Source organism: Mytilus edulis, chromosome 14 (assembly GCF_963676685.1).
Source record: "Mytilus edulis chromosome 14, xbMytEdul2.2, whole genome shotgun sequence".
NCBI lineage: Eukaryota > Metazoa > Mollusca > Bivalvia > Mytilida > Mytilidae > Mytilus > Mytilus edulis.
The window spans coordinates 70570179-70631126 of NC_092357.1; the positions used below are offsets into that span (position 1 = coordinate 70570179).

Here is a 60948-nt window from a genome sequence, read left to right on the forward strand (position 1 = left end):
TTGTTAGAATTGGCTAACCTTGTTCTTGTGGGGGCCAGTAAAAAGTTTCTCGTTGTTGAAAACCGAATAGTAGCCTATCATTACTTCCATTCACGTTATTTGAATTCTGAAGGATAGTTGTGTTATTGGCAATCAAACCACACCTGCTTAATTTTATGTTAGGAAAATGTCTTACAATAATAATTTGAGTAGAGAGAAGTATTAATTGATTAATAATGGTTTCCGAATCAATGATTGTCTTTGTTTATTTTTGTTTGTTTTAATTGTATTAAGACCAACAACGTCTGGTATAAGATATCAAGGAACACTATTTAACTTGTTAATTTTTAAACTTTTTTATATAGACCAATCTAAATGCTTATTTGTTTTAAATGGTGAAGATCTTCTCAAATAATTGTACAGCGATATGATCGATATGATTTTTGTGGAAAAGAGACATCAGGTCCATGTTTGGTTGACGTATACCAACATTTAAACACATGATTCAATATTCAATGAAAAACGGGTTGAACGCGCATTTTTCGTTCTAATCAATGATATTATAATATAAAAGTATCTATAATAAATCGGTATACAAGTATCGTAAATAAAACAATTTAATGTAAATACATGAAAAGTAAAGATAAAATCACCAATGGTGATGGGACAGTATCACCTTATCTGTGTTTATAATTGCAGTTTATATTATCGACATACCGTGAGATAAGAAAATACAGAGATCATACGAAGACGATTAAGATACAAGACAATGCATTGAGAAAGCCAAATTACCATACTGTAAAGACACTTTTGCACATGACACCATAAGTTCAGAAAAAGCCACTTGGTGGAGAACTGCAGTAGATGGGTTGCAGTTTAAGAGAAGAACGTTGTATAAAAAAAATAGACAGAAGTGGAGGAAGTTTGATTTAGCAATTAGTCTAATCGGGGACGAAAAGGAGAGGTAGATACATGTAAGTCATAATAAGATCATCAACGTTAATAATCGCGCCTTATATGACAAATGCTACCCAAATTAAGTGAAATATAAATTGATAAAAGTTTGATTTTCTTAAAACACAAATTCCATTTAAACTCTTCAGAAAATAGATCATATTTTTGTTATAAATAAAGAGCTTTTATTATCAGTATATCAGTTCAAATCATTGAACCGATTTGCTTTGTATGCATTTAAATGCTAAGGTTAAGTTTCACATTTCTATTTATTATAAATAACAGTTAGTTTCTATGTTACCCTCCTTAGAATAGAATTAACAAAAGGTTGAAAAGTAGTAATTTAAATAATAAGACATTCAGTCATTTAAAGTTATGAGGGCTGTTATTAGTACGAATTTGATTTAGGTAGAACGTTAATGCGTTAAAGTGTTACAAATTTACTACGTTGTACCATTGCATGTTTGTATTTATTGATACATGTATCAATTCTAAATTATAATAGTGAAGTAGAAAAATTGAATGAAATATAAAAACAGGAGTCAAACCAAATCAGAACAAAAATGCATACATCAGTATCCCATTTCCATTCTCAATTTTATCAGTATCTCAAGAAATTTTTTAAATCAGTTTATATCAAATGTTTAAAATTTATAACTTGTGTTGTAAATTTTTCCATGAGAAATCATCAAAAGACAAAACCAATGAGAAATTTAAAAAGCACCTAACGCACCTTGTTAATTGACTATCAATCGAAATAATGTTGTACCTTGAACATTCATGTCGTAATACTTTTTTCAATTGTTTTTTTTCCCAAGCATTTGGTTTGTATGGACAAATTTTAAACATTCTTTGCCGTATAAAAAAGACGTACACAGAAATATTTGTGTCATTTTTTTCAAATAGCTAATGTGTTGATATTGCAACGGTTATAGTTAATCCTGATTTTGAACTTGTATTTGTTGGTTATGTTTAAATATGACAGCAAATATGTAACGCATCAATGGATTGCAATGAGTCGTGCCATGTCAATAAATTCGTCGTAGATAACAGGATTCAATTTTGTACATACGCCAGATGCGCGTTTTGTCTACAAAGGACTCCTCGGTGACGTTCGAATCTAAAAAGGTAAAATTGTAGAGCAGTGAGGATAAAAATTCACAAAAGTTGTGCCAAATACAGCTAAGGTAATATATTCCTGAGGTAGAAAAGCCTTAGTATTTCAAAAATTCAAAATGTTGTTAACAGTTAATTATAAATATGACCATATCAATGATAATTCATGTCAGCACAGAAGTGCTCACTTATAGGCTGGTGATACCCTCGGTGAATTAAAAATGCACCAGCAGTGGCATCGACTAAGTAGTTGTTAATAAATTCATAATAGATAACAGGATAAAATTTTGTATATACACGTACGCCAGACGCGCGTTTCGTCTTCAACAGACTCTTTTTTGACACTCGAATCCCAAAAAGTTAAAAATAAAAGGTCAAGGAGAGTACGAAGTTGAAGAGCATTGAGGACAAAAATTTCTAAAAGTTGTGCCTAAAACAGATAATATAATCTTTTCCTTGTGTAGAAAAGCCATAGTATTTCAAAAAATTCAAAGTGTTGTTAAGAGTAATTTATAAATATGACCATATCAATGAAGTGATGACTACTAGGCTGGTAATACCCTCGGTGAATTCAAACTCCACCAGCAGTAGCATCGACCCAGTGATTGTAGATAAACTCATCATAGATAAAAGGATTACATGTTGTGTATACGCCACACGTGCATTTCGTCTACAACAGACTCTTTTTTGACACTCGAATCCCAAAAAGTTAAAAATAAAAGGTCAAGGAGAGTACGAAGTTGAAGAGCATTGAGGACAAAAATTTCTAAAAGTTGTGCCTAAAACAGATAATATAATCTTTTCCTTGTGTAGAAAAGCCATAGTATTTAAAAATTCAAAGTGTTGTTAAGAGTAATTTATAAATATGACCATATCAATGAAGTGCTGACTACTAGGATGGTGATACCCTCGGTGAATTCAAACTCCACCAGCAGTAGCATCGACCCAGTGATTGTAGATGAACTCATCATAGATAAACGGATTACATGTTTTGTATACGCCACACGTGCATTTCGTCTACAACAGACTATTTTTTGACACTCGAATCCCAAAAAGTTAAAAATAAAAGGTCAAGGAGAGTACGAAGTTGAAGAGCATTGAGGACAAAAAATTCTAAAAGTTGTGCCTAAAACAGATAATATAATCTTTTCCTTGTGTAGAAAAGCCATAGTATTTCAAAAATTCAAAGTGTTGTTAAGAGTAATTTATAAAAATGACCATATCAATGAAGTGCTGACTACTAGGATGGTGATACCCTCGGTGAATTCAAACTACACCAGCAGTAGCATCGGCCCAGTGATTGTAGATAAACTCATCATAGATTAACGGATTACATGTTTTGTATACGCCACACGTGCATTTCGTCTACAACAGACTCTTTTTTGACACTCGAATCCCAAAAAGTTAAAAATAAAAGGTCAAGGAGAGCACGAAGTTGAAGAGCATTTAGGACAAACATTTCTAAAAGTTGTGTCTAAAACAGATAATATAATCTTTTCCTTGTGTAGAAAAGCCATAGTATTTCAAAAATTCAAAGTGTTGTTAAGAGTAATTTATAAATATGACCATATCAATGAAGTGCTGACTACTAGGATGGTGATACCCTCGGTGAATTCAAACTCCACCAGCAGTAGCATCGACCCAGTGATTGTAGATAAACTCATCATAGATAAACGGATTACATGTTGTGTATACGCCACACGTGCATTTCGTCTACAAAAGACTAATCAGTGAAACTAAAATGTAAAAAAGTTAATAAGGCCACATAATGTACGAAGTTGAAGAGCATTGACAACTAAATTGCCTAAAAGTTATGCCAAATACAGCTAAGGTAGTGTATTCCTGGTGCAGAAAAGCCTAAGTAATTCAAAGTTTCAAAATGTTGTTAACAGTTAATTATAAATATGACCATATCAATGATAATTCATGTCAGTACAGAAGTGGTGACTACTGGGCTGGTGATACCATCGGGGAATTAAAACTTTACCAGTAGTTGCATCGACCAAGTGGCTGTAAATAAACTCATCATAGATACCAGGATAACATTTTGTATTTACGCCAGACGCGCGTTACGTCTACAAAATACTCATCAGTGCAACAATCAGATATCCCATATTGATCAAACTAATTAATGCAACTCTTTTTTCATTAACATTCAGTATTTCGTTTTATGAGACAATAACCATATTTGATTACCAAAATAGGTATTCGCAGTTTGCCATGCTCAACAATACTATGAATAATTTGTGTTAGCCGGAAACATACGCTCAGTGGATTGCGACCATATATATTCACTGTTAACATGAAAGAAATGCAAGTGTTTATTTTATTAACATTTTAACATTAAAAATTGTATTTGTTTTTACTTCTGATACTTTTGACACAAATAAACAATGCAGAACTGTATCAGAAAAAAAAAAATTAAATAGAAAAATAATTATTTAAATGTTTGTACACGAATTATATTTAAACTCAAAAGAGAACATATTTTTCTAATATAATTAAAGAGTTATCGGTGGAATCATTCAACCGATTGGCTTTGTATGAATTTAAATGTTAAGAGAGGGTATCAAATGTCTATTTATGATAAACAAAAGCGGGTCGCTACGTTACCCACATTTAAATGGAATTTACGAAAGAAGTAATTGAAAGAACATGATATATAGTCATTTGAACTTCTGAGGGCAGTTATTAGAACGAATTTTGTATAAAAAGAATTTTAATACGTTAAAAATTATATATTAATTAGTATTACTAGGTACCTTTACAGAAATACATATGTCGATATCAATTCTCAAATAAACATTAGTGCCGTCGTTTTTAACGTGAGTCGAACAAAAACATGAAGAAAAGAAAATTAACGGTCTTAAAAAAGCAAGAAAAATCTAAGCTAAGGCAACATCATACATGTAGATACAACACAATATTCAGCTGTTCAAACTTTTTATGTTCTAACAATTAAAGGGCTAGAATCTTTTTATTAGTTTTTAATGCACAGAATTACAAACAAGGCACGCAATGAAAGACAACGTCGATTTTAAAGGCAGTTAATATCTTTGAAAAACTAACTTTAAAAGAATAGCAAAAGATACCAAAGGGATGTTCGAATACACAAGTCGAAAATAAAATAACAATGCAATGAAAAACGTGAACATAACATAGAAAACTTAAGTCGGGGATTACAAGTGCTTCGGGCGTGTGAGCAGAATCTTCTAAATAGGAGTTTCACGTTCAAACCGGGTGATAAATCTTATAATCAGTTAGTCAACATCCGGGAAAAGACAATCTGTGAAACTTATATATTGTAACGATCAAGAAACTCGTCCGTAACATTTAAAAATTGATGATTTTTCAACTTGGAGCTTTTGGTTCAAAACCTGCTTTGTAAGCAGAAACCTTAATCAAAAATAAGTAGAATTAAAAAAAATGAAAAAGGTTAGCCCAAACCATTAATATAGGATAAGACAAATTCAAAGTGATATATTTGTCATCATTACATGCTTCGTAGTTTTTAATCAATCAAAGACCATATGGCGTTTTCAAAAACGAGATGAAATTACATCTTGATAACCGCTAAAGTATGAATTTGTAAAAAGTGTCATACTTTAAAAGGCTACGTTTTCGGGATGAGCAGAAACGCTTTTATGGCCACTATTTGAATGTATAGCAATGAATTAATATATTTTAATGCTTGTTCAAATATTTTAGTTGATATGTTAATAGTTCATATTTCTAACAACACTTGTAAATATACGGTATCTTGCTTATACGAATTTTACACTTCCCGTTAATCGAACACACACTAGATCAATAACACGTATGAAATATAGTGCTTCTGAATTATTTCTTTTTTTAAACATTAAAAAATACAAATGAACAAACTTTAGTTGCTTACACATGTAACAGAAGAAAGAATTACTTCTATTTATCCACGTTCTCTTTTTATAATTTTTAATTGTAGGAATTAACTGAGGCGTGGAAGAAATTAACCAAATAAGTAGCATTTTCTCTTTATATAATTAAGGCTCATTTCGATGTCATTTCAGTTAGCATCTGTCTTATGGTAATGAAAATCCAGATAGCAAATGTGACCACAAAAGCCTATTTAGATATAATCCAAATGAGTATGACATCTTGGAAATAAACTCATCATAGATACCAGGACTCAATTTAGTATATACGCCAGACTCGCGTTTCGTCTACAAAAGACTCATCAATGACGCTCGAATCCAAAAAAGTTTAAAAGTTATACTAATGTTTAGCTTTGAAGCGTTCAAGGTTGCTATAGAAAAGGAAAAAAGTAAAACCCTCACCAGACGTAATCAATAAACTGTGGTACTTCAGATCATAAAACACACATGTAGGTTTGCCCCTAAGGATAAAATGTGTAAATTTAACGAGTTTAATGAACACGCCTAATATACTGGTACATTGGATATATTTTTTGAGTGAAAAGGATAATGGCAAAGTATTTATTGTGTATAGTCATCACAATTTGATTTTCTAGCGCAGAAAAGAGCTCTCAATGACCCACTTATGCACAACTATCATCTACCCCTGGTGTTAAATTTGATGAGAAAAGACTTGTGTCTACATGAAGATGTTACTACAGCATTTACATAAGTTATCAAAGGTATCAGTGATGATAATTAGATACGCCAGACGGGCATTTCCTCTACATAAGACTCATCGGTGCCCCTATATCACACTTACTTGATTACACAACCTGACAGTGAGGTGGTTTCTCATTGATGTACCTTTTTGGTGGATTATTCAACAATGAGATCATCCAAACGTTGACGACGTTAACGTTCATTTTAATAGACATCCAGTATCTGCTTGTTATAGGAAGGACATATGATCATTCTTTGCCAAGTAAATCATTGTTTGAAAAGTTAAAATGTAAAACTGACATACTTTTTCACATTCTTCGTTTGAATGATCTTTTTTTACAAAATTTCTTTACTTTTTGTCATACATTTTAGTGTTTTAATAGACAATGACCATTTTTAGTTCGGTCTTGATCACAATATGTTGTACAGACCACAAAGGACCCTACACATTTAAAATATCAAGAGATTTTAACTGTTCGTTCCATTTCAATTAACGTTATTATATATTATATCTCAGACTATTCAAAGGCAAACAATGATACATGTTGAAACCTAGTAATACGTCTGCTGTTAGAGTAATTTGGCCCCGCATTGTAAAAGGCTAACATTTATATTTAAATTATGCAATAACTATAAATTTTATGAACAGTATTTGAACGGTATACTACTGTTGCCTTTTTTATTTGATGTTCATCTTACTTCAAACACTGTGATACGTATTGTTCGGTAGATCATATTTGTGGGAGAGAGGACGGGATTGGGAATTGATTTTTCTTATAACGAGTTCTTGACCTTTTCTTTCATGGTAGTGCAATCAAAGTACAATTATGTATCTATGGAATACATAGAAGTCAGAGAGAGCAGTGTAAGGCATTTACAAATCAATAAGAGGGCTATACAGACAGGTAAAACCATATCATTATTATTATTTAGATTTTTTTTTAAATATATCTATGGGTCAATAGAATCAAAATAGAAACCGTAAAAAAATATATAAAATTAAAAATGATCTATTTATAAATAATTTTAAAATATAGATAACCATACAGGACAAATATATACGATATCGGCATTACTCAATGTTCAAGTCTGTGCGCTGATCTATAGTTGTTAATTTCTTAATCATAGTATGGTCTAGTATGCAGAGTTGTTTTCCTACATTATAGCTAAATGAATGAATTAACGTAGCTTTATGTTATAATAACTTACCGATTCTGCGATGCGTTTCTTCTCTTCAGAAATTAATTTACTAAGATATTCCTTTTGTAAAACTGATCTTCCTCATGACGTATTTCTTTGCACAAAACAGTCTACAAAAGAAATAATTTTGTCAAAAACGGTGATACACTACAGTAACTTTAAATAGCTCAAGCATTTAATTATGTTGGAAAATCATACGTGTTAATATTTATACATAATAATTCATTAGTTAAACGAAAGATTCTATCACTGCATCGGTTGAAAAACACTATATAATGTTCCCTTTTCATACGGTGCAATGTTATAATATTAAACGTAATGGCTCGTAATAAAATCGATAATAATTCAAAAACCAAGTGTAATCATGATAACTTTAAGTTATTTTTTTCAGATTTTATTGATATAATTACTTGCTTACTACTAATGTTGTACATTAACATTGCAATTGTTTTTATATACGAAAAGAAAAGGTCGATTTTAAAAGGAATTTGTATTTTAAAGATTCATGTTTCAGCATGGATATAACAAATTATATAACACGTTTAGAAACGCGTTGACATGTAAAAGTAAAATGAACATGTGTGATTTTTTTTGTTAACAGTTCACTAAATGAGTTTACTGTTGTTTTATTGTCAGATTGATGTTATGTTCCTTGGTTGAACTTTTCTGATATTAACACTAACTTCATTTTTTGTTGTAACAAAAAGGACATCCAATAGCCTATAACATGCATTTAGGGGAATTAAATCGAATTATGATTTTGATTATAGATATAAATGAGTACACTGATAAAATTATGTAATTTAAACCAAACCTTCTTATTTACATTAGTCTACATTTTGTTTTCAATCTTTATTAAAATGTGCTTTCTAATCATAGTAGGTATTGGATTTTTTTACACAGTCATATACATTATGATAGTAAACAACTTATCTGAATTAAGTATTACGATGTAAACTTTGATTTTTACATGTAATACCAAAGGTCATTTTATGTGTGTCAAATAAATTGGAGTAGTGATTAAAACCTGTAAAATATATGGAAATGTATGTGTTGACATGATCCCGATGACGATAAAACTACTTTATCATTATTTTATTTCATTATTCTAATTTTTGTTCGGGTAGTATAACAAAAAAACTTTGAAAAACAAAAAGGAAATGGCACTTGTATATGCTTTCAAACAATGCATATATTTCTCTGTACCAAGTCAAAGTTCTTAATACCATGAATATAATTAAGGTGTATGGGTTAAATCAATACACACATTTTCACAAAAGTAGGTATTTTGTGTATGGCTAACAAAGTTTTAACATAATTTCTATCAAGCAGTATACCATGTTATCATGATTACTCTCAAAATCAATTATGCAATGTTATAAAAAAAATATTCAATTTAGGTGTTATTGTAATGTAATCGATTACAGTATATTTGCATCGTGATTGTAATTTAATAGATAGCATCTGCTAAAGTAATCAGTTCTATATCTTCCGTTGGTAGAATCTAGTTCTATAATGAATGTTTGACCATGTGTCGGAAAACTTTATAATATTTTTTTTTCAGTGAAATCCAAAACAATTTTCTTTCTATTTATACAACGTTGTAAGGAGCTACGTCAAAACAAACTTTGACCAATGCAGATACATGTACGAGATCGTATTAAACACACGTGAAACTAAACCTAAATATCAACCGTCTGGAAAAAGAATAAATAAGCTCAAACTTTTAGAATGCTATTTGACACAATGAACTGAGAGTTAAGTGGGACGGGGTTTATCCCTCACAAACATATTTAATCCTAAAGTCAAGAGCCTGTATGTCAGTTGTTGTCGTTCGTTTTTGTCTGTGATATTTTGTTTCGTAAATTGTTTTGTTATAAATTGTGCCGTTAGTTTTCTTGCTAGAATTGACTAATTTTGTTCTTGTCGGGGCCTTCTTTTGCCGACTATTCAGTATATGTTTTCTCGTTGTTGAAAGCCGTATAGTTGTTGCCTATTATTACTTTCATCATTATTTGAACTCTGATGGAAAGTTGTGTTTTTGGCTATCCGAACCACTTCAATTTAATTTTACATTCGGGGAAAAGTCTTACAAAAACAGTTTGAGTACAGTGAATACTGATTTAAAGTATTAGCTGATAAAGAATGGTTTCAAAATCAATATTGTCCTTTATTTATTTTTTTGGTATTAATTGAATTTCATACAATAACGTCTGGTATTAGATATCAATGTATATTATTGACTTTGTAAATCGTTAAATATTTATATAAAGACCAATGTATGGTATCTATGATAAGTTTATTTAATTGCTTATTGGCTTTAAATAGTGAAGATCTTCTCAATAAATTGAACAGCGATATGATCGGTATGATATTTGTGGAAAAAAACAGGTCCATGTTAAGTTGACTTATACAAACACTTAAACATTGGATTCAATATTCAATGGAAAAGGTTAAGCAAGCATCGATCGTTCTATAAAATGATGTTATAATTTTAATTATATAGAATAAATCGGTATACAAGTACATGTATCGTTAATTAAACAATTTAATAAGAATAAATAATGAATAAAGATAAACTCGTAAATGATGATGGGGACAGTATCACTTTATTTATATCTGCTGATTTACAGCATGATAACAACATGATAACATCAAGAAAATACGGACATCATACGAAGACGATCAAGATGCAAGACAATATATTTAAAATGCCATTCAATCATATTGTATAGACAGTATTGCACATAACACCACAAGGTGGGAGAAAGCCAAAAAGATCACGGAACACTTAGTTGAGAGCAATACCATCGGAAATGCAATAGATGGGTCACAGTTGATCATGAAGAGAAGCACATTTTGCCATTGATTACGGACATTGTGTGTCTTGCGTCTAAATCGTCTTCGTATAGACTCAGCGTTGTCATTATAATGGCATTTGATGCGACTGTCATACCAGTGAGACGTGTAGCTAGCTTTAAACCCAGATTCATTCTACTATTTTCTGCATTAGGTAAATGCCTGTACCAAGTACAGTTGTCCGTTCGTTTGATGTTTTTTAATTTTTGCTTTTGCCATTTGATTACGAGCTTTCCGTTTTTGCAGTATTTTTTTTGTGATTTAACTCTTTAAATAAAAAAAGATAGACAGAACCGGAGGAAGTATGTTTGAGCAATAAGTCCAGCCGGGGAGGAAAATGACAATTAGATACATGGATATCATAGCTAAATTATCCAAATTCATTATCAAAGTTAAAATTCACACCTTATACGGCAAGAAATCTAAGAAATCCTCAACATTAGTATTCGCAGTTTAGGTTGCTTCAAATGAATAGGTATATGTGTTACTAGCCAGAAAGACTTTCTTGGTGGATTTCGACCATTCATATCCACCGTAAACAAGGTAAATACATGTACTGGCTTTTTTTATTTTCATATTAGCATGTACATGTATCATACTAATAGCCTTTGATTCTGACATTCAGTAAATGCTAGACACACGTTAGTACTGCAGTGCTGTTTCAATAGGTATCAAAGGTACCAGGATTATAAATATAGAATAGAAATTGATAAAAAGAATGATTTTTTTAAAACACAAATTCCATTTAAACTGGACAAAAAAATAGATCTGAAATTTAATATAATTAAAGAGCTTTTATTATCATTATATCAGTGGATTCATTGAACCGATTTGCTTTGTATGAATTTAAATGTTAAGATAAAGTATCAAGTGTCTGTTATTGATCAACTTTAGTGGGTCGCTATGTTAACCACTATTGAATGGAATTCACTAAAGAAAAAATAAGACATACGTCTTTTGAACTTCTGAGTGCAGTTATTAGAATGAATTTTGTGAAAGAAGACTTTCAATACGTTTAAATTTTACATACGAATTATTACTACAAGATACCTTTACATATATGTATATCTCGATATCAATTCTAGAATAAGAATCAGCTACGTCAACAAATGAAATGAAAAATGTTAAAACGTTAGTCGTCCAAAATTTTAAAAAAGGATGACAAAGAAAATTAACAGTTTTAAAAAGCAAGGCAAAAGATAAGCTTATGCGACATCATAGATACAACACATTTTTTTTAATTCATTTTAATGCACATAATTTCGGACAGAAACATACAATTGATGACTACGTCGTTGGTAAAGGCAATGTGTCATTACTTCTTAAAAACCGTTAAGGTGTGAATATCGTTTAAATAAAACATTTGAAAGAACAAGTTTATAAAGAGAAACAAAAACTACCAAATTTATGTTCAAATACATAAGTCGAAAATAGAATAACAATGCTATGAAAACAAAACCAATAATGACGACAATACCAAAAACAGTTTTCAAAACATAACACAGAAGACTGAAGTCTTAAGTCACACAAACCGGGCTATACAGGCGCTCTGGAGGGGGTGAGCAGATCCTTCTCCATATATGTCACCCGTCGTGTTGCTTAGGTAGGTACAAAACAGGTAATAATTCTAATATTCAATTAGTCTTCATCGATAAAAAAGGACGACAATTGGAACCTATCCGACGTTATCTATAAAACACTACCTGACAATGAGGTCGTACATGTATCTCATTCATTTACATGTAAAACCTAGAAAATGAAGGTGCTGACAACGCTAACAATATAAAACCAATTTAAAACAAAATACTTTCAAATAAAGAAGTTTACAATTTCTGTATAAATAATGAACAACACACATATTTTGGATTGAATTTGAATCAAATTCAACAATGGAAACATTCGAGCTTTGGCGACGTCTAACGTTTATTTTAATAACAGGAAAGACATAAGATCAGTCTTTGTCAAATCAATCATTGTTTGTAAAGTTTAAAGATACAACTGACCTACTTTTTCACATTTTCGTTTGAACGGAACAACACTTTTAACACTACTGTTTGGTCATACAAAAAAAGTTAAATATTTCATGACGTACACACAGTTTTAATGAATCTAGAAACTTTATTTAGTTCGGTTTCAGTCACAACATGTTGTACAGACCACAAAGGATCATACATATTAAAACTATAAAAAATATTTCAATAATTAGTTCCATTTCAATTAACGTTATAATATATTTTAAATCAGACTGCAAATTGATCAGAACAAACAAAGCCACAAGTTGAAACCTTGTATTGCGTCTGTTGTTAGATTAATTTGGCACCTTATTATAGAATGCATATATTTATAAATGTAGATGATCCAATAATTATAAATTTTATGAACACTAGTTTATCTAATGCTCAACTTAGTAAAAACCCTGTGATAAGTCTCACTTGGTAGGCCATGTTTTGGGAAAAGAGGACGGGATTGGGAATACATGTTTTTTACAATGAGGTTTTGGCCTTTTCTTTTACTTATGATAGTGCAGTCTAAGTGACATAAAGTATCTACGGAATACATAGAGGTAATACAGAGCATTGTAAGGCATTCGCAAATCAATAAGAGAGTTATACAGACAGGCCAAACCATAAATCATACAATGGATTTTAATCATTGTTGAAGTCCGTATGGTGACCCTATAGTTGATAATTTTTGAAAAATATGGTTTATTATGCAGAGTTTTTTTTTATCGGCATTTATACCACATCTTCTGATCTTATAGTTATATGAATTAATTAACATAGCATTATGTCATAATAGCTTATCGATTCTGCGTAAGGTGTTTCTTCAGAAAAATTAATTTATTAGATATTCCTTTTGTAAAACTAATCTTCTTTATGACGTGTTTATATGTACAGAGTGTACAAAGAAATAATTTAGTCAAAAACTGTGATACAATAAAGTAACTTTAAACAGTCAAGCATATAAATCTGGTGAAATATGATACGTGTTATATTTATACATGGTAATTGTTCATGAGTTGAACGATAGATTCTACCACTGCATCGGTTGAAAAACGGAATAATCCCGCATCATACATAGGAGATAGAATTAAACACACGTGAATCTAAACATAAATATCAATCGTCTGGGAAAAGTTAGTTAGCTCACACAACCATTTTAAAGCAAGTAACATTCTGTAAACCCTGTCCAGAAGTCAAGAGCCTGTATTTCAGTGGCTGTTGTTTTTTTTTCTGTTAAATTTGCTTTTCGTAAATTGTTTTATTATGAATAAGGTCATGAGTTTTGTTGTTAGAATTGGCTTACTTGTTCTTGTCGGGGCCAGTATGTGTTTTCTCGTTGTTGAAAGCCTATCATAACTTCCATTCGCGTTATTTGAAGTCTGAAGGATAGTTGCGTTATTGGAAATCAAACCACATCTGCTTAATTTTATTTTAAGAAAATGTCTGACAATAATAATTTGAGTACAAATAAGTATTAATTGATTAATAATGGTTTCCAAATCAATGATTGTCTTTGTTTATTTTTGTTTGTTTTAATTGTATTTCAACCAACAACGTCTGGTATAAGATATCAAGGAACACTATTTACCTTGTTAATTTCTTAAACTTTTGTATAAAGACCAATTTAAATGCCACACAATCATACTGTATAGACACTACTACACATGACACCACAAGGTGAGAGAAAGCCAAAGAGATCACGCAAAACTTGGTGAAGAACATTAACATCAGAATGCGTATAGATTGGTAACATCTGAGGACAGGCACATTGTATGACAAAAGATAGACAGAAGTGGCGGAAGTTTGATTTAGCAATAAGTATAACCGGGGACGAAGATGACAGGCATGTAGGTCATAATAAGATCATCAACGTTTATAATCGCACCTTATATGACAATAAATCTAATAACTGCTATACAAATGTGTACTGCAAATCTGTATCAATGAGATATATATAAATTGAAGAAAAAAAAATTAAACACAAATTCCATTTAAACTCGATAGACAATAGATAAATAATAGTTAGTCGCTATGTTACCCATCTTAAAATAGAATTTACAAAAGTAGTAATATAAAGAATATTCAGGCATTTAAACCTATGAGGGCTGTTATTAGGACGAATTTGATAAAGGTAGAACGTTATTAAATACGTTGAAATGTAACATGTTAGTCTTTACTACGTTGTACTATTGCATGTATGTATTTATCAATATCAATTCAAAATTAAAAAAAGTGAATTAGAAAAGTGGAATGAAATATCAAAACAGGAGTCAAACCAAATCAGAAAAAGATTGCATACATCATTATGTAATGATAAAACATTGGTTGATGGTCATAGTTTCTGTGCAGTTGATAAACCACAAACTCTGTTTTGACTTTTTTTATGAAAAATGTTACACAAATGGAACATGCAATCGTTCAAGACTTATAACATCTATTTCAATTAAATTGGCAGACTTTCCTTTATAATTATAGAAAAATGTCAGGTACGATTTTTTTAAATGTATAATTATTTAGTTTTTATTGTTTCTTTTTCCAAGCACTTGGTTTGTATGGACTAACTTTAAAATTCTTTTCCATTCAAAAAAGAAAATTTCATACACAGACATTTTTGTTTTACTTAAAAAAATAGTTATTTGAGCATGAAGAAAACGTCATTTAGTTCTTGATAACAACATTTTATACAGAAAATGTATGTTATTTTTTTATAAGAGTGTATCGTGACTAAATGTATTTTGAAAGGTAAATTCCTAATACGGCTAATTCTTTTTAATTTATATTCGTAGGTAGAAGCTTTTTTTAATATGGCAACAAATATGTAAAGCATCAATGAATTTCAACTACTCGTGGCATGTCAATATGACCTTTAGTATAATTATTCGAAGATGGTTCAAAATAGCAAAGCAAATAATATGTTGACATATTGAATGACGTCTTTGTTTTTAGGCAAATGTAGACTACACAAGACTTATTATCGACCGTATCATATCAAATAATTCAAAAAGTAAAAATTGAGTACCAGTGCACACTTGAAAAATACTAGAGAGCATTGTGGTAATCACAGCAAACAATACGCAACGATGAATGTATTATGGCATGCCAAAAAGGAAGACGAGTGAATCTTTAAAAAAAGGCACATAAAAATATTGAGTAAACTGTTCAGACATCAAGTCAATGAAGGAGGCTGAAGAGCTAAAAACAAGTCAACCAATAAAAAAGTCTGACGTATGGACAATACATCATTCCAATGAAACAATCGTGCTGATAGGACAAAAAGTCAAAGCAGAAGTAACGAGGAAGATGTACAGTAAAAATGTCAAAAACGGAAAACGAGGAAGCTGTCCATACAAAATGTAAGATAAGAGAAGTGACACAGTTGAGCACACATACAGATGAGAACATATGCGTTGAGTGGATACTTTCAACCGAAACAATTTGAAGTACATGAAATGATAAAACATTAAACACTGTACCAAAGTCACTGTTTTGCATTGCACGTTACATTATATTTTATCGACTTGTTTGGTAGAAAACAATCAAGGTTATTTAGCTAACAAACCTTGAAATAAACAAAAAACGCTGATAATAATTGTTTAAATAAAGGATACTTCATGACATGTTTAAATATACACTGTGTACAAAGAATTAATTTGGTCATAAATCTTGATACACTTCAGTAAATCTAAATAGCTCAACATTTAAATCAGGTGGTATATGATGTATGTTATATTTTTAAATGATATACTACGTAGTCTGAAAATAAATACAGTTTAATTTCGAGGATGAGGTTTGTTGTGATGTAAACTATTTTTAAATGTCTCTGCCAAGCTTGGAAAAATATCAATTTTACTATACATGTTGGTAAAACCTTTTTTTCTGATAAAAATGTATATAGGAAATCTTTATATTACTTTTTTCGATGATCTCGAAAACTGTGTGCACTTTTTATTTTTTTCTGCTATAAGCATGCATAAGCACAGTTACCCTATTTATTGATGAAAGTGCTTATTTAGAAAAACGATCGATATAGACTATACATTAAACTGCAAACAATTGAACGTACATAGCTTAAAACCCTCATGCACTAATAATCACATCAAGGCTTCTAAATAAAGGCAACAGTAGTAAACCGCTATTCGAAATTCATAAATCGATTGAGAAAAAAACAGACCCGGGTTACAGGTATAACTTTTATATTATGAATAAAGTATAACTTTTATATTATAAATACAGTAGAACTGTTATATTATAAATAAACAACAAGATACACAAAACATGTGGAAATGATAAACGTTCATTCCAATATCAAACACAAATGTTAAAATTAACGTAGGTTTATTAAACCTATTTTTTGTATCGCTAGATGTCTATGTAGATGAATAAAACAAACACGTAACCTTTGATATATATTGCGTAATTTAATCTCATCGAACACTTTACACTGAAATGCTGAAGGCTTGTTGGGTTGCAGTTTAGGTATCATCTGTCTTATAATATGTCTCTGGGTAAAACATATAATTGCATGTATGTCCACAAAAGTATATGAGGATGTATTCGAAATAATTATGAAATCGTCGATGTTTATTTTGATTTTTCAGCTTTCAAGTGTAGCCCACATGAATCTATAGAAAAGAATAAATACCCTAATCAATCAGACCCAATACAGTATCTGGACTACTGCGGATCATAAAATAAAATACAAATAAGTTGATATGCGATAATCTAATCATATGAAACACATCAACTAATCAATTTGCAATTTTGATATACAGTGAGAAAAATTACACCCACCCAATAAGTGTAATTTGAAGAAAAAAAGAGTCTAGTCTATATATACGTGAATGTGTAAACAAAAGTGTTAACAATGCCGGATAGTTAAGTTGTATGTCATGCATTAATCTATAAAACCTAGGTAATATGTGTGCTGATAACTCCATTATAAGCTTTCATTGACTTCATAAAAAGTCTAATTGTAATACAATTCTATGAAAAACCTTCATCAAATCAAACAGTGCTTACATAGTAGACGGTAATCTATTGTTGCAACGGTATGTCGTATGATCACTCGCATTATGGTATACCTTTATAAGGTTTAATTCAATGCACGAAAGTTGAGGTGTCATTAAAATCGTTATCGTTTAAAAATTAAAAAAAAATTAAAAAAAAATTGACTTATAATTTATTACATCTGTCGCGCGTGTCATCTTCATATAATTCAACAACAGTGCTCCGAAACCTAACGCACCTCGGTGACAAAATCAATGAGAAGTTTAAAGAGCATAAAAACACATACATTAATGTTTGACTGTAAATCAAAATATTGTGTTTCCGTATTATCGATAGTTATGTAATTCTATCTGATTTGAAAAGCAAAATCAAACAAATTCAAAATAAAACAATATCATGTCAAGAAGTTCATAGTTTCTGTACAAATAATTAACCACACAATCATAGATTTAAAAGATTTGCAACGATTAGATCAATAGAGTGTAGATGACGTCTTACATTCATTTAAATTGAGAGAGTGTCCCTGCTAATAATAGAAGAGACATATGATCATTCTTTAATAAAAAAAATAATTGTTTGTAAAATTTAAATGTAAACTTGGCCTACTGTGTCTCATCTTTCGTTTGAAAGGGGAAATATTAAAAACACACCTGTACTCTTTGTCATATAACAAAATAACATTCTTTGACTACACGAAAACGTTTGTCTTAGTGTTTTAATAGATACAAATTAGGAAGAAAACGTTATTCAGTTTGGTCGTGATCACATTATATTGTGCAGTTTAAACATAAAGGGTACATACTATAAAAGATAATATGACAGTTAAAAATTCAACTCCTAATAAAATATTTTTTAACGGAAAACAATGTTTGTGTTTGTATTCGTGTGAAGGGACCATTTATAAGGGGGAATACATATTAAAAAATCAATAGATTTCAATTATTCGTGCCATTTTAATACAACTTATAATATATGATATCTCAGACGGTACAAACGAGGAAAGCATGCAATGCCCCTGTTAAACCCTAGGTTTACTTTAGAGTAATTTGGCACCTTAAAAAAGAAGGCAAATATTCATAAATATAAATGATGCAATTACTATAAATATAATATAAACACTTATTTTATCTTATAATCAGTTGTTGATCCTTCCTTTTATTTGATAGTTCATTTGTAGTAGATTCGAAGTCAAATACAGTATCTAGGGAATACATGAGGATCATAAAGAGCATTGCAAGGCATACAAAAATCCACAAAAGACAGGATTGATCACGGATATCATATAATTTTTCGAAGAACGACACGCATCAACAAAACGAGCTGAACATACGTCAAATTAAAACTACGGAAACAAGAGAGGTGTAGAAAAAACAAAGAAAAAGACCTGAAAACGAGTAATATTTAGGAGCATTACCAATAAACAATTAAACCAAAGAAACGAGAAAGCTTGACCACATGTTAAATCAATAAAACAAGGAACCTCGCCAACATGTCAAATCAAAGAAATGAGGAAGATTGACAACATGTCATATCAAAGAAACGAGGAAGCATCGCAACATGTCAAATCATAGAAATGAAAAAGCATCGCAAAATGATGAATCAAAGAAACGAGGAAGCAACGCAACATGTCAAATAAAAGAAATGAGGAAGCATCGCAACATGATGAATCAAAGAAATGAGAAAGCATCGCAACATTTCCAATAAAAGAAATCAGGCAGCATTGCAACATGTCAAATCAAAGAGACGAGGAAGCATTGCAACATGTCAAATCAAAGAAATGAGGTCGCATCGCAACATGAGGAATCAAAGCAATGATGAATCAACATGTCAAATCAAAGAAATGAGGAAGATTAACAACATGTCATATCAAAGAAATAAGGAAGATTAACAACATGTCATATCAAAGAAATACGGAAGATTAACAACATGCCATATCAAAGAAATAAGGAAGCTTGACAACATGTATATATAAAGAAACGAGGAAGCATCGCAACAAGTCAAATCAAAGAAATGAGAAAGCATCGAAAGACGAGGAATCAGAGAAACGAGGAAGCATCGCAACATGATGAATCAAAGAAATGAGGAAGCATTGCAACATGTCTAATCAAAGAAATGAGGAACCATCGCAACATGTCAAATCAAAGAAGCAAGGAAGCTTAACAACATGTATAATTAAAGAAACGAGGAAGCATCGCAACATGTCAAATCAAAGAAATGAGGAAGCATCGCAATATGATGAATCAAAGAAACGAGGCAGCATCGCAACAAGTCAAATAAAAGAAATGAGGAAGCATCGCAACATGATGAATCAAAGAAATGAGAAAGCATCGCAACATGTCAAATCAAAGAAATGAGGAAGCATCGCAACATGATGAATCAAAGAAACGAGGCAGCATCGCAACATGTCAAATACAAGAAATGAGGAAGCATCGTAACATGATAAATCAAAGAAACGAGGCAGCATCGCAACATGTCAAATAAAAGAAATGAGGAAGCATCGCAACATGATGAATCAAAGAAAGTAGGAAGCATCGCAACATGATGAATCAAAGAAATGTGGAAGCATTGCAACATGATGAATCAAAGAAATGAGGAAGGTTAACAACATGTCAAAACAAAGAAACGAAGAACCTTGACAACATGTCAAATTAAAGAAACAACGGAGGTTGACAACATGTATCATTAAAGAAACGAAGAAACTTAACAACAGGATAAATCAAAGAAATGAGGAAGCATGGCAACATGTCAAATCAAAGAAACGAGGAAGTTTAGCAGACAAACAGTTGAGCATATAAACGTGCGGTAAAAACTTTAACCAAAGGAACTGCAGATGTGTTTTTGTACTGGTCAATTTTAAGTTTTCCTCATGTACTTTGTCAATGTGTAAATCATGTTTCTCTGTTAAAACCATATGTTTTACAGTGATTAAGATGATAATGTTTTCTGCTGTACCCCAATGTTAACGATTTGTTTTCTTCCATACATTTCTCATAGAGTTGTCACATTTGCACGCATACTAGTACCACATCTTTTTCTATCTACTTGTTTTGCTCATACCTAGTTGTCATTATAATGTAAGTATATGCGACTGTCATACAAGTGAGCGGTTTAGTTAGCTTTAAAAAAACATGCTTAATCCACTTGTCCTACTTTGTCACATGCTTTGTTTTAATGGGGAAACTTTAAAACCACACATGTATTAATCAACCATTTTCTGCATTTGAAAATGCCTGTACCAAATCAGGAATATGACAGTTCTTGTCCATTCGTTTTTTATGTGTTTTGTTATTTGATTTTGCCATGTGATTATGGACTTTCAGATTGAATTTTCCTCCAAGTTCAGTATTTTTGTGATTTTATTTTTTTCATATAAAAAATAAAATTCTATGACGTACACAGAAACTTTTGTGTCAGTGTTTTAAAAGATAAAAAATTAGAAAGCAAACGTAATTTAATTTGATTTTGATCTCATTATATTGTGTAGACTGTTACAGTTTTCAAAAAAAGGTATATTTTACTAAATTTTATCACCGGTATAAGGAAATAATTCGTAAATATAACTCAACATGCAGACATCTTATACGTTCAGGTATTTCACATCCAAAATTTTATGGAAATATTCTTTATAAAGCACAAAAATGTCAGTATTCTCCTCAGAAACTAACAAAGCCTTTAAATAGACTTATTAAAAGGGGATATAGTTACGATACTGTTGTCAGGTCATTAAAGATTGCATATTTTGGCTTTAACATTGATTCACTGATAGGGTCTTTGCATCGGAACTAAACACATTTATTTCTTAAAAAAACAGTTGTTGGCATGACACGGGTTATGTTCTTCTCATATATTTTATGATAGTATGATATTAAACCCCTAACGGGAGGGATTGTACCTGATATTCATATGATGAAGACATAATCTTTCAATCAGTTTAATTGAGGTCTGGAGCTGGCATGTCAGTTAACTGCTAGTAGTCTGTTGTTATTTATGTATTATTGTCATTTTATTTATTTTCTTTTGTTACATCTTTTGACATCAGACTCGGACTTCTCTTGAACTGAATTTTAATGTGCGTATTGTTATTCTTTTACTTTTCTACATTGGCTAGAGGTATAGGGGGAGGGTTGAGATCTCATAAACATGTTTAACCCCGCCGCAATTTTGCGCCTGTCCCAAGTCAGGAGCCTCTGGCCTTTGTTAGTCTTGTATGATTTTAAATTTTAGTTTCTTGTGTATAATTCGGAGTTTAGTATGACGTCCATTATCACTGTACTATTATGCATATTTTAGGGGCCAGCTGAAGGACACCTACGGGTGCGGGAATTCTCGCTACATTGAAGACCCATTGGTTGCCTTCGGCTGTTGTTTGCTCTATGGTCGGGTGGTTGTCGCTTTGACATATTCACCATTTCCTTTCTCAATTTTATATGAATGACATTTTAAAATGGAACTCCTAAACAATTGATATTTAACGGAAAACAGTGTTTTTGTTTGTTTTCGTTCGTACGGATCATTCCTAAGGGGGATACATATTAAAAAATCAAAAGATTTCAATTATTCGTGCCACTTCAATACAACCTATAATATGTTATATGTCAGATGGTACCAACGGGCAAAGCAAACAATGTCTCATGTTGAAATCTAGTACAACGTTAGCTTTTAGAGTAATTCTACACCTTATAAAGAAGGCAAATATTTTTAAATAGTATAAATGATACAATTACTGCAAATAATATAAATACTTATTTATCTTATTATCTGTTCTTGATCCTCCCTTTTACTTTATAGTATTAAGACATTCTTTCGGAAAAATCAACTTATCTTCTTCGTGAAAGAGGGACGAAAGATACCAAAGGGACAGTCAAACTCATAAATCTAAAACAAACTGACAAACAGAAAAACAACAGCACACATGACACAATATAGAAAATTAAAGAATAAACAACACGATCCCCACCAAAAACTAGGGGTGATCTCAGGTGCTCCACATGTGGCACCCGTCGTGTTGCTTATGTGATTACAAATCCGGTAAATAGTCTAATTCGGCAGGTCACATTCATGAAAGGGAAAGGGATTGTAGTTACGACTTAAGAAACAATATCAACATCTTGACTACGTCTCGGGATAATATTGAGGTCTCGGGATGATCCTGGACCGATATGGAAAAGGCTATTTATGAATCTCTATATAATGGCCCAAACATTTTACATTATATCGTAGAGAAAAATACAAAGGAGTCCGAAAATATGACACAAATTCCAAAACTTCGTCTAAGTACATCCTTAAGTAAGGATATAGTTTATAAACAGAATGGTGCATATGTTTACACCTATATCAGTTTTTATAAACCATACTAAATGTCTGTGGTTATTTTTACAGTTAGTAATTTTATTGTAAAGGACGAAGGTACATTTATATATCTGAGTTGTTTCCCTTTTCACTATTAAAAATATCATCTTAATCTAAAGCAAGTGAAGAAGAAAAATGTTAGCATTTATTTAAAAGAAAACATATATGTTTATGAGGAAGAAAAGAAATAATAACAGCAGAGGAAACAAACTGTCATTAGAAGAAACGATTACAATAACCCGGAAAAAATGGAGAACGACTATCAACAAACAGCATTTAAAGACACAGTTCTTGACTTTAACCTGATGGAACAACGATGTAGCAGAATAAAGAGAAGCTAAAGATACCAATAGGACATACAATACCATAGATCGAAAATAAGCTGTCAACGCCATGTCTACAAAAGAAAAAAAGACAAGCAGATACATAATAGTACAAATGACACAACATAGGAAACAACATACATATTAACACGAATCCTACCAAAAACTGGGGGTGATAGCAGGTGCTCCGGAAGAGAAAGCAGATCCAGAACGGAATTCACACTTACTTCAATTGTACCTTTCGTCGTCACAGACACGAACAGAATGTAAACATTCTGTTGAACGTCTCATTTGGGTAGTTTGAGTAAAGTTTATTTGTATCGATCCTTATTTTATTAAAAATGATTAATTTGTTTTTCAACGTAAATACTATATGGATGTTACAATGAATGTTACAATGGATGTTACAATAGATGTTAAGATGGGTGTTACAATGGACAAAAATGATGGATGTCAGTAAGCTTAAAGCCACCTTTGAGTTAACTGAGCACAATACACAACGGTAGGTTTTAAGTAGTCCCATTTTTGACAAATCGCAATAAACTTACCATATTTTCTGATTAAATATTGCTTTGTATTTCGCATGCAGTTATATTATTAAGTTCAGTAATTATTCCATCCCCGATAATCTTTTAATTTTACATGATATTTTCGTTGTTTGTTGGATAGTAACCAGCAGTAGCTATAATCATATGAAACAAATAACACTGCATTTACACCTTTATTCTTAATTTTGGATCGAAGATGTTGGACATTCACTTTCTGATAAAACATTATCAGTAAGTTATCACATATCGAACACATTATCTTCAATTTCAGTTCTTTTTATATAGTTTTGGTGCAACTTTAATTTGTGCAGGGGTAAAAGATAAAAAAATAAGATAAAGACATTTTGATTTTTTGAAATTGCATATATTGGTGATACGAAGAACTCGACAATATTTTTTTGAGACACAACTATGACTTCGAATAATCGATAAATTACTAATAATTAATCTGATAATATAATTAATCTATTATCTATCTTTTACCTTAATGGTAGTCAGGAAAACATTTTTCGTAAGGTGTTTTCGTTGTATGTAAAAATAAAATAGCACATAGAAAACTCGGTATATATCTTTGTCTGAACAGTGGTTAATTTCATTTCAACGGAAAATAAGAATAATCAAGACAAAAATTGATAACGACGGAGAAAAATATAAAGCAACAGATGCATATGAGCAAACAGGTAGTTATCAAAGCAGCCCTTTAAGACAAAAATTAAAAAATAAAAAAACAATTATGGTAGGAAACTCAAACTGTAGACAATTGCACATTGACTTAAGTATGGCTCCACATAAGAATCATGCAGTGGGTGATACAGTGATAGTTTTAAAATTAACTTTTTTAAGAAACTGAAAAAAAAAATAACAATTACACATGTGTTGTACATTTGGTTGCTTTGGTTAAATTCGATAAAACAAATATATGTTATCATAGTTCCACATTTAAAAAAAAGTTAAAGTTGATAACAGAAGTTGCAACTATGGCAACTCTTGGTTCCATGGCAACCAATTGTTGCAGTTTTTCATTTTCTTAAAAGAAGTAAAAATTACGTTTTTCAAAGTCTACATTCTTCCAAGAGCAGGGTCCTATGGATAACCTGTTTGTTTACATTTGTTCATTGGATCTTTGTCTATAACATATCAAAAAAAATCGTTTGTAGCCTTTTTTTTGATTTTTCAGAAAAAAAGGGTTTTTTTTGCCTTTTTTTTCTTACAATAAGCTAAATTATTTTCATGTTTTTATAGCACAATTCATTTGATTGTGTCTTATAGCTTGTATAACACCTAACTATTGAAACAAAGTAAAGAAAACAGTCAACTATTTATCATTATCCTCAAATCAAACTACCAGTTTCCATGCAAACAGAACACACCAATTTTGAGAATTACACATTTTTGATTAATGTATGCTTTATAATAATAAAATTTTAATCAAGCATTTAATTTTTTTTTTATTTTTCTCCATGTAATACATTGTAACATCAAATTATTCAAAATAATGAAATAAAGTTGCAGAGGAAACTTGGTCGTCATGGAGACAAATGCCTAGATTTACAAAATCTTCGTTCAAATTCACTAAAACAATTTGTGTTCAAACTATCATTTTCTGTTCAAAATCATTTAATTGATGTTAACTATGACAGTTAAGCTCTTTAATTAATCAATGAAAGCTTTTCAGATATGTTCGTAGTGCAGGAAATAGCCTTTCAATCATTTAAAAATTAGCTTATTCCTTAATTTTTTTTTTAGAGAATTCAATGTGATATTGTTACAAGAAAAGGGGGGTATGAACCCTATTAATATAGTAGTAATGGTTCAAGATAAAGCTCAACACTGTTTCTAAAAAGGACAACAAATTGATTGCTCTATAGGATCAGAATACACATGTATCTCATCATCTAAACATTTTTTAATGACAATGAGCCATTGCGGTCAAGGTCAGACAGACATGTACACCTTACAATTGTTCACTTCAGCACACTAAAATAGTTTTATCTTGTTTTGCTTATGATAATTGGAAAAAAATACCAAAACACAAAACATAACATTGACCAATGAATCATGAAAATGAAGTCAAAAGTAGATCAAACTACCTTGTAGGTATATTTTTTATGGTTTTGTTTAAACATGAAAATGTTGTCAAGGAAAAGGGACACCTGACAGAGGAAAACTTCTTAGCATAAGGTATCTGCATAAAAGGTTTGAAGCATCAATGTCTTCTCCTCTCTAAAATATAAAGCTTTATACAAATAGTTAATCGGTAAATCAGTTAGCATTGTTTTCTTTATAATCCTATGAAGTTTTTATTTTTACAAATAGTCAATCAAGTATTTTCCTTTAAAAATGCAGAGACACACAAGCCAATTCAGTCCCTTCTAAACAAACCATTTGAAGGATTAGGGCAAAAATTGTATTGCCCAGTCCTTAATGTCAGATCAAAACTTCTTCAGGCTATAATTCATCCAAAAGGGTAGTATATTCACTGTCTTATTGATATCTTATAAAATGCTGCTTCTAAGACATTATATGTGACTGTGATAGCTCTATGTATGTTATGTAACTCAATATGTAGTTCCTCTAGAAAATCTACAAAACGAAATGAAAATATTATGATACATGCAAGTTAATAATGGTAAATATATGATCATGTTTAAAATAATTGTAAGAATAAAAATCATAGAAATCAAATGTCATACTTATAAACGCCTGTTTACTCAACAAGTATGTGATGTCAAAACTAGAAACCGTTAAATTTTGTTTAATTGCGTTGGGAGAGGAAAAAGTGAAAGTAGAAGTCAGCAGTTATGATTAGATTTGATAAATAGTAAAATAGTAAATATTATTTTCTATATTTATCTGATCCAAGGTTTCAAAAAAAACAATTGACTCTTTTATAGTGTTGTAGTAATATGTATTAGTATCTTAAGTTCTGCTTATTTAAAATTTTCATTTGTTGACAAACCTGTGTACCTGTGTACAGGAATACAGTGATTTTTTATCACCATTTCACGAGACTTTTATCTAAAGTTACAAGCACATTGGTTCACCGTATACATATATGATATAGAGTTACAAATGATATATATAGATATAGGAAGATGTAGTGTGAGTGCCAATGAAATAACAATTTAAAAAAAGTAAACCATTATAGGTCAATGTACGGCCTTCAACACGGAGCCTTGGCTCACACCGAACAACAAGCTATAAAGAGCCCCAAAATTACTAGTGTAAAACCATTCAAATACATGTATATATTGGTTAAAGTTTTATATTAATGAAATTGAACTTTTTCAGCCTAGTTGTAATCTAATGTACTTTTACATAATGTGTGTATAGAAATCAAAAGGATGAGTTCAGTTAAAAAAACAGGCTTTAAAAATATGAACAAGAGAACAAAAGTGGCACAATCTACTTCATTTGTACTAACAGTTCTCTACTTGTTTTGACAACTGAGTTGTCTGATATCAGAATATCTTGAAAAAAATATTTTCTATTGGTTAATTACCATGTATACAATGTATCACTTTCTTCATGGTTTAAATTTTTGCTCTAGTAACTTTAAATGACACTGGGTGACGACTGGTAGTAGGTACCTTAAAAACAGATTAATAATAAATATTCGTAAGATTTTTAAATTAAGCTATTAAACAAAAAATATATATATAGAATATGGAGTTTAGTATGGCTTTCATTATTACTGAACTAGTATATATATTTGTGTAGTTTCCAGTTGAAGGACACCTCTGGGTGCGGGAATTTCTCAATGCATATAAGACCTACTGGTGACCTTCTGTCTGTGCTATCAAGTGTCTATGGTCGGGTTGTTGTCTCTTTGACACATTCTCCGTTCATACCTTTTCTCAAAATATATTTTTGTATATATATTGGCTTAATTAGGAATAGGAAAAAAAGTGAAATTCCAAGATTCTTAAAAGTGAGTCTGGCAACAGTAATTATTAAGAGTAATATAGAGTCAGTGATGTCCACTGTGATATATAACAAACAAAAATACAGTAAAAACAATGTATGTATAATTTCAGTTGCTCACTCTGACATATTAAGAAAAATATTTTCACAATGCATAGGCATCATGACATAGTAATCAATATATTGAAGATTTCTTAAAGTTTCATGCAATCCAAGTCCTGGTCTTTCATTGTCTTTGTGGAGTTGCATCCATAAATCCCCAATATTTAACTACATGTAAATGGCAAAAAAAAAATAACATAAAAGATAACAAGAAAGTACACAAATTACACACTTACATTGACTTATAAATCCCTTAAAAGCAGCCTTAAAAGTCTATTACACATATAACATGTATTTAGACAATATACGTATAGTGTCTTGAAATATGAAATTTATTTGTATGAGGCTTAGAAACGGGAAAATGCGAGGTTCTACCGAGCATTTTCCCGTTTCGTGCCGAATACAAATAAATTTCATATTTCAAGACACTATACGTATATTGTTTTTATACTGAAATCGAAAAAAAATATTTAAAAATGAAAAACTATGTAACAAAAATTGTTAAAAAAAGTGTTTGGAATTTCCCTCTTGGGGTACCATTTTGGGGTATTTCCCTAAGAGCGTAGTCCAGGCGGTAAAACATTGACATATTAAGGAATTAGAAAGGGAAAATGAACTTAATTGATAACATTTGATAACCATTGTATATAAATAACCAATTTGAAGACATACAAGTTTAAATTCATAAAAGTTTGACCATTGTTACTTTACGTTGTCATGGTCGTGACGTGACGTTGTTGATGAAATACAATAAGGAGGCGGGGCTTATAGGTTAGTTGGGGTCATTGACGTATAAAGCTTACGTTTATATGTATAGCTTTATCTGTATAGTAAAATAGCTGATTGCAGTATAAAATTCAGTGCATGTGGTTGTCCTTTGTTTATGTACATGTACAAACGAAATTTTGTATATATATTATACCGGCGTTTGTTTCTTATATGAGAAAAATGGATATAAATCAGACCGTTTAATAGTTTTCTGTTTGGAATGCTTTATATTTGTTATTTCTGGGTTCTTTAGATCTTACTATACAGTATGGATTAACTCATTGTTGAAGGATGTATAGTGTTAATGACAGTAACATAGAAAAATGGCAAAAAAAAATAACATAAAAGATAATAAGAAAGTACACAAATTACACACTTACATTGACTTATAATTCCCTTAAAAGCAGCCTTAAAAGTCTGTTACACATATAACATGTATAATTCAGTGCATGTGGTTGTCCTCTGTTTATGTACATGTACAAACGAAATTTTGTTTATATGTAGGACTCTAAAGTGCGATGGTACTCTTAAGTGCGATGGTCACGCTAAAGTGAAATAGTCTACGCTAAAGTAGGATGATGTATCTCGCTAAAGTGCGATGGTTGTTTGTTTGCTAAAGTACAATGGTATATCACGCTAAAGTGCGAAGGACCAATATGATATGGTTCGACGGCTTAAAATGTACATGGATAAAAAAAGAAAGTCTTTTTGCAAAAGCTAGTATGCTAAAAGAAGGAAGAAAGATACCAGAGGGACAGTCAAACTTATAAATCGAAAATTAACTGACAACGCCATGGCTAAAAATTTAAAAGACAGTCAAACAGACAAACAATAGTACACATGACACAACATAGAAAACTAAGTAATAAGCAACACGAACCCCATCAAAAACAGGGGGTAATCTCAGGTGCTCCGGAAGGTTAAGCTGATCCTGCACCACATGTGGCACCCGTCGTGTTGCTCGTGTTGTAACAAATCCAGTATGTGATGACTTTATGATTTACCGGCAGGCTTAAGTGATAGTTTCTAAATTCAGAAGATCGACCACATTGTCGGAATAAGTAACATTTGTATAAGGCGTTAAGCTTTAATTTAAAATGCGAGAAAAAGCGATATTCGTCGAGCTTTCTCATTGTCCGTGAAAAATACATGTTATATTTTCCTACACTGTACAAACTATGTTTTTAGCCGACAATTTATAATTTACGCTTAAAAGCACGAACCTTTATTTTACTTCATTTTTTTCTTTTCAATAAAATCGATATTATTTTAATGGGGACTTCTTTCTTCCAATAGAAGCAGGATACACGTGCACACAAGACTTACAAGTGACGCCCAGATATAAAGGTCGAAAGTGAAAAAAGTACAAAGTTGTACAACACTGAAGATCAAAAGTTGAAAAGGTTTCGCCAAATACGGCATTGTTTTTATGCCCGGGATAAGAACATTCTTATTATATAGAACAATTCATGCTATTGCAAACAGTAAATTTTATCAAATGAATATGAAAGAGATATACATAAAAAAACTGAAGTATTAACTAATTACAGAAAACTAAACCCGAATACATAACGCCCAGATATAAACGATCGAAAGTGAAAAAGGTACAAAGTTGTACAGCACTGAAGATAAAAAGTTGAAAAGGTTTTGCCAAATACGGCATTGTTTTTATGCCCAGGATAAGAACATCCTTATTATATAGAACAATTCATGCTATTGCAAACAGTAAATTTTAACAAATGAATATGAAAGAGATATACATAATGAAACTGAAGTATTGTTAACGTCATAATCCAAGTACAATTCTTACGTCTATACTTTCGCGGACCATCGGACTTTAGCGTATGGAGGCATCGCACTTTAGCGTATACCATCGCACTTTAGCGTGACCATCGTACTTTAGCGTCCCCATCGCACTTTAGAGTCCTACATATATATATACATCCTGTATATATCATTTATATATCATACCGGCGTTTGTTTTTCATATAAAAAAAATGGATATAAATCAGACCGTTTAATAGTTTTCTGTTTGGAATGCTTTATAATTATTATTTCTGGGTTATTTAGATCTTACTATACAGTATTGATTAACTCATTGTTGAAGGATGTATAGTGTTAATGACAGTAACATAGAAAGTATGTGACTGTCAATTGATATCTACCATGTCTACCTGTTACATGTATCATGGTAATAAAGAATGCTTTCATTGCTATCGGGTCCGTTCGCCCTAATATCATGTTCACCCTGGGATCATTCGGCCATAGAGTTCGCCCTACTAAAAAAAATATAGAGTTGAATAAAGATATTTTTATTCTTTAAATTGATGAAGACTGTATCATGGAAATTTTTAAAAGCTGAGTACTTGTTTTGGATCAATTATTGGTCAATGACATAACAATTCAAAAGAAAAATAATCAATTGGTTTTGGCTATACAAACATTAGTGTAATTTTTCAACAAACTTGCAACATATTCTGTTCACATAATAGATCATAATAAAGAAAGAAATTAGAAAAACATTTGGAAAAAATAAATAAAAATCAGGGTGAATGGACCATGGTAGAACAGGTATCAGGGCGAACCGGTACAAAGGCGAACGTGAATCAGGACGAAAGGCAATCATTCCAAATCTTCCTATTTGGATATTTCAAATATTTAGGTTTATTTAATATTAAAAAAATTAAAATAAATAAGTTAACTAAACAGACTAACTGTCATGACTACATGTCAAGCATTTCACTGGGACCAGCAACTTGAAAGCTATTGGTCACATACATGAACATGGAACCCAGTTAACACCTGAACAAATACTAAATTGAGTCATTGCCCCTCCCCCTTTCCAAAAAAACAAATTAACTATTTTATGAATGTACTTTTATTCCACGTTTAATAAAAAAAAAAGTAATCATGTTGTTAAACCTACCACTTTCAACTGGGAGAAGTATTTTGTATTCCTTCAGGCTCCTTTGGCTATTAAAAGGCCTCTGAATGTTTGCATGTTGTCTTCATCCTCATGTCAAGTTTCCATTTGTAACTTTTAATTACCCTGTTTAAACTTTATACATCGCCGTGATATAGCCTTTTTGTGCTCATGCGGCGTAAAGCAACAAACAATCAATCAATCTTTATACAAAGTTTGTAACAGTGTGGTGTATATACTCTGAGTGAAATATAAGTAGTAAACATCCATTCGCTGTGGGATAACACTATAAAAAAGGCAACAGTAGTATACCGCTGTTGAAAACTCATAAATCCATGGACAAAAAACAAAATCGGGGTAACGAACTAAAACTGAGGGAAACGCATTAAATATAAGAGGAGAACAACGACACAACACTACAATATAACACACACAGAAACGGACCAAGCAACAGACAAAATCCCACGAGAATAACACATATAACATCAAAACCAAATACATGAATTTGGGATAGACAAGTAACGTGACACGTCTTATCGCAATGTGAATTTACACTCAAAATTAAGAGAAAACAAACGACGCAACGTTAAAATGTAACACATACAGAAACGAACTATAATATAACAATGGCCATATTCCTGACTTGGTACAGGACATTTTTAAAGAACAAAAATGGCGGGTTGAACCTGGTTTTGTGGCATGCCAAACCTCCCCTTTTATAGCCATGTGAAATATAACATTAAGATGACAACTTAACACTACAGGACTACAATATAAATAAATTGGAGAATACAATTGACAAAGAAACACACGAACAACAGCCAACAAAAGGCAACAAGTTGAAAATTTTAATACGCCAGAAGTGCATTTTATACACACAAGATTTACTTGTGATGCCCAGATACAAAAGTTTGAAAGCCGAAACAAGCATTAAGTCAAACAGCTTAGAAGACTAAAAGATTAAAAAAGTTGTGCCAAAAACGGCCAGAGTTTTCTGTAAGTTACCAGAACATCCTTATCATTTAGAATAATTTATACTTTTGCAAACAGTAAATTTATAAAATTAATAAACAAAAGACGCATGAATTGACATGATGATGAATATAATTCATAAATTATAATATTTGATAACATTAAGTAGTGATCGATACTCAGTTTACATTAAAAATCATATTTAATAAGCTGAATGAGTAGTGAATTAGAGTAGACGATGTAGCTATGCAATTGCTACATACCATTATCTAATAATACATTTAATAAGCTGAATGAGTAGTGAATTAGGGTAGACGATGTAGCTATGCAATTGCTACATACAATTATCTAATAATACATTTAAATCATTGTAGACTTTTTAGATAGTTACTTGTAATTACTTCCGGTTCTGCTACACGTGGAGGCAAAATTCCGACGTTGTTTATCATACAATATGCAGCTGTCATCAAAGAAATTCTAGTTGTGTTCTTTACTAATGTTACTCTAAAGACACAGTAAGGATCTATTTTGATATGAAATTATGAAAATTTGTTTTTAAATGTCAATTTCAGCGTCTGGTTCCATAAATATATGGTTTCTATACATAAAGATATAAATGAGGGAGTAATTTTTTTTTACTTCCGGTTAAAAAATTGTTACTTCCCGTATTATTTGATAGTTTACTCGACACTGATTCTCAAAATATATGGTTCTATATACTTTTGCATTAATTTAGTAAAAAAAAAAATAGCAACATCCGGTTTATAAAAGTCATTTCTGGTTGTTTTTTTCAAGGTCACATTGCTTGCAACCTAATGCAAAAAGTCCAATGTCTTTATCATGTAAACATGTGAGGTAAAAGCAAAGGTCGAAATCTGGAATGTTAGATTTACCAATGACCTTGAGCTCAATTTCCAGGTCATCAACCAAGGACCTCAATTAAAAAATTCTAGGCCTCTACTTTAAATAGTTAATAAATCATATTGCAATAAGACTAATATTAGATATAAAAGGGGGGAAAACTTGTATCAAATGTCAACGTACCCTTACAACTTAATTTATGTGTTACGACATGTCGCAACTAACAATTGTTTGAAAATATTTTGTCGATATCTTATATGATTTCTGAAAATAAGAAATAACAAGTCAAAATCAAAATTTTGAACATGACCTTGACCTTTGAATTTGACCTTATTTTCATTGTTTTGGACCAAGGACCTCAAATCTAAAGACCATATGCCTCTATCACTTATTGTTATCCAGTTAAAAATACATTTCAAAATATCAATTACAAAAGGGGAAATAACTCTCATATGGAATCTCTATACGGCTTCGGTGAAAATTAAACAAAACATCCTGAGGATATAACGAGCAGTTTGGAAAAATAAATTTGTCGGTTTCTTATACGGTTGCGAAGCCTTAGAGATAAAAAGAAAAACAGTTTTCGGGGAGATAACTCTTATATTGGAAAGTATTCGGTTAAGCAGGGTCGGTTTCAAAAGCGTATACACTGTTTAATATCAAATTCCAAATATCTAAGCGACATCTTGCGAAACAAAAAAGCAGCGAAGGAAAAAAAATGGCGGAAGAAAAAGAAAAAAAATAATCAAAAGAAAATCAATAGGTCTTTCCACGGAAAAGTGGAAAGACCTAATCAGTTTAGAATATATAAAATTATGTTCCTGCATGGGTCTGCCATATACACCTATGTGGATATGATTGAGCATACATATTGATGTAAGTCTTGTGTAGTTGTCTCTCAATATCATGTTGGTACTTTAAATATCACGTTGGTCTTTTCAATATCACGTTAGTCCTTACAATATCACGTTGGTCCTTTCAATAGCACGTTGGTCCTTTCAATATCACGTTGGTTCTTTCAATATCACGTTGGTCCTTTCAATATCACATTGGTCCTTTCAATATCACGTTAATCCTTACAGTATCACCTTGGTCCTTATAGTATCACGTTGGTCCTTTCAATATCATGTTGGTCCTTTCAATATCACGTTGATCCTTACAGTATCACATTGGTCCTTTCAATATCACGTTGGTCCTTTCAATATCCCGTTGGTATTTTTCAATATCACATTGGTCCTTTCAATAATACGTTGGTCCTTTCAATATCACGTTAATCCTTTCAATATAATGTTGGTCCTTACAGTATCAAAAGACTCCTGAATATCGACTTTAGTGTCTGTCTCAAATAAATCCATGCAAAGTCACCAAGAACCAAGGTTACAAGATCATCTTTATATTCTGTTACACGGAAGGTCCAGTTATAAAATCAATTAAAAAAAATTCAAGGATTTACTTTTTAAAGGGTTGATCCTTAAAAGAGGTTTTCTATCAAGATAAAATGTTTAAAACATGCTGTGTTTCATAAAATCGGCCTTTGCAATCCATCAAATGAATATTAAATAGGCATTCTAGTATTGTTTTTCAATAATATGAACCAATATGGTATTTCTAGTTATGCTATTGTTGACCTCTCAAATTTCATATAAAGTGCAGACAGCACACCAAAAAAGTCAAATTTCATATGGTAAAAAATTTGCAAATTTATCCCAGGAATATCGGGGATATCTATTTCTATTAATTTTGGTCTTTTAACTATTGATATAGCTTTATTTACAAAATATAAAAAAAATGTCCTTGGCAAATGAATTTGTCTCCATGATTTTTATTCATCTCTCAGTCAAAATAATGGATTTTGGCGATTTTATAAATTTTTCACATGGTTACATTAAATAATCAAGTAAATTTTCAAATTATTATAAGCATGCATACAGATGCACTTCTACGTTAAATTGTGCATTTTTTGTATTAATTCGTGTTGTTTTAATTGTGTGTACCTCTTTAGCAGTACAGTGACGATATGTAAAATTGTGGAAACCTGTTTAGATAAACTCATCATAGACACCAGGACTAATTTAGTATATACGCCAGACGCGCGTTTCGTCTACATAAGACTTATCAGTGACGCTCGAATCCAAAAGTTAAAAAGGCCAAATAAAGTACGAAATTAAAGAGCATTGCGGACCAAAATTCCTTAAAGTTTTGCCAAATACAGCTTAGGTAATCTATGCATGAGGTAGATGCATTATTACTGTGATTGAAGACCGTACTTTGACCTAAAATGGTTTACTTTCAAACTTTGTGACTCTGATTGAAAGTTGTCTTATTGGAGCTCATACTTCATCTTCTTAATTTTTAGAAATGTTTATTATTTCATATTCCACCGTTATGTAGTCTTGGACAAACCATCAATTTTTCTATTTACATGGAGCTATATTTGTAAAAAGCTAAGTCTTATGATATATGAGAAACGTCTCAGGGTATACCTTAATTATGGAAAGGATTCCAAGGGGTTTATCAACAATAAACGCAATTATTAAAACAAAAAACAATAAAAACAAAAATGCAGAGAAAGGACAAGAAATCAATATACGTTCTCAAAAGTGTGCCTGAGAATAATACGTAATGAGGAAAACGGAAATTCAACTAATACCACTGAGTTCCCCCAACCTGTACAACGAATGATTTTGATTTAGTACAAATAAAAAAAGCAATTGTAAACCTTATAAAGCTGAAATCGAAGGATTAATTTACAGTTCTCTTTTCGAGGAGAATGTAGCCGAGAAATATCCTATCGTTTATAAAAATCAAAATGCCACAATAACTAACGTTGCACTAAACCAATCTTGTAAATATTGCATTAAAACATTTCTATAATATAGCATTGACTGCGACAAAAACATCTATACTTACAATCAAAACTGTCCAAAACGATTCTGAAACAAACCAAGCTCAATTTATTAAAACAATTTTTATATAAAAACCAATATAAATATTTATAAGTAATTTGTACATTTTTGCTTTGATGTGTACTCGCTGATAATGTCAGTATCAGTGGACTGGCCGTGATATAAAAATTATTGGGTTAGTACGCAAATGACATGCGCGAATGCAACGCGTAAGGATCTACTTTCCCCTTTCATTCACAAAATTGTGCGTTATTTTTTTTTCTCGCAGAAACGCACGAGATTTTTGATGGAATGAAACACTTGACATTGTATGAAACTTTCACAAAGGCATTCTAGTCTTTTTGAACGATTGTTGTGAAAATGTGAACGGAAAATGCATGAAAAATCCGATAGACTTTTAAAAAAATGCGTTTATGAAGTACAACATATCGTCCATGCTGAGTTTGTATTCATACAATACCAATACGTAGCCTGGTGCTGTTCCAAGTAGTTTTCTTTTTCTGTTTCTTGAGAAGTATTTGTTTTACCTGTTCAGTCACTTTAAAGTGTTACAATTCATATTTAAACGCAACACATAAATAGTTACCAAAAAGGTTCCGCTATCGCATGATGAGAGAAGTTAGAAAAAAATCAAATTTATGCATTTTCGACATGTTTGTGGGACCATGATAAACGATTTTAAAAGATGTGGTTTCATTGTCAATATGACAGATATTAATAGAACAAAGAACAAACAAGTGAACCGTGATATTCATATGCGGATCCGTAGGTAAGTCAAGAGAAATATTTTATAGCAGACGATAAACAAAGAAGAAACATTTATAATATTACTGAATTTATCGTACCATAACTATTTCAAACTAAAAATGCCACCTAAAACAAAAATGTAGTAAGAAACCTACAGGTAAATACTGGTAAACAAAAGAAATAAAAAGAAATACGAAATTTAAACACAAAACAAATAAAAAATGCAGGCGAATAATCTAGAAAGGAACTCTTCATAGCACAGGCACTTGCTGTCCTTGCTTGTATCCTAAGGTCGACAATCCATATATATATATTATTGAACCTAAACGTTGAAATGCATAGTAGAGTAGCACAAATGGTGCAGGTTTTTTTTCTCCAACTTGTGCCAAAACTTGACAAAATAGTGCTGGACAGTACTCAAGTCCGGAATCTCTGTTCCTTTACCTATGTCTATAGCTATGTCCATCCCTATAAATAATCTCTGTTCCTTTACCTATGCCTATAGCTATGTCCAACCCTATCAATAATCTATGTTCCTTTACCTATGCCTATAGCTATGTCCACCCCTATCAATAATCTCTGTTCCTTTACCTATGCCTATAGCTATGTCCACCCCTATCAATAATCTCTGTTCCTTTACCTATGCCTATAGCTATGTCCACCCCTATCAATAATCTCTGTTCCTTTACCTATGCCTATAGCTATGTCAACCCCTATCAATAATCTCTGTTCCTCTACCTATGCCTATAGCTATGTCAACCCCTATCAATAATCTCTGTTCCTTTACCTATGCCTATAGCTATGTCAACCCCTATCACTGGACAGTACTCAGGTCCGGAATCTCTGTTCCTTTACCTATGCCTATAGCTATGTCCACCCCTATCACTGGACTGTAATCAAGTCCGGAATCTCTGTTCCTTTACCTATGCCTATAGCTATGTCCACCCCTATCAATAATCTTTGTTCCTTTACCTATGCCTATAGCTATGTCCACCCCTATCACTGGACAGTACTCAAGTCCGGAATCTCTGTTCCTCTACCTATGCCTATAGCTATGTCATCCCCTATCACTGGACAGTACTCAAGTCCGGAATCTCTGTTTCTTTACCTATGCCTATAGCTATGTCCACCCCTATCAATAATCTCTGTTCCTTTACCTATGCCTATAGCTATGTCTACCCCTATCAATAATCTAATAAAAGTACAAAGTTGTACAGCACTGGAGATAAAAAGTTGAAAAGGTTTCGCCAAATACGGCATTGTTTTTATGCCCGGGATAAGAACATTCTTATTATATAGAACAATTCATGCTATTGCAAACAGTAAATTTTAACAAATGAATATGAAATGGATATACATAATGAAACTGAAGTATTAACTAATTACAGAAAACTAAACCCGAATATATAATGCTATTAAAGTTTAACACAGAAAAGACACACCGAATCAGTCCAGGCGTCAACGTAATTACAAAAATGTGACGTCACATACGATGGCGAAAAGGTACAAACGTTATGCCACATTTGAAATTATGAAATTTAGAAACAGCATGACGTCACATATGAAAAACTATCAAAGTGAGATAGAATTAGGATTGATTTAAGATTATATCAGAACTAAATACTGATAATTAATTTAAACAAAATGCATATTGCAATACTTATTAATAGCAATTAACAGTAATATATATATGTCCAGTTGTTATGAATCCAACTTCAAACGTAAATAATCGTACAAAATTTAATATAATTAATAAAGGCGGTGAAGAATGTCTGGTTTCGCTGCATCTCTATTTTTAACCACCGGAACTTCAGTGAACCACTAAATTCGCCACTGGAAGAAATAGAACAGTGATGTCTTTCTTTCATGCCAGTAAAATAGTAACATGAACACCATAATTTTTATTTATTAAAGATATTTTTGAATGTAGGTTAATCAAACATACATTGTTCTTATAGCAATGTAAAAAAAATAAAAAAAAATTTCAAAGCATCGTGAGAAATATGATAAACAGAAAAACTCCCATCTTTTCTATAAAAGTGATTTCCTATCTATAATACTGGAAACTTTTTAAAACTTAAAAAAATTGCCATCGATTTAAATTAAAAAAAGTTAAAAATGGATTGCTATAACTGGCTTAGTTGATCTGTGATTAGTGGTGGACAGTGGGAAATAAAGGCAACAGTAGTATACCGCTGTTCAAACTCATAAATCCATGGACAAAAAACAAAATCGGGGTAACAAACTAAAACTGACGGAAACGCATAAATATAAGAGGAGAACAACGACACAACACTACAATGTAACTAACACACACAAAAACGGACCAAGCATCAGACAAAATCCCACGAGAATAACAAATATAACATCAAAACCAAATACACGAATTTGGGATAGACAAGTACCGTGACACGTCTTATCGCAATGTCAATTTACACTCAAAAATAAGAGAAAACAAACGACGCAACTTTAAATTGTAACACACACAGAAACGAACTATAATATAACAATGGCCATATTCCTGACTTGGTACAGGACATTTTTAAAGGAAAAAATGGTGGGTTGAACCTGGTTTTGTGGCATGCCAAACCTCGCACTTTAATGGCAATGTTAAATATAACATAGAAATGACAACATAATATTACAGGACTACAATACAAATAAATAGGAAAACGTATTAGACAAAGAAACACATGATTATTGAATAACAAAAAGCATCAGGTTTAAAATTTAATACGCCAAAAACGCGCCTCGTCCACACAAGACCCACCAGTGACGCGCAGATATAAAAGATCGAAAGCGGAAAATAGAATATTTTTAATTTGAATTACCACAAAAAATTGTTTCCTCCCTACACTTGCACTTTAAAACTTATTTAATGTCAAAAAGTTATTTCCAATCATTTATTTTAAAGAAAGTGTTGGTACATGTACATGCAACTATTTTACGGCAGTTTCAGAATTGATACAGCTTTATACATGGGAACTGTCTACATTTCTTTACAGATTATGATGCCTTTCTTAACATACCTTTGTTTAATCTTCAATTACTGATTCTTTGATAACAGTTTCTGGACAGTAAATGTTTCTATTTATATGATTATTTTTTTCAGGTTCTACAAGAATGCTTCAAGCCGAAGATTTGTGTCGGAGAGGGAGGATGGCATATCTTCGTAAGATACGTAAGTTTAGGCAGCAGGGTCGTCATATTGTACATCTAGATGAGACTTGGTTGAACACTAATCATGTAGTAAAGGGTGACTGGCTGGATGTTCCCAGCACGTCCATGTCTGTCTTTGAGCCCCACTGTAAAGGTATCCATCGGAAAGTACCTTCTGGCAAGGGTACTAGATTGATAATCTTAGATGTTGGCTCCTTTCAACAAGGCCTAATTCCCGGATGTCGTCTTATATTTGAGTCGAAAACCAACAGCTCTGATTATCATGACGAGATGAATAAGGAGCACTTTACAGAGTGGTTCAGAGAAACACTTCTCCCTAAACTGCCTCCTCGGTCTGTAATCATAATGGACAATTCTCTGTATCACAGCCACTTAGATCCTGACTCAAGGGTACCAAACACTAGCAGCAACAAGTCAGAGATCTCGGCATGCCTGGAGAAGAGCATTGTACAGTATGATAAGAAAACAAAAAAGGCCGAGCTGCTTGATTTAGTGAAGCAAACAAACCAAAACCTAGGTATATAATAAATGACCTTGCATCAGCTAATGGCCATGAGATTTTACGCACACCTCCTTATCATTGTGAGCTCAATCCCATCGAAATGGTTTGGTCTTACTTAAGAGGCAACGTAGCTAGATTTAATTATAGTTGCAAGAAAAAAAGACATTATCAACAAACTATAACTGACGGAAACGCATAAATATAAGAGGAGAACAACAACACAACACTACAATGTAACTAACAAACACAGAAACGGACCAAGCATCAGACAAAATCCCACGAGAATAACAAATATAACATCAAAACCAAATACATGAATTTGGGATAGACAAGTACCGTGACACGTCTTATCGCAATGTCAATTTACACTCAAAAATATGAGAAAACAAACGACGCAACGTTAAATTGTAACACACACAGAAACGAACTATAATATAACAATGGCCATATTCCTGACTTGGTACATGATATTTTTAAAGGAAAAAATGGTGGGTTGAACCTGGTTTTGTGGCATGACAAACCTCGCACTTTAATGGCAATGTTAAATATAACATAGAAATGACAACATAATATTACAGGACTACAATACAAATAAATAGGAAAACGTATTAGACAAAGAAACACATGATTAATGAATAACAAAAAGCATCAGGTTTAAAATTTAATACGCCAAAAACGCGCCTCGTCCACACAAGACCCACCAGTGACGCCCAGATATAAAAGATCGAAAGCGGAAAATAGAATATTTTTAATTTGAATTACCACAAAAAAATGTTTCCTCCCTACACTTGCACTTTAAAACTTATTTAATGTCAAAAAGTCATTTCCAATCATTTATTTTAAAGAAAGTGTTGGTACATGTACATGCAACTATTTTACGGCAGTTTCAGAACTGATACAGCTTTATACATGGGAACTGTCTACATTTCTTATTACAGATTAGGATGCCTTTCTTAACATACCTTTGTTTAATATTCAATTACTGATTCTTTGATAACAGTTTCTGGACAGTTAGTTGAGTGATTGCTATTAACCCATCCTGTATACATTAAATCAACATCTGTGATAAAGTTTCAACATGTGATATACCTTATTTTCAACAACTGTGATATACCGTTAATTCCAACAACTGTGATATTTAGTTCCAACAACTGTGATATATATTTATTCTGATTGTACATTTTGTAAATACATGCAGTTCATTTATCATGTTTATGTTAAAGATATCTATTTTTAACTGTGTTTATAAAATGTAATTGAATTTTAATGTTTAATGTTGGTTAAGTTTTTAATTTTAACTTGTTGTTCATGTTGTTACTCCAATATATATATATATTATATATATGAAAAAGCACATGCACATTATATCATGTATCTTAAGTAATTAAATCATAATTTTTGTTTAAATACACTGTTGTATTGTTTTATTGAAAATGCGCTTTTTAATGTACATGTACATATATATGGCTATAGATTATGAGATGCATGTATAGCTAGAAAAATATGTAGAAGTTTAACTATACATAATAATTTTGCAAGTTAAAAGAAAAGAAGGGTTTAGATGGGGATCAGTTTTAACTTATAAGTTATGAGCATTGATGCATTAAGGGACTTAATCTGAAAATAAAAAAAGAACATAATAGAACGTATTAGAAGTGCATAGTAAGCTGTCAATGTTCAAAATTTTCACAATGGAAAATCTATTTCACACTTAAACATTGTCTCATTTTTTAATCTGGTATTATAATTTGTTATGTTTAAACATGAAACAGTTGATGTGATATGTATATGAATGAAACAGAAACTCAGCATAAAGAATATCAAAAATTGATTGGTTTTAGCTTTACTCTCAAGTCTGCATTAAAAAGTCAACATTCAGTCTTTAATAATATAAAAATAGATAGATGGCGTAACAATATATATAAAAAGAAGATGTGGTATGATTCCCAATAAGACAATTCTTCACAAGAGACCAACATGACACAGAAATTAACAACAATAGGTCACTGCACAGCCTTCAACAATGAGCAAAGCCCATACAGCATGGTCGGCAATAAAAGGCCCCGAAATGACAACGTTAAACATTTCAAAGAGAAAGCTAACGGCCTTATTAGTAAATATTACAAAAAAGAAAAGAAAAAAAAATATGTAACACATAAACAAACGACAACCACTGAACTACTCCTGACTTGGGACAGGCACATACATACATAATTTGGCGGGGTTAAACTTGTAAGCGGGATCCCCCTTAACCTAGGACAGTTAGTGGTATACCAGTACAACATAAGAACAAAATATAAAAATCAGTTGAAAAAGGCCCAACTCACCAGATGGACAGAAATACTAGTGGACATGGTCGGGTACTTGTACATCCGAACAACAAAGGACAATATGTCAAGTACAGGCACTCTTGCAATCAACATTATAAGATGAACACATTCAGTATTCAGTCATCAAAGTTGTAAGCTGAGTACGTTTAATACATTTGTAACAGAAATGGCCACAAAAACATGCCAATACAGCATATCAAATCAACCACCCTACTTTATTATCTGTGTGTATCCTGAAAGTCAAGAGTATCATGGAACTTACTGAGTTGTTTTTTGTTGCTGTATAGAGTAGAATAATTAGTTCCCTTCCAAGGAAATTGAAGGGGACTTAGGTTTGCACTCAGCCTGTCTGTCTGTCTGTCCTTCCGTCAGTCAGGCAAATCAGTTTTCTACACTTTTTTCTTCATGCTTGAAAATATTGATTTAATATTTGGTATATAATTTCATCATGGCAAGTTAAAAAATAAGTTTGATACATATTCCAGTCTGATGGTTGTGAGCAGAGTTATAGTCCTTGGACCACATTTATCTTCGCCATGCTGGAGTATATGAACTTTATATTTGATATATAGTTTACACCATGACAAGTTATAGGTCACGTCAGAATTTTGTTTCAGAACAATGAATTCTTAACTAGTTTACGTAGGGGACAATGTATTTGCATAGTTGCCATGCAGTACTCTCAGAAATGTTTGATTTTATATTTGAAATTCCCTAAATTCAGGGCAGCCGCTCATAAATTACAGGTACATGTATAAAAAGAGGGACGAAAGATACCAAAGGGACAGTCAAACTCATTAATCTAAAACAAACTGACAACGCCATGGCTAAAAATGAAAAAGACAACAGCAAAACAATAGTACACACGACACAACATAAAAAACTAAAGAATTAACAACACGAACCCCACCAAAAACTAGGGGTGATCTCAGGTGCTCCGGCAGGGTAAGCAGATCCTGCTCCACATGTGGCACCCGTCGTGCTGCTTATGTGATTACAAATCCGGTAAATAGTCTAATTCGGTAGATCATATTCATGAAAGGGAAGGGGATTGTAGTAACGACGTAAGGAACATATCCGATATCATTTGTGAAACGGTTATTTTATAACGGTCAACCAACTCGTGATGGCGTCCGTAAAATTTACGAAGGGATGATTTCAACTTCACCATTTGGAACACTTTTCAACCGACCCTCATTGTCAATTTCTAGATGTTAGTCAAGATATGAAGCCGACTTAACTGTATATGTAGTATCCTTTATCTCTAGTTCGATTGGATAGATGCGTTCCACATAGTCACCAAATTTTGAATTGTTTAGTGAAAGAACATCATCTATATAGCGGAAAGTAGAGTTAAAGGATATTGCTAACTTCTTGTCTTTCTTCCTAAGAAGTTCCTGCATAAAGTCAGCCTCATAATAATAAAGAAACAAGTCGGCGAGTAGAGGGGCACAGTTTGTTTCCATTGGAATGCCGACAGTCTGTTGAAAAACACGTCCTCCGAACGTAACAAATATGTTGTCAATCAAGAAATCAAGCATCTTGATAATATCAGTTTCAGAAATTTTTTTGTTTGAATCAGAGTGATTCTTTACAAAGTAGGATTTATCCCTCCCTAAGAAAAGATAATTGTATCTACGTTGGCCATTCTTTTTTATGAAGCAAAGTAATACCAACTCTTTCAATTTGTCTTTTAGTTTGGAATGTGGGATACTTGTGTACAGAGTAGAAAAGTCAAATGTTTTAATACTGTTACAAGATGAAAGAGAGTTAGATTGCATGTACTCTAAAAGATCTTTTGAATTTTTAAGTATCCACATCTGATTCACGCCACCTCTAGAATAGGCAGTTTCACAATAACTTTGAAGTCCGTCTTTGATTGCTGATAAAATAGATGTTAATAATTTAGAAAGAGGTTTCGTGGAGCACTTGGAAGACCCAGCAATATACCGTTGTTTGTAAGGACACTTATGTAGTTTAGGTATCCAATACAATGATGGAAGATCCAGATATAAGATATATGTGTTTTGTGATTGTTGATTTGAACATTAATAAGGTCCATAGATTTATCGTTTGCATGTTTTACACTTTCTCATGTCAGGGCCTTTTATACATATGTAACTGGCAATGCAGTATGATGACACACAGCTGCGAATGTCTGTTGTAAATCTTTTCGACTATCTTGGGCCAAAAATAAAATATTGTTTGTTTCCCCTCCCACCACCGACCGGGTAGAATCGACGCGACTCGAAAAATTTTATTGGCCATTCTTGCCAAATTTTTTTTTTTTTTTTTGCTATGTTGGTTTTTGGTGATATCTTTCCGATGCTGTAGTAAACGTATGTTGGTTTTTTGTAATACCTTTCCGATGCTGTAATCAACAAGCGTTTTAAATCAAGACATTATTGCATTGAAGCGTCTAGTATATGATTCGGAATCACGGAAAACAAACTACCTTGCTACACGATTTGTGCTGTGTACAAGGTTGATATTTGAAAATAAAAAAATCTGAAGCATCTTTCAACCCACGGAGTGCACCTTGATTGGCTTTGTCTTTTACCTCTGTTCCTGTTTAAAGGATAAAATCTTTGAGTAAAAATGGTCTGAATCGTGCTTTGAAATCAATCTATTTTGTCTTCGACTTCGAACAGGTTGGGCACAAGTCAGAAAATGTTGGATACGTGAATTCCCTGCTTTCACCTCTTGTGTAAACAAGACCAGTTTAAATGTGTTTTTATTTTTCAATTTATGGCATGAAATTTACAAAAGGGTACGTTTTACGTTATAACTGCATCAGTTGAATTTGTAAATACTTAAGGTATTCTAGGAACAACAAAACATACAAGTGAAGCCTTGTTTTTTTCTAGAACTAGAAAAAACATGCAAATCTTTTGTTTAGGAATTAATTGACCAAGCTGCATGATTCAGGTGCAACTGAACATAACTGAATTATGTTCACTGCTATTGAAAATTTTTATTCTTTAAATTTTAATTCCCAAGTCATTAATTTAAGTCACTAACACATCTTTTTGTCATCTCATAATTGATGATCAAGGTATGAATTGGTAAACAGGAACTGGTTTTTTTTGTGAGTTATGCATCAAATTAGACTTGAAATAAGCTTGATTTTTAACTAATTAAACACTTGCTTTCATTACACCTATTGTTATCATCACCTTCCTTAAACCATATCCTTATGAATGTGAGTTTTAAGAAATACCAGTGTATCATACACACAAGTGAAGGCAACAGTAGTATACCGCTGTTAAAAAAAGTCATAAATTGATTGAGAAAAAAAGTCCAGGTTACAAAATAAAAAAACTAGGGGAAAACGTTAACTATGAGGGAAAAACAACGAAACAATATAATACTGAAGTTCAACAAAAATACCAAAAAACCAACACTGCGATGCACCATAAAATGTTCATATTTTTTTTACAATTGACTCCACTGAAATAAGGTACCATTGCATTAATGTATAAGGTGTCAGAACTAGGTTTGACCTACATACATGTATAAACTAATTTTATCTAACAATGGTTGAGTCACTGTTTGCTAAATGATCTAGGTGGTGCAACTACTGCATCTCTGACCTTTCAACACTGGCCATAACGATGTGACGTTTAATCCCTCACGTGACATCTGCACTCGTCTCTGATTGTAATTGACTAGGATTATCAGTTTCTCAACTGAATGTCAATGGTTGACAGCCACAAAATAAAAAAAAAATAGTGCTGAAAGTGACTTGAATAACCATCAATCAACCAAACACATTATGTAGAGACTTTTTTTAAACAACGATCCGAAAAAGCGTAACATTGAGTACAATTGTGTTCACATTTTGTAGATATCAAAATAATATACAATTTATTAATGTCTTTCAAGTTTGAACATGTACAGGTAAAAATTCACTGATGTGAAATATATCTGAAGAAATACAAATGTAAAACAAAAGATGAAAGATGTCGCACGCCAAACCCATTTTGCATATATTTTAAAAATTGAACAAACCTACACAACATATGTCACTAATAATTGTTTCACACCTACAGCATTCTTCGATAACATCTTTACAGGTAAAAAATCACTGATGTGAAATATATCTGAAAACAATACAAATGTAAAACAAAAGATGAAAGATGTCGCACGCCAAACCCATTTTGCATATATTTCAAAAATTGAACAAACCTACACAACATATGTCGCTAATAATTGTTTCACACCTACAGCATTCTTCGATTACATCTTTAACTGTATGTATGGATCGCCATAACGGTCTTATAGTGTAAATATTTAATGTGCTGCGTAGCTTTGATTTTGTCCTGTCATTTCATCTTTATGTTACGTACAGATGCCTTTATTTCTGACAGTTCATCTTTGTGTTATGTCAAATTAATTAATGGTCTTGTCAATCAATGTGATATGTCATTTTCAAACTTTGTTGTGTGCTATAGGCAATACATTAAACTGTAACTACTATATGATTTGTGAATACCTCCAAAGTTTATGATTAACCACTTTTACTTTCTTTCATATGTTGTGTGTATTCTACCTCCAATTCAGTTGATAATTGCATCTTGCCTCAAATGTGATTGTTGTGCTAAATTTTCTAAACATTTGTTCTGATACATCTTACTTAAATGAAATCGTCATAATATTATAGTCTAACGACTTTAGTTTATACATATGTATCTCCAGTGAAAAACATAATACATAATGGTATAGTTCATATGCGTTTGAACAATTGGTAATCTCTGTTAGCATTTATTACGTTATGTGCAAATGCCTTTTAAATGTTTTACATTTGTATGTCCAAACACCCAATAGATTAGTTGCAAACACTTATAACCTTTTATATACAAAATGTTAAATTATGCATTAAAGATAGTATTTTGGAATACTGTCTGTCAGGTGATATGGAAGATCTTCCTTTTGTTGATTTGTCATGTTATAATCAACCATTTTTTGAATATTGAAAATGAAGATTAGATCTTTTTCCATAATTTACAGCATAAATAAATGCAAGGAGGAAAAGACTTTCACGCTGAAATTTACAAATAATATTCTACATTTACTATGTTGTTTCTTGTCTACTATTATTTGTCTGTTTGTCTTTTCAATTTTTAGCCATAGCATTGTCAGTTTATGTTCCATTTTATGATTTTGATTGTTCCTCTGGTATCTGTTGCCTCTCTTTTTGACGTCAACAATGATCAGATATTTGATTAATTAGCTTATTTGATAATTTGTTTTTGGTTTGTAAAAATGCAAATGCATGTATAATATAACATTGTATTGTGCATTACAATTATTAAAGTTGATTAAACATTCACAAACATAATCAATGTCTGAATATAAATGGATACCTTTTTTCTTCGTGTATGCAACAGATTGAAACAGAAAATCTAACTACTCTATAATACTAGTTCGTCAATGCAAGAAACTTGCTTTTTGAAAATATTAGTAAAGCTGAAAATTTGGAAATGCGACCCATCGAGGGCATTGCAACTTTTAAAGTTGATTAAACTTTAAAAACTTCAACCAATGTCTGAATACAAAATTATTCTAGCCAAGGGAATCACAGTGCTATTGCATCATTCATGTATAGGCAATGAACTCAGAGCGGTCTTGCATCATTTTTCCTGTAGCTCAACTAGACCAGTGCATTTAAAACGCAATGCAAAAACAATCTTTAAAGAACATATTAGCGAAAGAGTAGGCAATTGATAGCATTTGCTTGGTTTGTATCAACAACCTTACACTTGCAGATTTCTACTATTTCTTTGGTTTCTAAAATATCAAAATAAATTTCGAATTCGAGTTTTTTCTTTAAAAAGCCAAAACCAAAGTGATTTTGACGCGTTTTCCTTTTCACTATGACAATTGAGTTCAAATTGATCTTTCATACTCTGAACAACTGTGTTTACCAAACATCCCGTGTTTATAAAAGCTTCATCATCAATGAATGTAGTAGATTTAGAACTATTTCATCGTTTTGTTTAAGGGAGTATTCTTTAATGTTAGATTTGTGCTGATCAGTTTTTAGTTTTCAAGTTGTGTTTAGTAGGCTGTTGTTACGTCATTCCGTCGTTTTTCATTTTTTCGCCATTGTGTAGAACGCCACATGCGGGGTGATATTTTGATTTCACCATTGTGAGATAACTTGTACAATAATAGAGAAAATAACAAACGAACTTCTTTTTCGCGTCGAATCACGGCGAATCACACTTGACGTCACAGGATGTATTACGTCATTTGAAAAGACGGAACTTAACATATTTTCAGGGATTAGTGGGGCAAGAGAACATGCTTTTCGAACAATACAGTCGTCAGACGTCATAGCAATATCAAACTAGGGAACATGGGAATAAGAAGTTTCTAAGCAGGAGTCAAAAAGGGGGAGTAGCGGTAGTCTTGGAAGTGCAGTAGGAGTCAGAATGGGAGGGGGTTGAAAAGTAGGATAATCTGGGAAAATGGCTATTTTACTGATTTTCATTTTTTTTTAAATAATGATATATGCACAGAAAAAAAATGATGATACCTGTGTGAAATATCTGTTGAGATGTTTTCTGGTTTAAAAAAAACACACATTGATTGTATAAATGGAGCCTTCAAGTTCATGAAAATAGTAGATGATACAGAAACAGCAGAAAAACACTTCATGTTTTATGTTATCTTGTTAACATCAATTTGTGTAAATGTCAATACAACATAATTGCTACATATGAATTCAACAAAAGCAAAGTACATGAATTAAAATGGACTAGGGTGCCACAGTTATATTCTATATAATGGTTTATTTGGGAATTTCTGAGAAAAAAATTCAACTCAAATTTCTTTTAATGTCGAATGGCAATGCTTACCATTCACAAGTAAACATTAGTTCTTATTCATTTTCAATGTTGATCCTTTAATAATTGACTTTCATTTTTTTGTGGATAATATTCTTTCATTGAACAAACATTTACAAAATACCCAAGTCCACATTAACTACATCTCTTGTTTTTAAATCTGCTCTATGCAGGTTCATTGTTACAACTTATAATTATTGTTCATTGTTAGTATTTGTTACAATGTATGTTCAAGAAAGGTAAAAGGGTTATTTTGAAGTGTCGTAAAACAGGTTTTCAGTCATTATGAGTTCTAGTAATATTTGTTAAAAGTCAATACGTTTAACAAAGATGTCAGTTTGTATGCGTGTTTTATACTTGTTAACTTGCAGATGTATTATTAACCACACGACCTTTTTTAGAATTTGTAGAATCACTAATATAATGTTGTTTATATATACATGATATATGCGATGTTAAGCAGCAGATTATGGACAGTACACGTTCTGTCGTGATATATATATAGTACCGACAAAAAACTATTACATGCCCCGCTGCTAAAGTTGCCGTTTTTTCAAAAAGTGGATAAATCATATATCAGAACGGCGCAATAATGCAAACAGATAACATGCAAGGCCAACATTAAAAATATCTGTGTTTCCCCTCCCCGACTGAGGTTATCAGGGTATGGGTAGGTAGGTAGGCAAATTATTTTATTTTATTTCTTGATATAATTGTTCTATATTGAATTTTTACAGAATTCAACAGGTAAGATAAGATAAGTCAGGAAAAGTGGGTATAACCTGTATTCAGTGTACACCCCAGTTTTCTGATGTTTAAAACAGTATACAGGGACCTCCTTTTTCCTATTCATTTTATGGTATGAAATCTACAAAAGCACATATCCTTCATATGAACACTAAAGATTGAGCAACATGAACTCCAAACTTGGGGCGATATCGGGTGCTGCAGAAGGGTAAGCAGATCATGCTTCACATGTGGCATTCGTCGTGTTGCTCAATAAATGTTTTCAAGAAGAAAGCTTTATGATCGTTGTATTGTACCGTTATTTATATTTGTTAAAACAAGTATAATCAACGCCATGGATAGACAATTATTCATAATTTATTAATGCACGAATATTTTTAATTTTGAGGTACATGACATGTTACAAAACTGTATATACAATGATTGCTAATAATAATCAAACAGACAAAAAAATACACATATTTTCGTATGCAACCGGACGTACTTTAATTAAGTAGTAAATGTCCGACAGCTAAGAGAACAACCGATAAATAATAAAGGAATAAAAAAATGCAAATACAACGAATTGAGGGAAAGTTGTCAAAATATAAAGAACACAGAAATAATAAGAGTTTACGATAAAGATAAGATAACTTACCAATATTTAAAAATAAAATAAATAATGAAACATTAAGAATAGAAACATTTAGATTTAACATACAAATAAACAATGCAAATTAAAAAATAAAGACCAGAGAAAGTATTTACATGTAATTAGTAGATTTTTCACATGATCTGTAACATATTTGTGAATAATTATGATAGTTATTGACTTTTTTTCTACAACATTTGCTGAGAAAATACAATGTCTCATGTTTATATAAAATATGAATATGCTATAGTATACAAATGAACATTTAACTTTGATGAATTTTGGTATTTGAATGGTTTTCTATGCATGTACTGAAGATGTCGACTTAATAACCTTTTCAACATAATTGTGTGTGTTGACTTCACTTCATATCTAAGATATCGTACACTGACTGGTTATTTTGTCGGTGTTATTTATTTCCATACACGCAAAGATCAATATATACACTTCCAAATGCAAACAATACATGTACATAGCAGATCAATGCTGTGTAATACATTTTTATTCTTTAAATATAGATAGAAAATAAAACTCATATGAACTGAAAAAATGATAAGAATTCTGATTCTGAGCACGATCATTGTATGACTACTAGATGGTCAAATCACGTGGAGACCTAAAATATATATAAACGGCACTCGCTGAGGCGAATATCGTTTGATAGCCATACCTGTTATATGTGTTAATTATTTACAATTTAGACTAATAGATACATTTTGCAATATACTTAATCAGTTATATACATTTATATGTCGTAATCATCAATAATCAAAGGAAAAAAAGTGCGTCCATTATTTGTTTTTGAATTTGAAACATCTTTTTGTTCTTAAATTAAAATCTTGTATAGATTTGTTTAACACCACAACCACGACTTACTGTCGGATGTGATGTACAATGATTTTCAATGGTTTACAAGATATATGGACTAGGTATAATATAACTTTTCATTTCGTTTATATCCGTCATTTTTGTTTTTGCACCAAGAGATTACTTTTCAAGAATTTCAAATAAAACCTGCCAAAAACAATACCTAAAAAAGTAGAAATATATGATATGATCAAATAAATCAATGGTCCGGGATTTGAATATAATTCTTAAACAATTTTAAAATCTGCAGAAACAATACTTTCATGTAATTGTAAAGGAGGAACATCATAGAAGTACACGGTACATATAAAGTTCTTTACACTGTTATTGCATTATTGGAATTTTGTCACGTTGTACAACTGGAAGTATTTACATTCAAATACCAAAATCCTCAAAGTTAAATGTTCATTTGTATAATATAGCATATTCATATATTATGCAGGTTTCATATAAACATGAGACATTGTACTTTCTCAACAAATTTTGCAGACAAATAAAGTCAATAATCATCATGATTATTCACAAATATGTTACAGAATATTTAAAACATCTACATTATAATAAAGTCAATAATCATCATGATTATTCACAAATATGTTACAGAACATTTAAAACATCTACATTAGTTAGATGTTTTAAATGTTCTGTAACATATTTGTGAATAATCATGATGATTATTGACTTTATTTGTCTGCAAAATTTGTTGAGAAAGTACAATGTCTCATGTTTATATGAAACCTGCATAAAATATGAATATGCTATATTATACAAATGAACATTTAACTTTGAGGATTTTGGTATTTGAATGGTTTTGTATGCATGTACTGAAGATGTCGACTTAATAAACTTGTCAACATAATTGTGTGTGTTTTGTTCACTTTATCTCTAAGATATCGTGCGTTGACTGGTTATCTTGTCGGTTAATACATTTTGATTCTTTAAATATAGGTAGAAAATAAAACTCACACGAACTAAAAGAATTATAAGACTTCTGATATTGAGCACGATCATTGCATGACTACTAGATGGTCAAATCATGTGGAGACCTACGATATAAATTAACGGCACTCGCTGAGGCGAATATCGTTTAATAGCCATACCTGTTATATGTGTTAGTTATTTACAATAGAGATTAATAAATACATTTTGCATTATACTTAATCAGTTTTATACATTTATATGTCGTAATCATTAATATTTTGAGAGAAAAAAAGTTCGTTTATTATTTGTTTTGAATTTAAAACATCTTTTTGTTATTAAACTAACAATTTGTATAGATCTGCTTTACATCACAACCACGAGTTACACCCGTAAGTGTTGTACAAGGATTTTCAAAGGTTTAAAAGATTTATGGACTAGGTATTACAAAACTTTTCATTTCAGTTATAGCTGGGAGTGTTTTGCATCAAAAGAGTCCCTTTTCAAGAATTTCAAATTAGTCCTGCCAATAACAATACTTAAATAAATAGGAATATATGATATAATCATATTGACCAACAGTCCGGGATTTGAATAATTCTTGAACAATTCAAAAAATCTGCAGAAACAATAAAGGACGTCTCCGGGTGCGGGAATTTCACGCTACATTGAAGACCTATTTGTGAATTTCTGTTGTTGTCTGTTCTATGGTCGCTCGGGTTGTTGTCTCTTCGACACATTCCCTATTTCCATTCTCAATGTTATTAATAGCAAAGGAGAAACAACATACAAGTACGGGGTACCTATAAAGTACTTTAAAATGTAATTGCATTATTAGAATTTTGTCTAGTTGTAAAACCGGAAATATTTACATATAATTAGTAGAATTTTTAAATGTCCTGTAACATATATTTGTGAATAAATATGAAAATAATTTACTGTATTTTTCTGAAAATTTGTTGAAAAAGTACAATATCTCATGTTTATATGAAGTATGAATATGCTATAGTATACAAATGAACATTTAACTTTTATAAATTTTGGTATTTGAACGGTGTTCTACGCGTGTACTAAAGATCATAATTTATTAACCTTGTTAAGTAAAATTGTGAGTGTTGACTTCACTTCATCTTTAAGATACCGTTCACTGACTGTTGATCATTTCCGTGTTCTTTTCCCCTTACATGCAGAGAACAATATCAACAATTCCAAATGCAAACAATACATGTATATAGCAGCTCAATGTTACTTTGTGCAATTCGAATCATTGTATATAGCTAGAAAATAAAACTCATATTAACTGAAAACATAAAAGGACTTCTTATTTTTAGCACGATCATTGCATGAATACTTGTTGTATACCAAGAGACCCACACGATGGCCGTAACAAGAAATGAGTTGTACTGATATTAATTATTATTTTTTATTCAATCTCATCTTCAACGCATGATAGAGGTTATTTACATGTACTTCATATTCTATAATCGGACAAATCGATTCAATACTAAACAGAAGATTTCATAATACATTAGCATGTTAATATCATGTATATCAATGTTTCCACCTGGATTAAATGCATCCCACAATTAAAGTCATATTAAAAAACAAATCCACGTAATCAATAGGGTTTGGGTGTTGTTTAAACGTTTTGACTCATTCCAAATATCTTAATTAATATTAGTTTGTTGTACATACAGTACAAAAACCATAAATTGAATGCGCTTATAAACTTATTAATCATAAAACAATAACAATGGTAACCTTTAGATTTTCATGTTACATACTCGAGCCAATCGTACCAGTGAAGATACATAAATACCGGTAGATTGTGACAAGGGAACGTCACCATCTATAGATGGATAACTAATGATAGGAAAAGAAAAATCATCTCTTTTATCATAAATATGTGTATTAAGCTTTCCGTTAATGATATAGATATCAATATCGAGATAGAGCAGAGGTCATTGTATGTATTAGCTTCATTTAAAGTAAGTTCAACAGGATAATTTTTGTAGTATACATACTAAAATCGTAATTATTGACAACCAGTATATCATCAAAATATCCAAAAATATCATTAAATTTTTGTAGCAAATGTTTTGCGATGGGTCTTTGCTGATTTTCGTCAGGAATGAGACTCATAGCAATACAAAAAAAACACGTCCACAATTACACAGTAAGACCCTTATTTGAATTCCATTAACTTGATTATCCAAAGCGAACACAGATGACTTGTGCACGGTAGGACCCTTATTTGAATTCCAATAACTTGATGATATATGGATTCTCGAAAGCAAACACAAATGCTATCTAGTCAAAACATGAAGGGCGGTTATAAAATCAAAACATGTCCCATTGACATAGTTCTTTTGTTTATTGCTACTAAAAATGACATAAAAGAATTTTAACATATGTTATCACATTCTAGCTTTATAAATACCCATTTAATTAGGTGTGTGATTTTTTTCTTAATGAGAATATGAGGCAAAGGGGTATATAGAGTTTTTGACGCTCAATAAGTAATAAATTAAATTACTTTCAAAGGCATTACTTATACAAATATTTGAAAAAATTCTTATATGGTCATTTTTAAAAATTTCCTGTTACAACACTTTGAAATTTTCGACAACCAAGGATTTTCTTATCCCAAGAATAGATTACCTTAGCTTGTTTAAAACTTATAGTTTTATTGATTATTTGACCAATACAACAGTCCATTTATGAATTTTTCTTGTGGAACAAATCTAAGAAGAAAAGAATGATCAGATAATTAATTAATATATTATGTAATGCACTTATGTATAGCTGTATAAGAGGGTCGCAAAAAAAATAGAGAGACAGTCAAACTCATAAATCGAGAATAAACTTACAACGCCATGGCCAAAAATAAAAAGGACAAACAGACAAACAATAGTACACATGACACAACATAGAAAACTAAAGAATAAACAACACGAACCCTACCACAAACCAGGGGTGATCGCATGTGATCCGGAAGGAAGGGTAAGCGGATCCTGTTCTTCATGTCGCACCGATCGTGTTGCTTATAAGATAACAAATCCGGTCTAATAGTTTTATTCGGTAGGACACATTCATGAAAGGGAAGGTGATTGAAGTTACGATGTAAGGAACATATTTTGTAAAAGTGCACATCTATGTATCCTCCAGTGCATTGCAATTTTTGTATTTGATTAAATTTTATTATTAAATTGTTCCAATGAATTACATTGATTTCCCAGTAAAATAAAAACCGATAATTTCACATGTGAAACAATCATGGTTATTTCACTCTCTGACGTCATACAACAATAGGCGTTCTCAAGACGTCGATAAAGGCGGATCAAAACAAATTGCAAATGCGTCGAAAAAAGATTTATTGTCTTACATATTTTACATTAATTTTAAAAAAAAATCCATTTGCCAATGTAATAAAGAGAATAACTTATTAAAGAATGCAAATATAAAAAAATATTCAACTCGTGACCGCACAACACTGATAATTAACTCATGCGCTAGCTACGCGCATGAGTGAATTAATGTGGTGTTCGGTCACACGTTGAATATTTTTCTCTACTTGAATTCTTCGATTAGTAATTCTATAGCAATCTTTAAAAGTGTCTGAATACAATTCGTGGTTACTTTTTCTCTACATATGCAACAGATTGAAACAATGTATCTAAATATAGCTTTCAACGTGGTAAAACGTGTTCGTTTATAACAGGACAAACTCGCGATCAATACTACGTATACATATATATATATATATATATATATATATACATTCATAATTACATTACTTACAATTTACATGCTCTGAACAGAACACCAAGATGAAATTTGTATTGGTACTTGCCATTTTCATTGTTTGTGCTGCAGCAGTGACAGTTCTTAAAGTTAAAAGTAAGACATCTTTATCGTTATTTGAAAATATATTATTTTTTTAATACAATGGACAAGAATTTTCTGTTGTCTTATTGTTTTCTTCAAATTTGTGATGTGTTTTTATACATTAATGCAGAATCAAAGTATAATTATGTATGTAAAATAAAGTTTAACTTTTTTTAGTTTTAGTTTTTTCGAGTTGATTACAGTCTGGTTTTTAATACAAATGACAGCATTTAGATACGTTTTTTTTCAATCTAATTTTATACGAATTTGTTTAGTTTGATCTGTTTTTAACAACCTATGATAACAAGTAGTCAGGCCTACTTGATTTTTTAAATTTTGAATAGTCAGTAAACGAGTATATTTTCTAATATATACTTTTCGTATTTTCTAAAATCAATTAATTTCTGTTTGTTCTTATTGCGCATATCAACAGCTATAAAACTAGCATATAAATAAATAATAAAAAATATAGATTGACTGGATCAAATTTAAAAAAAAAAGTTGTTCAGGAAATGTTAAAAAGAAAAGATCAAAAACAACAAACGATTGATATCAACTGTCATATTCCTGTTTTGAAACAGTAAAACATGATCGATTTAACTTGGATTTATTGCTTATTTGCTTCGATAACAGTCACACATGCATCTATTATATTGAACAAAACTAAAAGACATAATAAGTTAAAAGTGACATTGTGTTATAAATAACAGTTAACCATTCCATAGGAATGTAGACACAGTGTACAATTAAGAATAACAGTATTTTTTTCTATATTTTCTATAATTAAATAACGGATTATAAAAAAATAGAAATTATATTTGTATCAATTGCATATCTAGATACACGTCAATGCAAAGCTAAAGGTGGAATGTGTAAACAAACGTGTGCTGTAGATGAAGAAGACACAGGTTCATGTTGCCACAATATTAATAGATGTTGCCAGCCGCCTACATGTATTGGTACGTACAAATGTTACACAGGTTCATGCTGCAATAGTGATATACGTTGCTTACCGCCTACATTTTATGGTATGTAACATAGGTTCATGCTGCAATAGTGATATAAGTTGATAGCCGCCTACATATTATGGTGTGTAACACAGGTTCATGCTGCAATAGGGATATAGGTTGATTGTCGCTTACATATTATGGTGTGTTACACAGGTTCATGCTGCAATAGTGATATAAGTTGATTGCCGCCTACATGTTATGGTATGAAAATCGCGTACACATATTACTGTTGATTGATTGTGATTTCTTGATTGAAACGAAAAACAGTTTTGAAGACTAAGGGATACAGTGCGAAATGTCGAACGAATTACTCCTTTTCTATAAGTGGTATGCAGACTTTAGCAAAATCAAGAAAACAACTTATTCAACAACACGTCAAATATAGAGATCGGATTAAGGTCAACTTATATTTACCTTCATTCATTAACATTGTTACCATCAATAAAGAAAAAATCCACTGTTCATGATATTTTTTGGTCGTACTTTATCATGTTTATTGATCAACAGAAATTAATTTTTTTTTATTTAGATAATTTGGTGTTTATTGACGACCTTTACATCGTTAATGGCTCTACTATTTCTTTGCAATTTCTACAACTTCAAAGATATCAAGTTTTAATTTATTTCATGAAAATCTGTCTTTTGTTTTGGAATATTAGTTATTTTTCATGACTTGGATTCTTTGTAATACACGTCTGTCCAAACATCGTTTAATTTATAAACATTTTATCATGAAGTAACAATAATGGTCAGGAATTTGTACAATTGGTAATTTTCTAAAATGAATTAAAATAACTGCGATTTTTTTTACAAGACAATAAAAGCAAACGCAGATGTGTTTTTAAGGTATAAATTATACTTACATTATTTTTAGGTTTAAATGTAAAAAAAAAAGTTCATGAAGACTACATGTTAGATATTTGTAATGATACTTTTCTTTGCGTGAAATCCTAGAATTAGTGCAACTCATTTATAATATATTATGACCATTGTCTTGTCTTTCTTATCTTTTCTAAGACAAGCTTCAGTATGCCCAGTGTAAAGCTAAAAACGGAGATATTAAACCTGTGTGCGATGTTAATGAACAAGATACAGGCATAGGCCCTTTTTGCAATACAAACAGATGTTGTGAGCCGCCTACATGCATTGGTATGTAACAAATATCTTACCCGTTGTATAGTTTAGTAAGTCGCTTTAACTTTTTGAAACAAACAATGTGCCGGAAAATGTAATGAACATGTCACTTCCATAGTGTATACATTTAGGTAAGTAAAATGTGTGTCACAACTACTAGTTCTGTTTTGACGATTTGTTTACCTTTTTTAATAAGAAATTATCAGAAAATTTCAGGATTGTTACTTCTTATATAGACGTAGGAAGATAAGATATGAGTGTCAATGAGACAAATCTCCATCCACGTAACAAATTAATAAAGAGAAACTACTAACGGTCAAGGTACGGCCTTCAACATAGAGCATATATGTTTGCTATTTAAAAACAAGCGCGAGGTTTGACTAGCCGCAAAACCAGGTTCAACACACCATTTGTTTTATTTAAATGTCCTGTACCAATTCAAGAAAATGGGTATTGTTCTATTATAGTTCATTTCTGTGTGTATAACATTTTAGTGTTGTGTTTATGTTGTGTCGTAGTTCTCCTTTAATATTTGATGTCTTTCCCTGAGTTTTACTTAGTAACCCTGATTTTTTTTTCTTATTCGATTTATGAATTTTGAACAGCGGTATTTTGCTGTTGCCTTTATTTGAGTAGTGAAAAGATAGACAAACATAACAACTTAAAGACGTGTTAATTAATACCAAAACACATTTCATATTCTTTTACAGATTGCAACTGTCGTAACATGCGTAAGTTCTCGTATTAATTATAACCTAAAAAACACCACACGTTTGATCATTTAATCTTAACACTTAACCTATTGTATAAATATAGATTCTCCCATTGCATCGAATATGATACAAGACAGATATTTTTTTGTTTTTTTTTAAAGCGAGGCTCGACGATTGATTTAATGCTAAATTTTAACTTTCGAGAGTGGATACATATCGTACTGTACAAGGTTTGATGGTGGAATCTGTTTCTCTCATGATTTTAGACAGTATGCAGAAATCTTACTTCTTCTTTTCGAACTACCTACAAAAAGCTGCGTTCTATCTATGTGACGTCATGAGGCATTGTCGTCACAATAGACATTTCAGAGGAGAGTAAGTTAATAGGACGTCATAATCAAATTCAGACCAGTGAATAACTCAGATTGACAAGTCGATTAAATAATGATAATGAACGGGTCAGGAAAAGGATAAATCGAGTAAGAATGAGATAAATATTGTCTCTTAACCTTGAGGTCATGATTTCGAACCCGCATGTGTTACGTCTTCCTTGGTAATAATTGTCAGTTTTCTTGCCAAAGATCGTGGATTCTTTCCGTGAACAGTGCTTTCTTCTTCAATAAAAATTTACCGTCTAGAAAAAGCCATTATCATTGTTACATCAATAAAAAAAAACTCAATAATACTATATTTGAACAAGGCTAGAATCATTCCATATGAGTCAATTTGATGCAATGGTAATGCAACAATATTTAATGCTGATTGCGCTGCAAACAGGCTTGTTTGGTGAAGGCACTAACACATTAAATTAAATTATCACGCGTATGAGAGGCTCTTACGTATATTTCGAACAATCTAACACAAACAAATAAAAGTCCAAACAGGACAGGTAGAACCATTAAAACCCCTCACTTGACCAGAGGAATATAACAGTACACATTAGATTCACAATGAACTTGCTTATACGGAAAGTTTGTGAAGGTAGAATCAGCTGTTGATTGGATACTGATGCAACGAAGACAA

General features: G+C 31.5%; 1 pseudogene; it reads left to right on the plus strand.

Moving 5' to 3' along the window:
* The first annotated feature begins 23776 nt into the window (after positions 1-23776).
* Positions 23777-41035, plus strand: LOC139504445 (uncharacterized; annotated as a pseudogene).
* The last annotated feature ends 19913 nt before the right edge of the window (positions 41036-60948 follow it).